Here is a 72,089-nt window from a genome sequence, read left to right as displayed (position 1 = left end):
ATCAGAGTTATCTTTTAATAAAAGAATTGCGGAATTTGTCCCAAAACAATAATATGATAAAGATTTATCAAAAGCATTTCCATAGAAATGTATTTCATTAAAAGACTCGGGATGTCATGTTCGTACAGATCAAAAGTATAAACAGTACAATATAAGCCTTACTACATTATTTCATATCTACAGGCCTATATCCGTAATCCCTCGTCCAAAACATCACACCTATGCTCATGCGCCACTTCCTGTAATACATAAAACTGAGTGGGTCAGGCTTGGGAGCCTGGTGAGCACATAGGGTTTTCAACCCACAATAAATAAGTTCATTAATTTCATCAATCAACAATAACCCGATTACCCGTTCCTGTTATCCTCACTTTACGTCCCTAAACACCTATCATAAGGGACCTAGCCTAAGGATCATCATCGGGATGGACACTACTGCTAAGGGGATTCCTCAGCAATAAATGTCCTAATAGGCAACCATGTGGGGGATGGAGTACACCGGTGAACACATCGTTCACAACACCTACAGGTTGCGAGCCTGCTAGTGTTCCACTGGACTGTCTAGAAGAGTCCGTGGTCATCATCTATACTCCGCTAGATGACTAGATCAACTACAACAACATCGAGGCCTCTCATCATTTTATCACACATCATCTATTACATCTACCCATGTTTTACCCCAACATTTTCGTAGATATAAAATACATATACAGTTTAATTCATTGAAAACATGTATAACAACGTTCATCTAACATAGATAGCAAGTATTCAGATAATATGCACACATAGCACGTAATTTATATAAAATACTTCATATCTATGTGTAAGCTGAAAGTAACTATGCACTCACCTGATTAGGTGGTGACTCAGCACTCGGACAGCGCTTCGCTACTCTCAAAATGATATTCCTTCGATAAAACAACGAATTTTATCGAAAACCGAGACTCAATTGGAGCAGCGTTTCGAAACCAAAAAACTCCTTTTTCTCGGGACTCCGGGAGCCTCGGGGCTTCCTTAGGGTGCTAGGGGTTCAACTAGGGCTTAGGGGTGGTTTGGGGTTGTAGAGAGAGAAAGTAGTGAGAGAAAGAAGGTTGGAATGTGTGAAAAATGGAGGCACCCTCGGCCTCCTTTTATAGCCGCGAGGGCCTCGGTACGCTGGGCGTACCTCGGACCCTACGCAGGGCGTACCGCGGATAAGAGCGCCAGCGAAGATCCAGCTTTCTGGCACTCGGAGTAGATCAGGCGAGGGTACGCGGGGCGTATCTGCTTCGGACGCGGGGCGTAGCTGCGAGTCGTCGTGGCGCCTTCTGGACCGAGAACGAGAGGATGTGGGGCGCATGCTTCGTACGCGCGGCGTAAGGGCGAGGTGTCGTGTCCATCATCCGGAGCGAAGCCGTGGTTAGCAAGCGACGGTTCAGAAGCGGCCACGTCACCCTGATTCGCATCAGTTTCGCATTTTCGAGTTCAAACTTCAAAAATTCGTAACTTTCGCATACGAGCTCCATTTTTGACGTTCTTTATATCCACGCGAAGGTGGGAACGTATTCTACAACTTTCGTTTAGACTTTGTCGGCTAATTTTGGCTCGATTTTAAATTTTATATTATTAATGGGCCGGGACACGATTGATCCGTTAAATCCTCATAACTTCTTCATCCGACATCCGTTTTTGCCCATCTTTTTCTCGTTACGCTACTCTCAACAAGATCTTCGATTCTCATTCAGGTCGTGTCGGCTAAAAACCGCTCGATCAAACATTCAAATTTCGGGCAGTACATTGCTAGTCCGAAACTTCGAGAAAGCGTAACTTTTTCATACGAAGTCGGATTTGGGCGTTCTTTTTATCGATGTTCTTACTTTAACATATCCTACAACTTTTGTTTAGATTTCTAAGGCTAAAAAATCTTCTATCGTAAATTTACCATTTTATGTCTTCCGGTGCCGTGCCGGTTTTGCCGTAAAACTTCGGCGGGCCATAACTTCTTCGTTATAGCTCGGATTTCGGCATTCTTTATATGTACGGAAACCTCGAGACATATTATACAACTTTATGTAGAGATATCGGGATCATCTCACACTTTAATTTTGACGCTCATTTTTATTCTTTATTAATTATACATTTATAATTTAATAATAAACACATAAACACATAGTTCACATAATACTCAAATATTTCATATTTATTACTTCAAAAAGAGTTACAATAGTTGACCTAGACTATTACATTGACAAAATGCTTAGCCCTGAAAACCCGGGCGTTACAATTCTCTCCCCCTTAGGATGATTCCGTCCCGGAATCATGCATCAGCAAACAGATGTGGATAACGACTCATCATGTCATCCTCTGTTTCCCAAGTGAGATTCGGCCCATTCGAATGTTTCCATCGGACTAGCACTAAGTCGACCATCTTGCGTCGTAATTTCTTAGTCTTACGGTCAACAATTGCCTCGGGCTCCTCGATCAGCCTTTTATTTTCATCCATCCTTAACTCTGAGATTGGAATTATGTCGGGAACATCTCCCACGAATTTCCTCAAATAACACACATGGAAGGTGTTATGAATACCATTGAGTTCTTTGGGCAATTCCAGCTTGTAAGCTTGGTTCCCAATCCTCTGAAGAACTTTGAACGGTCCAATAAACCTTGGATTCAACTTTCCTCGTTTCCCAAATCGTATAAGTCCCTTCCACGGTGAGACTTTAAGTAAAACAGAATCCCCAACTTCGAAGGTTATCGGTCGTCTTTTCTTGTCAGCATAGCTCTTCTGACGATCCTGAGCTGCTAACATTCTTTCCCTAATCACCTTCAATTTCTCAGCAGTCTCATGGACTATCTCGGGGCCCATAAACTGCTTCTCTCCGGCTTCAAGCCAACAAGACGGCGTACGACACTTTTGTCCATACAAGGCTTGGTAAGGTGCCATCTTGATGCTCGAGTGAAAACTATTGTTGTAGGAAAATTCTACTAGAGGTAAGTGTTCGTCCCAATTCCCTTGGAATTCGAGGGTACATGCTCTCAGCATATCTTCCAACGTCTGAATCGTTCTTTCGCTCTGACCATCGGTTTGCGGATGGTAAGCAGTACTCAAACACAACTTTGTACCCAACTCCTCTTGTAGACTCCTCCAAAACCTCGACGTGAAACAACTATCACGATCTGACACAATCGTAAGAGGGACACCGTGAAGTCTTACAATTTCCTTCACGTAAGCATTTGCGAGCTTATCCATAGACCACTTCTCGTTGGCGGCTATGAAGTGTGCACTCTTGGTGAAACGATCCACGACTACCCAAATCATGTCGTGTCCGTTCTTCGTTTTGGGCAGTTTAGTCACAAAATCCATGGTGATGTCTTCCCATTTACCCATGGGTACAGGTAAAGGTTCTAAACTCCCATACGGTTTCTGATGTTGTGCCTTAACCCTTGCACATGTTACGCACTCAGCCACATACTTCGCAACATCGAGCTTCATTGTCGGCCACCAGTAGTAGGGTTTTAGGTCCCTATACATTTTAGTGCTACCGGGATGAATCGAGTACATGGTCTTGTGTGCTTCTTCCATTAGAAGATCTCTTATTCCTCCCGTCTTAGGTACCCAAATTCGATCTTGGAATACCTTCAGTCCTCGACTGTTCGTACCGAACACTAACGTTTTTCCCAAACGTTCTTCCTTTCGGTCATTCTTTTCTAAGGCTTCTTCTTGAGCTTTCCTGATACTTTCCACAATCGTCGAGACGACTTCAATTCTTAACGCTCTTGGCCTTTTCCTTTCAAGATTGACTTTCCGACTGAGAGCATCAGCAACAATATTTGCTTTACCTGGGTGGTAAAGTATCTCACAGTCGTAGTCCTTGAGAAGTTCTAGCCATCGTCGTTGCCTCATGTTCAACTCCTTCTGATTAAAGAGATACTGGAGACTCTTATGATCAGTGAAGAGCTTGCACTTCGTGCCATAGAGGTAATGCCTCCATATCTTTAAGGCAAATACTACCGCTGCCAACTCCAGATCATGAGTGGGGTAGTTCTTTTCGTGCTCTTTCAATTGTCGAGATGCGTATGCTATCACCTTTTCTCTTTGGGTCAGAACACAACCCAACCCGACTCCAGATGCATCACTATAAACTGCGAAATCTTCGACTCCATCGGGTAGAGAAAGTATCGGTGCTTCACATAACTTCTTCTTTAGCTTCTCGAACGCCTCATCGTGTTTCTCACTCCATGTATACGTAGCTCCTTTATGGGTCAAAGCTGTTAATGGAGCAGCTATCGAAGAAAAGCCTTGGATAAATCGTCGGTAATATCCGGCTAATCCTAGAAAGCTTCGAATCTCCGTGGGATTCTTCGGATGTTCCCACTTCATTACAGCTTCGATCTTGGCGGGGTCAACCATTATTCCTTCTTGGTTAACAACATGACCCAAGAATTGGACTTCCCGTATCCAAAAGTCGCATTTGGAGAACTTTGCAAAAAGCTTCTCCTTCTTTAACACCTCCAACACTTCTCGTAAATGCTTGCCGTGCTCCTCCTGGCTTTTTGAGTAGATGAGAATGTCGTCGATGAACACTATCACGGATTTATCGAGGAATGGTTTACAAACCCTGTTCATCAAATCCATGAATGCTGCGGGAGCATTGGTTAGTCCGAATGACATAACCAAGAAATCGTAGTGTCCATATCTTGTTCTGAATGCAGTCTTCTCAATATCCTGCTCTCTCACTTTCAGCTGATGATATCCTGACCTAAGATCAATCTTTGAGAAGTAGCTCGAACCTTGCAGCTGATAGAATAGGTCATCAATCCTCGGCAATGGATACTTGTTCTTCACCGTTGCCTTATTCAGCTCTCGGTAGTCTATGCACATCCTCGTGCTTCCGTCCTTCTTCTTCACGAATAACACCGGAGCTCCCCAGGGTGATGAACTAGGTCGAATGAAACCGCTGTCCAACAGCTCCTGGAGTTGCGTCATGAGCTCCTTCATCTTTGTCGGTGCTAATCGGTAAGGTGGCTTTGCTATCGGTGTTGTTCCTGGTAATAAGTCTATACGAAACTCTACTTGCCTATCAGGTGGTAATCCGGGAAGATCTTCGGGAAAGACTTCCGGATAATCGCACACAACCGGTATATTCTGCACCTCTTTCTTTTCCTTCTTAGCATCGATTACGAATGCCAAGTATGATGCACATCCTTTGGACAAACATTTCCTGGCTTTCATCAGGGAGATGATTCCAGAATTCACTCTGCATTTGTCCCCGTACACCATAAATGATTCCTTTCCGGGTGGGTTTATCCTAACTATCTTCTTTCGGCATAATATCTCGGCATCGTTGGCGCTAAGCCAATCCATACCCAAAACGATGTCGAAACCGTTTAACTCTGTGGGTAGTAGTTCTTCATGGAATTTGTTTCCGTTTAGGTCAATGACGATGTTCCTAATACGATTACTAACAGGTACGAATTTTCCACTGGCAACTTCTACAATCAGGGCATTATCTAATTTTTCTACAGGCAATGCTAATCTTCCACCAAATTTATGCGACACAAAGGAGTAATTGGCTCCGGAATCAAATAGTATATTTGCAGGTAAACCATTTACAAGAAAGGTACCTGAAGCGACGTCTGCTGCCTCCTTTGCAGCCTCGAGCGTCATCTGGAAGGCTCTCGCCTTCGGCTTTGGTGGTATGTTGGGTCTTCCTGCCTCCTTCTTCTTCGGGCAGTCCTTCAAAATGTGCCCTTCTTCATTACACCCATAATAGGCCTTCTGGTTGAGGGTGCATTCGTTGGCATAGTGCCCAGGCTTTCCGCATTTGTAACAAGTAACTCCTCCATCACACTTCCCAAAGTGCTTCTTCTTGCACTTGTCACACCACTTTGCTTCTGATCCTCCTCCTCTCGAACCAGACTTCGAGAATCTACCTTTCTTACCGGACCTCGAGGATCCGTCAAATTTCCGTTTCTCTCCCACTTCCGCTCTCTCCAGACCCTTCTCTCGTATCTGGGTCTCCACATTCTTAGCAGCCCAGATGGCAGCTTTTAGAGTGGTAGTTTGCTTGACCATTGGACCGAAGTCCGCTGGTAATCCGAGGGCAAATTTGTTAACCTTGGAGAGTTCAGTTGGGACGAGGTGAGGAACAAGCTTCATTTTCTCAGTAAAGCTTGCAGCGTATTCAGTAACGCTCATCCTCCCCTTCTTCAGACTCTGGAATTCGTTGGTGATCTCCAGAAGATCCTGCTCAGAGCAGTATTGCATCTTTAACTGTACCAGAAAATCCTCCCACGACATCTTGCTTGCTTCACCTTTGGGCATTGAATCAGCTAATAGCTTCCACCAGCTTAGTACTCCAGATTTCAATAGAGGAACTGCAAGAGCAGTCTTCTGCCTATTGCTACACTCGCAACTCTCAAACATTGTCTCCATCTCTGAGATCCAGTTCATGACTTCCACCGGCGTCGGGCTTCCGGATAAACTCGGTGGCTTGGATGCCATGAAATCCTTGTATTTGCATCCACGTCCATCATTTCCTCCATCCAGGTGGTTTTGCCTAACTATCGGTGGGTTGGCTTGACCAATAGTCCCACTGTAGTTTCCTTCTTCAGTCTGCCCTTCGTTCAATTCGGGCTGTTCGAGCTGAATGGTCGCTTCCTCTCGATTTTGCTGGAGCAAACGTCTGGTTTCCTCCATTTGATGATCCAACATTGCCTGGATCATCGCTTGCACTCCGGCCATCGTTATTGGTCCGGCAGCGGCTTCCACAACTGGTATTTGCTCGATCACGGGGGGTTGGTGTCTGTTCCCATTCGCGTTTACGTTTCCGCTACGGGTCCTTACCATCTTGATCTATTCACCGAATAAGGCGAATTTAGATCTTTATTTAGGAGAGACGTTTTAAATCGTCCTTATCACTCCGAAACGTTTACATGCTAGTTCTAATAGCGTAGTCGTACGTTTAGAATCCTAAACACATAAGGTTTCCAGATCCGGTCGGCAACAGACCATAGATCCGAACAAATTTAAAGCATATCATGCATAAAGCATTTAGCACATATAAGCATTTTAGGCACAATTCCTAAAATAAGCTAGTGCTCACACCTCACAATCATCGCTTAGCATTCTAAGTTTAAGTCTAGAAATCCTACAAATTCCTAGTTCGCTTAAACTAATGCTCTGATCCCAACTGTGACATCCCCAAAATCACGGCCAGAAAAGACCGGTTTTGTTTATACTTTATTTCAAAATCAGAGTTATCTTTTAATAAAAGAATTGCGGAATTTGTCCCAAAACAATAATATGATAAAGATTTATCAAAACCATTTCCATAGAAATATATTTCATTAAAAGACTCGGGATGTCATGTTCGTACAGATCAAAAGTATAAACAGTACAATATAAGCCTTACTACATTATTTCATATCTACAGGCCTATATCCGTAATCCCTCGTCCAAAACATCACACCTATGCTAATGCGCCACTTCCTGTAATACATAAAACTGAGTGGGTCAGGCTTGGGAGCCTGGTGAGCACATAGGGTTTTCAACCCACAATAAATAAGTTCATTAATTTCATCAATCAACAATAACCCGATTACCCGTTCCTGTTATCCTCACTTTACGTCCCTAAACACCTATCATAAGGGACCTAGCCTAAGGATCATCATCGGGATGGACACTACTGCTAAGGGGATTCCTCAGCAATAAATGTCCTAATAGGCAACCATGTGGGGGATGGAGTACACCGGTGAACACATCGTTCACAACACCTACAGGTTGCGAGCCTGCTAGTGTTCCACTGGACTGTCTAGAAGAGTCCGTGGTCATCATCTATACTCCGCTAGATGACTAGATCAACTACAACAACATCGAGGCCTCTCATCATTTTATCACACATCATCTATTACATCTACCCATGTTTTACCCCAACATTTTCGTAGATATAAAATACATATACAGTTTAATTCATTGAAAACATGTATAACAACGTTCATCTAACATAGATAGCAAGTATTCAGATAATATGCACACATAGCACGTAATTTATATAAAATACTTCATATCTATGTGTAAGCTGAAAGTAACTATGCACTCACCTGATTAGGTGGTGACTCAGCACTCGGACAGCGCTTCGCTACTCTCAAAATGATATTCCTTCGATAAAACAGCGAATTTTATCGAAAACCGGGACTCAATTGGAGCAGCGTTTCGAAACCGAAAAACTCCTTTTTCTCGGGACTCTGGGAGCCTCGGGGCTTCCTTAGGGTGCTAGGGGTTCAACTAGGGCTTAGGGGTGGTTTGGGGTTGTAGAGAGAGAAAGTAGTGAGAGAAAGAAGGTTGGAATGTGTGAAAAATGGAGGCACCCTCGGCCTCCTTTTATAGCCGCGAGGGCCTCGGTACGCTGGGCGTACCTCGGACCCTACGCAGGGCGTACCGCGGATAAGAGCGCCAGCGAAGATCCAGCTGTCTGGCACTCGGAGTAGATCAGGCGAGGGTACGCGGGGCGTATCTGCTTCGGACGCGGGGCGTAGCTGCGAGTCGTCGTGGCGCCTTCTGGACCGAGAACGAGAGGACGCGGGGCGCATGCTTCGTACGCGCGGCGTAAGGGCGAGGTGTCGTGTCCATCATCCGGAGCGAAGCCGTGGTTAGCAAGCGACGGTTCAGAAGCGGCCACGTCACCCTGATTCGCATCAGTTTCGCATTTTCGAGTTCAAACTTCAAAAATTCGTAACTTTCGCATACGAGCTCCGTTTTTGACGTTCTTTATATCCACGCGAAGGTGGGAACGTATTCTACAACTTTCGTTTAGACTTCGTCGGCTAATTTTGGCTCGATTTTAAATTTTATATTATTAATGGGCCGGGACACGATTGATCCGTTAAATCCTCATAACTTCTTCATCCGACATCCGTTTTTGCCCATCTTTTTCTCGTTACGCTACTCTCAACGAGATCTTCGATTCTCATTCAGGTCGTGTCGGCTAAAAACCGCTCGATCAAACATTCAAATTTCGGGCAGTACATTGCTAGTCCGAAACTTCGAGAAAGCGTAACTTTTTCATACGAATTCGGATTTGGGCGTTCTTTTTATCGATGTTCTTACTTTAACATATCCTACAACTTTTGTTTAGATTTCTAAGGCTAAAAAATCTTCTATCGTAAATTTACCATTTTATGTCTTCCGGTGCCGTGCCGGTTTTGCCGTAAAACTTCGGCGGGCCATAACTTCTTCGTTATAGCTCGGATTTCGGCATTCTTTATATGTACGGAAACCTCGAGACATATTCTACAACTTTATGTAGAGATATCGGGATCATCTCACACTTTAATTTTGACGCTCATTTTTATTCTTTATTAATTATACATTTATAATTTAATAATAAACACATAAACACATAGTTCACATAATACTCAAATATTTCATATTTATTACTTCAAAAAGAGTTACAATAGTTGACCTAGACTATTACATTGACAAAATGCTTAGCCCTGAAAACCCGGGCGTTACAATAAGTCACCGTGTCCTGGACCCAGTCCTGCTAGAATATAACTGATCACCTCTTCATCATTCATCGGTTGTCCTATATTTGCCATTGTATCAGCGAAGCCTGTCATCTTTTGATAGTAATCAGCGGCGCTTAAATCTCCTTTTCTTGTTGTTGACAATTGTGTACGAATCTGAATTGAGTTCCCACGATGTTGAGCACAGAACATGGTATGAAGCGCCGTCCATAGTTGCTGGGCGGTATTAGTGCAACGAATCAATTGAGGAAGCACTTCTTCGGTCATGGATGAAAGCAGACCTCCAATTACTGCTTGATCTTGAATAACCCATGTGTCGTATTCAGGATTTGGGGATTTCTTTTGGGATACAGTAGTTTCTTTGTCAGCGTCGCTGGTACCTGTGATAATTGTGATTGGGGGTGCCGGTGTGGTGCCGTCTAAATGACTGAAGAGCTGAACTCCCCTTAAGATCGGATCCACTTGAGCCTTCCATAGAAGGAAGTTTGTACGGGTTAATTTGCAGGATATGGCGGTAGCAATGGTTGAGGATTTTACCGGCGCAGACATTGTGGAAAGAAGAAAGGAGAAATACTCCAAAGAGCCGGATAAGGAATTAGGGCTTGACGTTGGATCAGGCTCTAATACCAAGTCAAAAAGAGTAATTTGGCTTGAATACCCTGTTTGGGTTATGATCTCATTTATATAACACAATTACAACTATAAGATCCTAATCTCAAGGATCTGATAATATAACAAGAATACATATCTTATATTTGAAAATATCTAACTAACAACCCTTATCTTTTCTTATCTTGACATGTTTATATTGCTATCGTGATTTTAACCGGTGGTTAAAATCACGATAGCAATAGTAAACTATACTATAAATAATCTAGTTGTTTATATCCATAAATTGGTGAAAGTACGTTATGCTTTAGTGTATTATACTATTATTATACACTGATATTGGTAAATTAGGTTAATAAATAAATAAAAAAAAAAAACTATCGTATCAATATCAGTATACTTGTTGATTGATAAAATAGTTTAATGATGTATTTATTTTTTGGTTGTTGAAATTCTTGAACTGTATAGACGGCTATACGAAGAGTACTTGGTTGTGCCTGTGGTGAAAGGGAAAAAAAGTGAGATGGAGAAGTTTGCCGGTGGACTTTATACCACCACTGTTGAGGTACTTACTTACCACGATACTTTTTGAAAATGTTAAATGACGTTTTTGCCCCTGTCAAGTCATTATATATAACTAATTACATTATTTATAATTTTATATAATGCGAATAGGCGTTTATTCCATATAGTGGGCGGGTGTACAAGGTGCGACTTCCCACTGCTTAGGCCAGAATTTTGCAAAAATGTTTGAAATAAAATTTGAAGATGAAAAGGGTGAAAAAGCCATGGTTTGGCAGAATTCTTGGGCATATAGTACTCGAACAGTAAAAAAAAAAAAATTAACTTTTAATCTCTTTTCTTGTTATATCATTGGAAGTTGCTTTGTATTTAGATGACATTGCTAAAAATGTAAGATTTTTTTTTACAGATAGGGGTGATGGTGATGGTGATGGTTCATGGTGATGATAAAGGACTGGTGTTGTCTCCTAAAGTTGCGGGAGTACAAGTGATTGTGATTCATTTGCCTTAGGCCATGGGGTGTGGATGGGTTTTTAACGCGTAATGATGACGTGTAGGGGGGGGGTATTCACGCGTGAACACCGCCCCCCTACCGGTGAATGTGACGCGGATTGGAACTTCTCACGGGTCCTCACGCACAATTTGATTGGTTGATTCTTTTTTTTGACCGTTACCTCCATTCCTCCTTTCCCTTTTTGACCGTTAAGATTAATAAATAAATAAATAAATAAATAATCAAAACTAAAACCTCAACTATATATACAAACATAATACATACCATATATTTTATAACAACTACACAAAAAACACACAACAATAAGAATATGAATAATTTTTTAGATGTCATTTCTTCGTCTTTATCATCTGATGAAGATTTCGATGATGACGAGTTGGTTATGCACACGTTGTTGTCTGCGGCACATGACATTGTACGTCAGAGAGGCGAAACTTCAAATGTCGAGAAGAAAGTCCATCAACCGGGATCGAGAGGCGGCGAACAAACTTTTGGTACGTGATTACTTTAACATTGATAGTTTATATGACCTATCGAAGTTTGAGGATCGCTTTCGTATTAGTAGAAATTTATTTCTACGTATAGCTAGAGATTTGGAAAACAATTATGAGTTCTTCCAACTGAGATGGGATGCTAGGGGTAAACGTGGGTTTACTACGTTTCAAAAATGCACAACAACTCTTAGACAATTAGCGTATGGCATAGCCGCAGACACTTCAGATGAATATTTGAAGATGTCTGCGAGGACCAGTCGAGAATGCACATATTTATTTTGTGAGTATGTAATAGAGCTTTATGGCGACATATACTTGCGAAATCCGACCAGAAATGATGTCGAACAGTTGTATGCCGCGCATCAGGCTAAACATGGATTTCCAGGAATGCTAGGTAGCATTGATTGTACACATTGGGTGTGGGAAAATTGTCCCAATGCATGGCGAGGGTAATTCACACGAGGTGATCATGGTGTGCCTACTGTTATACTAGAAGCAGTTGTTTCACAGGACCTCTGGTTTTGGCATGCATTTTTTGGTATGGCGGGGTCAAACAACGACCTGAATGTGCTTGGAGCATCTCCATTATTTAACGATATTTTGCAGGGTAAAACACCAAACATGTCATACGTTATTAATGGACGTGAATACAATCATGGATATTACCTTGCTGATGGGATATATCCAGAGTAGGCAACATTTGTCAAGTCATACACATATCCAGCTGATGAAAAAGGAAATTGTTCAAATTAGCACAGCAATATGCAAGTAAGGATGTGGAGCGGGCGTTTGGGGTCCTCAAACAGAAGTGGCACATAATCAAATATCCAGCACGAGCATGGGAAAGGGAAAAATTGATGAAGGTGATGAAAGCTTGTGTTATTTTACATAACATGATCTTAGAAGAAGAGGGTAGAGCTATTTGTACGTATACTCCGAATGATATGCTCAATCCACCTGCAGTAATACAAGTCTGCAGCCCAGCATACTTTACAAAGCTTTTGAAAATACAGAATAGTGAAACACATCACAATTTACGTCAAGATTTGACTGAACACATATGGCAACGACAATTTGAAGACGAAAACGAAGTGGATGAGGACGGAGACGATGAGGACAATGATGCAAACGGATAGTTTTTTTTTTCAATGTTTTTTATTAATTTTTATGTTATTAGTAAAATGTATGTTGAATTTTAAAACTATCACTTTTATGTTTATCAATGTTTATTTTATTAGTAAGCATATATGTTGAATTTAAAAATATTATTTTTATTTTTATTAATGTGTTTTTTTATTAATGTTTTATTGTGTTTTTAATTTAATATATTGTAAAAAAATAATTAAAAAAAAATAATGTGGAGTGATAACCATTTCCAATGATTAGTAAATATGTAGTGAATATATAAATGGGGTGATGTGGCGCATAGGTGACATCACTTTTCTAGTGAATACCTAGTGACCATATCCCATGGCCTTACAGTGATGCGGATGTCGATGCATTAGTGAATGCAAGTTTGGAGACTGTGAAAGCTTTATGTGATGTAGGAATTTGTGCTGAAGCTAACTTAAGGGAGAATTATAAACCAGGTTGGAAGTATGCACATTGGGAAATGAAAGGTGTTCCTTTGAGGATTGAAATTGGACCCAGGGACATTGCTAAAAACCAGGTATTAACAGGACCAAAGTGTTTAATTTTTTATTTTCATTAGGCTATCAGGAGTGGTAGGGGAAAAGACGCGTGGGAGCTGACGTGTCAGCCCCCTTCACGCGTGAACACCGCCCCACCTTTTGGTGGGTGTCTTGTTCCGTGGAGCTGAAGACGGGTGAAGACGATGGATTTGATTGGCTGTTTATTTTTGACTGTTGCTTTATTGACCATTTGTAAAAAAAAATTAATTAATTAATTAATTACTAACAATTCTCTATATATATCAACATATATTTTACCTTTCAAACACACACCAAACTTTCAACACAAACATATATACTCTCATTCAAAAAATACACTTTCCTCCATGGATCCAAACCAAAAGAACCCATCCACCCCAAACACCCCAAATACTCCAAATGATCCGTTAGCAAACATTGGCTATATGCAATTGTTATCATCCCCCGTTCAACAACAACCTTTATTTACCAATCTTTCATACCACCCACACTACTACCAAAACCAACCACAACCACAATTTGTTCAAACCCAATTTCAACCCTTTCAACAACCTTCTCTGCGATTTCAGCCCCAAACTTTCCAACAGCCACAACCAAGTTCACAACCATCTCAAGTTCCATTATCGCAATCTCAACCCGTAAACCTCGAGGATGAAGACGACGACGAACGGGTTCAAGAAACACAACCAAGTCGTAGAAGGCAAAAAAAATCCAAAGATTCAACAAAGAAGAAAAACACCCAATGGACCGAGGAGGAGGAGGCGACTTTAGCTAAATCTTGGATTGCCATATCACAAGACGGGGATGTCGCCAACGTGCAATCGGGACAAAGCTTTTGGAATCGTATTTTAGACCACATCCATGCGTTATTGGGAAGGCAAACGAGTCGGACATATGATTCAGTCAACGCTAAATGGCGCGGTCTTAGAGCAATGTTTACCAAATTTAACAGCATATTTGACAATTTAAAAAATATGCATCGAAGTGGTAGCAACGATTTCAACATTTTGTCAACGGCGTTGCACCAATACAAAATTACCAACAATGGTAAACCTTTTGGTAACCAAAAAACGTGGGAAGTTTGTCGCAATGACCCAAAATGGGTCCTTTATCCGGAAACGGCGCATTCGGGATCTACCACCGGTTCCAACAAAAGGACGAGAACATCCGAGTCAGAGATCGGTGCTAACCTCGACCTCAATGATGAGTTTGACGCCACCGAGGGGGAGGGTCCATCGGACGTCCATCTTCGTCGACCACCGGGTAGGGACAAACCGAGAAAGGGGGCTTCGTCTAGCGGGAAATCAACCAACGAGGACGTATTAGCGGAGAAAATCGAAAAAACTCTACATTTTTTAGAAAAAAAAATTTGATTCCACGGAGGAGCAACGTCGGCGACAATTGGCACTCACCAATCTTCAAATCATAAACACAGTGTCGCAACCCAATCTCGACCCGGAAAATTTAAGGGTCTTTATGCAAATTCAACAAGAAGTTCTCGACCAATATCGCAACTAGATTTTATGTTTTTTAATAATTTAGGTTTAATTTTCTAAGTATGGATTATGTTTTTTTAGTATTTTAGTTTTAATTTTCTATGTTTTAAATTATATAATGTGGTTTTAATTAATATAAAATATGTTATTTATAAAATATGTTATTTATTTAATATTTTATTTATTTAACAAAATGGTAAAAAAATAAAAAAATAATATAAAAGTGAATGTTGTTAGTGGTGATCATTTCTATAGTGGAGTGGGTTTGTGGTGAAGGTGACGTGGCGCAGAGGTGGCGCCACTTTTCCGGTAAGTTTGTAGTGACCACTCCATATAACCTTATATCTAGAAAATATATTATCCGAGTTTTAATTAGCTTTTTATAACTTTTGTAAATAAAAAGTTACACTAATTACAATAAAATAATGTGTTTGTTTTCACTTTTCATGTGTGTGTGGCTCGTCGTGACAATGGAGAAAAAATTGATATTCCAATGGCTGATTTGGTTGATAAAGTAAAGGGTTTGTTGGATGATGTTCAACAAAATATGTTTAAAGTCGCTAAGCAAAAACGAGATGCTTGTGTTCAAGTTATAAAAACTTGGGATGAGTTTATAGTTGCATTAGCCCAAAAGAAATTGATTTTGGCTCCATGGTATGATGAAGAGGTAATTAATTTATATTCATTATCATTATAAATTTACAAACAAAATGCCTATACAACTTAAAAGACATGCTTCGTGAATAGATAAAAAAAATGGAATTATAATATTATCATAGAACATGTAGAGGTGTCACAGAAAAACTACAAATTTGAAACAATATTTGTGATGTGTAGAAAAAGATAAAAAAGACAACATTTCAATCATATCTTGGAGGTTCATGTCTATTTATGAAACAATATTTGTGATGTGTAGAAAAAGACAAAAAAAACAACATTTCAGTCATATATTGGTGGTTCATGTCTATTTATTACTATTACGATGCTAATTACTATTAGATTACATTTTAAATCTAATAATGTTTCAGGAAGTCGAGAAAGATGTGAAAACAAAGACAAAAGGGGAGACAGGAGCAGCTAAGACACTTTGTTCTCCATTTGAGCAGCCCGAGCTGCCCGAAGGTATTATTTGATTGCAATTTCTTGAAGAAAATTTCTTGGACTATTTTCAATAATGATGATAAGAGTATCTATGTCTTTTGCACATAGAAGAGACGAGCCGGTCATTGTTTTACTTTTTTTGATGTGACTTTTTATCCTACTTACATCAATCAATTTTAGTCTTAGTCTGATACACATCAAACACACGACAACATGTTCTCTTCTATTCTATCTTGGAATATCTATGTGACTTAATTTTTGTGACAGGTACATTGTGCTTTACGTCAGGAAAACCTGCCAAGAAATGGACGTACTGGGGACGAAGCTATTAACAATATTAAGAATTTGGTTTTCTTGTTAATATAGCAGAAACTATTGAGGAATTATGACATTTTTTGTGTTTAAGATTTTGCAAAATTCACACACCAATATATATTATAGAGGCAAAAAATTTCCTATAGGAGACAATCTGTGTTCTAGATTGCCTTTGGCATCGTATGCTCAAACTGTGTTGTGCATTGTGTAAAGAGGATGTGGTTCATGTCGGTCCTAACTAGCCTAGTTTGTTTCTGGTGCAAATCACTTGCAACCTTTGATCACTTGTTCCTCACAGCCATTATAAGTGACATAGTGGTGTTGAGTTCGATCCAATCTAAAGGTTTACTGTAACACCAGCCAAAATATGTCAAAAACAATCACATGTGATTATGCCAATTATGTAATCTGATTTCGTTAAACTAGTAATGTGATAAACTTATTATGTAATTAATGTTAAAGTATGAACTATCATACATAATTTATGATACAACTCAAAGTATACGTCCATACGATTCAAAAGTTATAAGAACGTCTAAATCTGACTTCGCGTGAAGAAGTTATGATAAACCCTAACACTATAAAATCTCTATAACATAAGGAATTTAAAATAGGCTTAGAATTAGCTATTTGAGTCTAAAAGAGAGTTGTAGTGCTCGTAAATACCTACGCGTGGATATAAAAACATCAAAAACGGAGTTCGTATGCAAAAGTTACGACCTTCCGAAGTTACAGTTGTCTGAGTGCACGACACGTGTCAGAAACCCTAATCTGACTAGATTCACGACGTGAGCCTAAAAACTCACGACGTGAGGAGTCAAACCGCCTCATTTTGCTTCTATAAGTCTACGGAACAATAACCCAAAAGCTCACGACGTGAGCAAGGTTTTCTCACGCCGTGAGGACGCTGCAGGACACAAATCGGGGCTAGAAAACACGCGCTAAAGCTACAGGATAACTCTTGCCATAACTCACGACGTGAAACTATCATTTCTCACGTCGTGAGGGCCAAAAATCTTCCTATAAATATCAAGTTCGGCCATTTGTTTTCTCACACCTGATCTCCTTCCTCCTCTCGCCTTTGCTGAAGCCGTTTCGCATCCCGAGCCCCGACGACCTCGTACCGCTAACCGTTTCTGCTTAAATTACATAAAATCACGTTGTTAAGGTGAGTTTCACGGCCCCACTTTCTAATATGTCGGGGGAAAATGCATGCTAGATATTATATATATGTTATTATTATGTTTATATGATAGTGTATAGTTATAATAGTCGGGGTATAGTTGTTCTAAATATAATATTTTGAATATATACAACTATTATCAACTTATCAGTATGTTAATTTACTAATGTAGATCTTGAGTTATACTTAAGATTCTAGATATATGTTGTGTGCTATATAGTTCCGAAGTTATATTCGGAAGATTTATATGTTAAGTTATAAAGTATGTTGCTATTAATAGTTTTATGTCAAGATAAAACTAGGAACGCTATATGTTGTTATTATTGGTTTTAAGTCAAGATAAAACCTGATTTTACTTCAAGATATAGTTGTTATACTGCCTAAATATTATGAAATTAGGAGTAATGTTTAAAAGCATAGTCTAGTAACTTAGGGTTTTAGACATAAAGATGCTTTTGTTGTTAGAGTTATAGGAAGTCGTCAAAGTCTACATGAGCTACCTCATTCATCAACTAAGATTGGGGATCTTAGTGGAAGTCCTCTGACCTGTAACCGTTAATCCTGTGTGAGCGAGGAAGTCGTGTATGAATAAGATACGGGTGACGACCCCACTCGTGGTTGTTAATCACAACCCAAGACAAGCGAGTAACGATTCGTTCCTTTTATTTTTTTTATTCCGGCGTCGATGAAGCGTGCGGTGTTGTTCTCATGGTAAATCATGAGTGTATTGTTCTCATGGTAAATCATGAGTGTATTGGTTCTCATGGTAAATCATGAGTGTATTGTTTTGTCATAGGTTTTGTTGTCAAGCAGCGGTTACAGACTCATGGTAGCAGGTTGTTAGAAGCATTATACTTTGTCGTTATACAAGTATTAATGTTAAGTATAAGTTTCCCCCTACTTATACCCTAGGTACTACTTATATTAAGTAGACCACTATACCTATCCTATTTACTCATATAGAATTGAAATAAATTTATACGTAGTGGTTTTACTCATATAGAATTGAAATATGATTTATATGTAGCAACTCTCGTTTGTATGGAATTACAAACACTTATATTCATAGTATATGAGACTTATAGGTAAACTACTTATTTGGTAAGTAAACTTTTATACCTAGGATATATATACTAAACGTTAGAAAGTCAAAATGATACTTTCAAAACTATACTTTTGAATGTTTAAAAATGTATTATTTTTATATGGAGTCAAAACCTGTTGACTCACCAATTTTATGTTGACGTATTTTAAATTGCATGTGTTATTAGGAAATTGATAACTATGATACGAGAAATGACGTTACACTGCCCGGTGTTTCCGCCGACAGCCAGGTGTGACATTTACTACTTTCCATAGTGTTCGACCAAATAAGTTCAGATGATTTTTGCATGCAGGAACATCATTTTGTTATGTTGTATGGATATATTCCAAGAATCTCCCATTTATGCTACAATAATAGCCTTGTGATTAGTGGTGGAGGCTTTTAGAGGCTAGGAGGGGCCATGGCCTCCCCGATTTTGAGGTTGATAATACCTATATGTATACAGTTCGGTTACCAAAAATCATTAATATTACTAATGAGCTTACTATAATTATGTGATATAAGTTATAATTTTATTTTAAGAGACTAGATAAACAATCAACTAAAATGTCCGCAAATCACTGAAAAAATCAAAACCAATCTTCATTCGTTAGGAAACCAAATCAACGAAGAAGTTACGCTCAAACTATATAAAAACAAATGATCTTAATCTAATTTACAGCTTTTTTAACCCATGTTTTGAGTTTATAAAAACAGTAAACCAAAAAAAACTTATTCCGACCACCAGAAAAAGATATCTCAAAGCTGCCCAAATGAAAACGTCGTCGTCGAAAGAAGAAATCTCAAATCTGACCGGAAACCGCAGCAAGTTGTTCGCCTCCTAACGGGTCACCAGACTGCTTGCCTCTAACCTCTGTCGTGCTTTCTGTTCGCCGCTACCCCTTTCCTCTTATGTTTCCTTACCACGGGGTTAACAATTGAGTTGTACGCATTCCCTATATGTTTCTCTCTCTCTCTCTCTCTCTCTCTCTCTCTCTACTTCCCTCATACTCATAAATATGATTGTTTATACCTTGATTACTGTGAGCATATCTATACAAAAGATAGGATATAGACTTTTGAGTCTAGAAGCTGCCAATGTACAAATAACTACTATTACTTTGTTAAATAAATAGAAACTTTTATTTCGTGTTATTGCTATTTAGTATAGTTAGAATTTATAAAAAAATCGTTAGTAACTTAGTATAATTATAAATTCATAATAAAAACATATTTATTAATTTTATATATGCCATGTAAACACTAAAGTAATTATTAAGGTTGGTTGGTGTCATACCACACTCACCACACTTTTCTAGTGTCACATTATTTTTTTGCTCTACCCACAAAATTGATGAGTGTCATACCACACCTTACCATATCTATCAGAATACACACATTTATGCATGAAATACAACATTTGAAGGAGTGATTGTTTCTTCCCATGTGGTAAAATTGTAACACACTCTATGCACACCACACTTTTGTTTGAGGGTTGGTGCAGTTACCACATGTCGCACTATATCGCGGTATGTGGTAAGAGGCGCAACGCATGGTCTAAGATCTGTATATATAACACTATAACACTATGACATACATGTAAGTAAAAATCCTAATGTATCAGAAACTATAAAACAAACAATCAAAATAAAGATATCATTAGCATGGTTAGAAATTTTTATTAAAAACTATATCTGTTAAACTTATTTTTTGTTTTGAAAATTTTCTTTCGCCCCCCCCCCCCCCCTAATTATAGTCTTCATGCACTGCCCCTGCTTGTGATGAAACTATGGATGCGTCCTTGCTCCCCAACCCAAATGAATACTAGTCTTACAATGGCATTACAACAATAAACAACTTTGACGTAAAAATATACTTAATCATCATATTTCCCTTTGTATGTGATGTCCTATATTGAGCATAAGACATGAATCATATCATCTTTCTCTATCATAAGTTATGTTTCTCGATCCGTATTAAACCACAATGACAAACGTCATCATACTTAAGCAAAGCTATGTGTTTGTTCAATTTCAAAAAAAATAGAGGGCCTAGAGATATCTTAGCGATGGGACAAATCCCATCTAAACTTACTTACATCTTGTCACATGGATCCTATCGCCCATAACGATAACTTGTATAACCACGTTGTTAAAGGTGGTTTTAGAATATTTTAAAGCACAACATTTATAGGTTGAGGTCATAAGCGTTTCTGGTTTAAGGACACCATAGAGAAATTGGCTGATGACACTTATGATGCCAATCCTTAGAGTAATTTCATGGGTGGATCAATCAAACATTTACACCTAACAAATAGTATGAATTTAGTATAACCATTTCCTATATTCACCACAAGAACATAAACTAATCCTTGTAAATACCTTTAATTTATCCGTGATTCCCATGAAAAGCAATGGCTATGGAAGATTCCAACTATCACAGCGGTTCCTGGATACCCAAACATGCCAAAAGAGTGTAACAAAAATAGAACTTTCACTTGACAATTGAATCAAAATATATTTTTATAATGTTCGATGTTGTAATCACCTCTTAATCAGTTTGTAATAGTTCCACTATGCTAGAAATCTCATTCATATACTATGCATGTGAACCTCCTAAAAAACCCAAGAGAATAGCTTAGCCAATGGGTCAAAAATGTTATCCTCGGTAGGGACTTCGCATATATTAACATCACACTTATAAATAATCTCATTAATGAAATGGTATTTTCGAGCATTTTTTTTTTTAGTCTTGGTATGACAACAACTAATTTACATGAGAAATCATAGTAGTACCATCATAATACATTTCAATAGGATTCGAGACATTGGTAATCTCTTTCAACTTTGCAATTAACTTCTTGATTCAAGCAGCTTCCTTGGTTGTAACATATGACGATATGTACTTAACTTTTGCAATTGTATTGAGAACGCTGCTTTTCTTTAAAGTCTTCCGTCTAATATAAAACTCCATTAATACAAAATGCAAAACCTAATTAGGACTTGAAGATGTTCCAATCAGAAAGCTCGCATCTATGTAAAATCTTTCTGTCTTACTTATAACTAAAACCTATTGAGAGGCAATTGCTTTCTCATAATGAACCTAATGGATAGAATCCATTAAGAGTGAGATAAAATATATCGTGAAAAACCACACTTTTGAGCTACTAGATCTTCCTCCGGGTAATAACCCACCAAGCTATTGATGGATCTTCAGTAAGATGACACCATAGATAAATATAAACCAAGATTAGTGATAAAAGGTTATAGATAATGGGAAGGTTTGTATTGTTTTGATACTTATTCTATAGTAACAATATTAACCTCTATTAGGATGTTACTTGTCATTGCGGCCTTAATAAATTTGGAAGTGCACCAACTGGATGTTAAAACAGATTTTCTAAACAATGACTTAGAAAAAGAGATTTACATAGAGCAACATGGGGGTTTTATTGCCATGGGAAAAGAAGAAAGTTTGCAAACTTGTTAATTCATTGCATAGATTAAATAAACAACTAAAACAATGGAATCAAAAGTTTGACAATGTCATGCTAGATTATGGTTTCAAAATCAATGAATGTGAGAAATTTGTTGATGTCAAAGACATGTCTAGTATGTTATACTATGTTTATATGTATATGAGATGCTTATCATTAGAAGCAATGAAAAGATGGTAAAACCAACTAGAAATATGTTGAAAAGTAGGTTTTATATGAAATATATTGGGTCAAGTATAACTGTATAAGTGATTCTTGGAGTCAAGATCACACAAACCCAAAATAGAGTTATGTTAAGTCAAACCCATTATGTGAACAATATTATTGAGAAATTTAACATAAGTGAATCTAGTATTACTAGAATTCCAATTGTCACTTGTCAACATCCATGAAATAAAATAACAAAGGTGATGGTGTTACTCAGATAGAGTACTTGATAATTCAATATTAGAATGTAAATACAATTAAATTAACCAAAATAGCTCTTTGATTATTATAAGAAAAATACTCAAAACTCACAGTGTTTACAATGTCTCTCTATTGATTATAACTCCATTCTTGACAATGTATATATAATCGTAATTACCGACTAGTAACTTAGAATTAGGAAACAAACTATTGAACAACATTCCATAAACTAGTTAGCTTCTTCTCCAAGTATTTGGTATCCATGACTTAGGATTCCAACAATCACCCCCAAATCTCTAAGTCGTTCTAGAGATGTGTTCGATCTAGGGCCATTGTATATAAATACCCAGGGCGAGATAAGAACTTTATGCCCTTATATATGTATTGCATCACCTATATAAAAAAAAATATACGACAAATATGCACCACCTTTTATAATCAATCAAGTAATACAAACAAAAACTACAAAATCTGAAAATCGCCTAAAACAATGCCTTCCTACATTTTTCAAGCAAAAACATCCTTTATTTTACAATAATAAATATCTTATGAAAAATCACTTTGGATACTTAAAATCACTCAATGCTTCTTGCATACTCCATTATTTAAATAGATGTCCAAGAACTTTCACCTTTGTTAGCCTCATTAGGCAAAATTTATGCAAAAATTTGTAACTCAATAAATAAACATATTCCATCAATATGAGATTCTTCACCATTTGTCAAGTTAGACTCAAAATTTAAACAACATTTTTCTAACAAAATATTTATTCAACGTTACTTTTAGATTAGCCTCTTCTTGTTCTTTTTGTTTTCTATCCTAACCAATGTTTATGTTTTTGTTTCCACTTTCAAGATCCTAATTGTCAAGTGATCTGGAAAATGAATAATAAAATTAGAAATAGGAAATCATTTTTTAAAGTAAATTACACGAATGGTCCCTATGATTTGGGGTAATTTTCACACTTGGTCCCTAACTTATTTTTTTAACTCGGAAGGTCCCTACTATTTGTTTTTGTTACGCACTTTGTCCTTACTGTTTGTTTTTGTCATGCGCTTGGTCCCTGTCTTACCTAAAAAGACTATTATTTAAATAGGAAAAGACGGTGGGGTTGGTAAGGTAAGGTGAGGAGAGTGGGGTTGGGGGTGTGTTTATTTAAATAAATTAAAAAAATCCAAGGCAAAATAGTCTTTTTAGATAAGATAGGGACCAAGCGCATAACAAAAACAAACAGTAGGGACCTTCTGAGTTAAAAAAATAAGTTAGGGACCAAATGCGCAAATTAACCTAAACCATAAGGTCCTTTCATGTAATTTACTCCATCTTTCAAAACTACTATGTAACACCCCGATTCTCATGTATTGATTTATATAAGAATTTTCTTGATTTCAAGGTCTCCTCAACAAGTTGGTTGCCCTACTCATCGAGTAGCAGTGGGTTGGTCCACGTGTTTTAGTGACCTACTTGCTGAGTCCAAGAAAAGACTCGACAAGTAAGAGCTAGCAGATGAAACCTCGAATTTCGGGGTATTGCACCCTATTTAAAGGATCATTGGCCTCCCCCAGCCTCCCCTTTACAACTTATTGGCACCCTTAAACCCTAAATCGTGTGTGTGTTACTTTGGTGTGTTAAAGCTTGGAAGAGGGATATTGGTGAGGAAACACTTGGGGAAACAAGTAAATTGAAGCTAGGAAATTGTGGGAAGCAAAGATCTACTTTAGTTGGCACTCTCTTGAAGGTATTAGGCTGTCTCCTTGGCTCATTTCATCTTTAATCTCTTTTGGGTGGATTTTAGGAAAGGTTTCTTGTGTTCGAGTCAAGATTTGAAGTTGCAACTTCAGATCTGGACTCCCTTTGGCCTCTAGATCCATAAAGTTATCAGTTTTGGCAAGAATGAGCCTCCCCTCAAGTGCAATACTTCTTTGCAAGATTAGTTTTTCATTTTGAGGCTTTAGAGCTTTGCATGCACATAAAGTTTGCAACTTTACGTGATAAGCATGACTTGGGAAGCTAGATCTACAATATGGAGCCTTTGCATGGCTTAAAAAACATTTGTATGGATGAAGGAATGAAGGGACTCGGTGAGTGGCATAGTCGACTCGACGAGTCCAATGAAGATTGTCGTGAACTCAACGAGTCGGATGGGGTCCTCCCAACTGTTGGACATATATGAACTTGGCGAGTTGCAAGGGGAAGTCGACGAGTCGGCCATGGAGTTTATGGCCGTAAACCTTTAGAACTCGACGAGTCACTCTAGTGACTCAACGAGTTGGTGAGTTATGCATGGAACTTGGCGAGTAGTTGAGGGTACTCAATGAGTTGAGGTCAACATGGAAATTTACAAGTATGGTTTACAATGAATATAGGTGGTGGAGTTCGTGGCAGTGATCCGAGAGTTTAAGCTTATCTTACGAGTCGACAGTTGCGAGGTGAGTTATCCTCACTATATCAATAGGATCTAAGGCACCAAGGCCGACCCTTTATGATTTTATCTAGATTATGGCATGATTATGTTATTGGTTTACATCCTGGTAGTTAGGATGATGTTATGCTTATATTAGTGACCTGGTTAGGTTAGTGTCCTGATTATAGAATGATGTTATGTTAGTGACCAGTTAGGTCTGTATTTCAGTCTTTAGGATGTTGCTATGATTTGTGATCTGTTAGATCAGTTGACTATTATATGATATAAGCTAGCGTATGATATTTATGTGCACATGTTTGTTTGATTAGGGGTTGGGTTGAGGCGGTCCTGCTTTGTGTTGTAGGCCAACATACCCGGTGAGCGGTCCGGATAGGATGTAGGCCCTACAAGGCGGTCCAGTTATGCTGAAGGCTCGGGAGCGGTCCAGATAGGCTGTAGGCCCTGTTAGGCGGTCCAGTCAGGCTGAAGGCTCATTATGCATGATGTTCTGTATTTGTTATATGTTATGGTTATATTGGTATGACATTGGTCTTTTGGGGTATCTCACTAGGCTTCGGGCTTACAGTTTCTGTTTGTTGTTTCAGGTACTTCTGGTGATCGAGGGAAAGTGGAGGCTTGATTGTACCACTCCTCCTGCTGCTATGTTTTATGATTGGAAACTGGGATACTCTGATGATTATTATTTTAAAAACAAATTATGTAATGATTAAATGGTTTTTAAGTGTGTTGAAAAAGTTTTAATTTGGCATGAATTTATGGGTGTTACAAGTTGGTATCAAAGCCTTGGTTTGAGTGAATTGGAGGAACATTTGTGTGAATCCAGTCTCAAATCGAGGAAAGGTTTTCAAAATGATTTTTTTTAAAATGGTTTTCAAAATAAGTAAAGGAGGATGCAGGGTGTACGATCAAATGGAGCCAGTAAGTAAACCCCAAAATATCATACAATTATTTGATTATGCGATATGTTAGAACAACATGCTAGTACTAGGCTAGGGATTCTTAGGAATTGTATGATAAGAATTGCCTGATTATATGATGCCTGATATCCTAGGGTTTTCCTTATATGAGATTGACATCATTACTGCAGTTGCTTGTCTATGTATTATGATTGTGTATAATTAAGATCTTATAGCTTGAAAATGTTTGATTTGGCCTTATGTTCTGTTCTTATTGATTAGGGGTTAGGGTAGGATCTGATATTCAAAAGTCTATATGGTCCAGCGTTATGTATGGTTAGCATACACTAGTGTTGCGGGGGTTAGTGGAAGTCTCATGGATGAGCGAGGTCAAGCGACCACTATATGCATGTATAGTGTTAGGGTGCTGTGATGATACTTGAGACAAATATGGGTAGGTGTGGAAGGTAGTATGGTCCCATATTACTGAAAGCACAGGACCCATACGCGTAGCAAGGAAGTCACAACCCCTAGGGCTTAGTTGAAATTTGGTTCCAAATTATTTATGTGGATTGTCTAATATCTTCCTGTTATATTTTCAGTATGATGGTTACGAGGCGTTTTGTGTCTGGATTTGGATAGGGATCAGGATAGGGTGATCAGGAGGCCCCAGAAACACCTGAGGTAATCGGTCAGGAGGGGCCAATATTGACAGAGGATCGAGTCAGGGAGATCATCCATGAGGAGGTGGTCGAGATTATCCGGGGTCAGATTCCAGAGTTGTTTGGGTCTATCAAGACCACTATGATAGCATACTTCGACGAGAGATACACAACCCTTGCGGAGACGGCTGTCTCTACAGCCACATCAGTTGTATCAACGGCAGAGGGAGGAGTAGGAGTCACTCGAGGCTTCCAGTACAGCGACTTCGATAACATGAAGCCCCCTAATTTTGATGGGACTCAAGACCCCATCAAGGCTATGAGGTGGATTTCGGACGTAGAGGGGTGTTTCTTTACTTGCTCGTGTCCTACTGACCAGAAGGTCAGGTGTGCTCTGAACCTGATTAGGTCCAGGGCCAATGTAACGCCCGTATATCCAGGATAGTCAATTTAGAGATAATTGGGGTCGAAAATGACTTTTCGAAAAAAGATTATTTAGAATAAATAATCTTAACCAAGTTTTAGAATATGTCTCAAGGATTCCGTACATATAAAGAACGCCGAAATCCGAGTTATAATGAAGAAGTTATGACCCATCGAAGTTTAACGGCAAAACCGGCATGACACCGGAAAGACGTAAAAAGTAAATTTACGATAGAGGACTTTTTAGCCTTAGTAATCTAAAAAAATTGTAGTATACGTTAAACCGAGAACATACAAAAAAAAGGCCCAAATCTGACTTCGTACGAGGAAGTTATGAATTTTCTAAGATTTGGCATAGTAGTGCACCGCCCGAAACTCAAATTTTAGTTCGAGCGATTTTTGGCTTACGCAACCTAAATGATAGTTGAAGATCTCATTAATAGGAACTCAACGGTAAAAAGACAGACAAAAACGGAGTCTGTATGAAGGAGTTACGAATTTTCCGCAGTCTTTTAACAGTCTAATCTCCTCCTACTGTTAAATTTAAGATCGGTCAAGAATTAGTCGATGGAGTCAAAATGAAAGTTGTAGATCTTGTTTTTACCTATGCTTGGATATAAAGAACGTCAAAAACTAAGCTCGTATGCAAAAGTTATGTATTTTAGAAGATAATTAGTTTTTGGGGTAATCTGCGAGTGACACGTGGCGCAATCTGGGCCACACCTTCTTCCCCACGGCTTGGAACAAGATGGCGACATGTGGCAACGAATGCACTGCGTTCGTGTAGGGAACACACTGCATTCGCGAATGCGCTACGTTCGCACCGAACTCAACTTATAAATAGAGGCGTAAATCACTCACAAAACTCACACCTTCCCTCTTATTTCTCTCTCAATACTCCAAACCTCTCCTCCCCAATCCCTAGAAACTTCCAAGTGCTAGTGGTGAGCCTCGGAGCGCCAGAAGGCTCCGAGATGAAGAGATTTTCGGCTCGGGAACGTTGCTCCAGCAAAGCCCGGTTTTGCGAAAAACCCGCTGTAAGTGAGTTACGCCTACCCTATCGTTAGTATATCTTATGTTTTAATATAGTAATGTTATTAGGACATTATAATAAGTATTTGGGCTCTTATTATGAGTTATATAAGTATTGTTTAACGCTTATATAATAGTAATAATATCAAGACTATTCATTAGTCTCGGTGAACGTTAGACTAAACTCTAGTAGTAATGATACTAGGTTTTGTCAAAGGAAAATTATGTTAAGAGTAACGAAGTGTTGTCCGAGTGTCGTGTCACCACCTTCTCAGGTGAGTGCATTGTCTCTTTCATCTTACACATAGATATGAAGTATTTTATATAAACTACGTGCTATGTGTGCATATTATATGTATACTTGCTATTTATGCTGGATGAACGATTTTATACAAGTTTTATATGATTTAACCTGTATATGTATTTATATCTACATAATATGTCAGGTAAAACGTTGGTAGATGAAATATGAGTTGGATGATGAGTTGAGAGGTGATATAGACCATGAGGTAAGGGTGATAGGTGGACAATGTGAGAAGCCTTGTTCCCAAATGTTGGCCCCGTCATCTAGCAGAGTATGGATGACAACAATGGACTATTTTAGACATTCTAGTGGAACACTAGTAGGCTCGCAACCTGTAGGTGTTGTGAGCGATGTGTTCAGCGGTGTACTCTAAAAACTCATTGACATGTATTGCGAGTGGACTCTCAAAAACGATACTGTCAATAAACGACATAACCCTAGCAGTTGTGCTCGAAGGACAATACTAGCAGTTGCGCCTCATAGAGAATGTCACAATTATGGCAGTTGCGCCTAAGTGATAGAACTAGCAGTTGTGCTTGACAGCTGTGTCATTGACAACGATAGACTTCGTACCTATTCCTTAGGATAATCCTTAGGAATGAATGAATGAGAAATAGCTGATTCTTAGGGTAGATCCTTAAGAGTAAATAAGATAATGGGGATGGGTAAATGGGTTAACTGTTTGATGATTAAACATAATAATATTATTGAGGCTTGAAAACCCTATGTACTCACCAGGTTTCCCAACCTGACCCACTCAGTTAATTTATATCACAGGTGTTGATATGAAGTCATTACACTGAGAGACTAAGGAGATATAAATCCCTAGTGATAATGTATGTAAGTTCTAGTTATGCTTATGTTTTTGTATTGACGATGACATCCCAAATGTTTTAAAATGAATAAAAAATACTTTTCTTCGGAAATGCCTTGATAACGTATTTATCATGTTTTACTCGGAAATTTCGCAACATTTATATTAAAAGAGGTACTCTGATTTTTATAAAGCATAAACAAAAATCGGTCTTTTCTGGCCATGAAAATGGGGATGTCACAGCCAAGGACTGGTGGAGATTGACGACCGGGTCGTACACTGATGATCACAGAGCTGCAGTTACTTGGGAGCAGTTCGGGGATATGTTTCGCGCCGATACATTCCACAAGTTGAGCGGGAACGATTATCATAGGATTTTTTAAGTTTGAATAAGGATGGGGAGTCGATGTTAGAGATCACCCGCATGTTCATCGAGAGGACGATGTTCTACCCAGAGTTTGCTTCTGAGCAGGCTCAGATGACTCGTTATCTGAGCATGCTCAAGATGGACATCCGTCAGTTTGTTGCCATGCAGCGATGTGATACTCTTCTAGATCTACAGGAGGCCTCTAGGCGGTGTGAGTTGGAGATTGAGCTGCAATTGAAGGAGCAGCGTCAGGCCCCGACACAGTCTCAACCGGCGTCGAAGTGGTCTAAGACCGCTAATTCTAGGACCGGGGGTCAGCAGAGCCACACTTGTGAAAAGTGCGGCAAGAGTCATTCTGGAGTTTTTCGAGCGGGTAATGGGTGCCACAAGTGTGGCAAGGAGGGGCACTATGTTAGGGACTATCGCCAGTGAGCCCCTGCATCGGATATGATCATCAGGATGGTCACGTGAAGACCAACTGTCCACAACTCATAGCCAGACTGGCGCAGGTTCCAGCACCGGCTACATTTAGGATTGGGGATGGGAGTCCAGTTAAGGCGGAGCCTCCAAAGGCTCAGGGGCGTGCCTTCCAGCTTATAGTCGGGGAGGCCAGGGCAGCACCGGATGTGGTTGTTGGTATGTTTCTATTCTTTATCTCATTTATTATATTTTTGTTATGTTCATCTGTTGTACCTGTTTTTAGGTACGTTTTTAGTGAACTCATTGCCTGCATTGGTTTTCTTTGACTCGGGGGCGAGTCGGTGTTTCGTATCTCAGACATTTAGTAGGGAGTTCAGTGTGCCAGTGGGCGAGCTAGAGTGTCCATTGTGAGTCTATATCGCCAATGAACACGGAGTTTATGCTTCTTCAGTCTACCGAGGATGCGAGTTGGAGATCTTCGGAGTGTCCTTTCTTATAGATTTGATCCCGATTCCCATGGGGGAAGTATCTGTGATTGTGGGGATGGGCTGGCTTAGTCGATTTCGTGCCATGATAGGTTATGAGGGCCAGCGAGTGGTAGTTCGAACCCTAAGTAGGGGAGAACTGATTGTATATGGTGAGGGCACCAGAGTGGGACCAGGGTTTTGTTCAGCTGCCAGGGCTCGATATTATATCAGCACGGGTGTGTAGGTTTTCTGGCACATGTGGTGGACATGCGAGCCAGGGATCAGATTTTAGTTTCAAAGGTTCCAGTAGTCAGGGAGTATGCAGATGTGTTTCCGGAGGAGTTGCCAGCGATACCTCCGAAGAGGCAGGTCGAGTTTCGAATCGACCTGGTGCCTGGTGCAGCCCCTATTGCCAAGGCGCTGTACCGGTTGGCACCACCAAAGATGCAGGAGCTGTCTTCACAGATGCAGGAACTGTTGGGCAAGCAGTTCATTCGACCTACCAGTTCTCCCTGGGGAGCACCGATCTTCTTTGTCAGGAAGAAGGACGGATCGTACCGGATGTGCATTGATTATAGGGAGTTGAACAAGCTGATGGTGAAGAACCGTTATCCACTCCCGAGGATAAATGACCTCTTTGATCAGTTATAGGGTGCATCTTGGCTCTCCAAGATAGATTTGAGTCAGGGTATCATCAGATCCGAGTCAGAGAGGAGGACGTTGAGAAGACCGTGTGTCGAACTCGTTATGGTCATTACGAGTTCGTGATGATGCCATTTGGGCTCACTAATGCGCCAATAGTATTTATGGACCTGATGAATCGGGTTTGCAGACCGATGCTTGATCGCTCGGTCATAGTGTTTATTGATGATATCTTGGTATATTTCAAGACCTGAGAGCAGCACGAGGAGCACCTGAGGGAGTTGTTGGGAGTTCTGAGACGAGAATGATTGTATGCTAAGTTCTCAAAGTGTGAGTTTTGGTTACGAGAGGTCCAATTCCTAGGACATCTCGTTAATCAGAAGGGGATTTTGGTCGACCCGGCCAAGATCGAGGAAGTCATGTAGTGGGAAGTGTCGAGATCTCCCTCGGATATCAAGAGTTTTCTGGATTAGCATGGTACTACTAGAGATTTATTCAGGATTTCTCCAAGATTGCAGTACTCTCACTTGTCTGATGAGGAAGGGGGTGGATTTCCGGTGGGGCCCTGGGTAGCAGAGGGCGTTTGAGACCCTCTGTCAACATTTGTGCGAGGCTCCAGTTTTAACTCTCCCGGACGGAGTTGAGGATTTTCTAGTGTTCTATGATGCATGCATCATAGGTTTGGGGGCGGTCCTCATGTAGAGAGGATGGGTGATAGCCTACGCATCGTGGCAGTTGAAGCCGCATGAGACGAGATACCATAAACATGGTTTAGAGCTAGGAGCGGTGGTGTTCGCTCTTAAGATATGGAGACATTACCTTTATGGGGTCCGTTGTACCATATACACGGTTCACAAGAGCTTGAGGCACATCATGGATCAATTGAACCTGAATATGAGGTAGCGCAGGTGGTTGGATGTAGTCAAGGACTATGATTATGAGATCCTTTACCACCCTAGAAAAGCAAATGTAGTGGCAGAGGCCTTGAGCTGCAAGTCAGCTGGGTCATCCACCCCAATGATATGTATGAGGATAGCGGTGGATTCTCTACTTGTGAGCTTGATCAGAGATGCTCAGGTTGAGGGCATGCAACCTAAGAATTGGAAGCTGGAGAGGATCAGGTGAGAACACCCAGTTTGTGCAGGATAGTAGAGGATTATTGACTCGATGCAGTTGGGTATGGGTTCTGATGTTTGGTGGGGTCAAACATACAGTTATGGAGGAGGCTCATAAGTCTCATTTCTCTATTCACCCGTGGGCTACCAAGATGTATAGAGAACTGAGTTTGAATTACTGGTGGCCATGTATGAATCGAGAAATCGCTTGGTATGTTGAGAGGTGCTTGACCTATAGGATGTTTAAGGCTGAGCATCAGAGGTCACATGGTATGCTGAAGCCCCTGATTCCCATGTGGAAATGAGAACAGATCACAATGGATTTCATCACCAAACTGTCGAGGACGGCAAAAGGGTGTGATGTTATATGGGTCATCGTGGATAGATTGACCAAGAGTGACCATTTATTGGCTATACGGGAGAGTTCCTCGGCCGAGAAATTGGCCGACGTGTATGTTCGCGAGATCATCGGTCGCCATGGGGTTTCGGTCTCCATTTTTTCCAACCGGGATGTTAGATTTACTTCTCGTTTCTGGCAGAAGTTCCACGAGGAACTAGGCACATGTTTGCACTCTAGCACTGATTTTCATCCGCAGTCTGACGGTCAGAGTGAGCGGACCATTAAGACCATCGAGGATATGTTGAGGGCGTGTGTTGTTGACTTCGGTGGGAGTTGGGATTCCCACCTACCACTTGCAGATTTTGCCTACAACAACAACTATCATTCCAACATTGGCGCCCCACCTTTCGAGCTGTTGTATGGGCGGAGATGTCGCACCCCGGTTTGTTGGGGTGAGGTCGGACACAGGGTGATGGGATAGACGGAGCTAGGTCTGCAAACTACCGAGAAGATTCAACAGATTAGGCAACGATTGCAGACCGCTCAGAGTCGGCAGAAGAGTTATGCCGACATACACCAATCTGAGTTAGAGTTTCGGGTGGGTGATATGGAACTCCTGAAGGTATCACCCTGGAAGGGTGTGATCCTCTTCAGGAGGAGGGGGAAATTGGGTCCCCATTACATTAGGCCGTTCAAGATCACTGCCAAGGTTGGAAAGGTGGCATATAGGCTGGAGCTACCGGAGGAGCTTAGCCTGATTCACAACACTTTCCACGTTTTGCAGTTGCGAAAGTGCATTATGGATCAGGAGGTAGTGGTGTCGTTGGATGATATTCTGGTCGATGAGCGCCTGAATTAGGTGGAGAGGTATGTGGCCACTCTGGAAAGGAAGAAGAAAATTCTGTGGAACAAGGAGATACCTTTGGTGAAGGTGCAGTGGGAGCATCAAAGGGGATCCGAGTGGACGTGGGAGCCAGAGGCAGAGATGTGGGAGCACTACCCAATGTTGTTCACCTCAGCGGACTATTGACCTTGACAGTTGACTTTGACTTTGACCAAGGGTTGACCAGTTGACTTCTGGGGACACTTTGGGAGATTAGAAATTTACAAGTATGGTTTACAATGAATGTAGGTGGTGGAGTTCGTGGCAGTGATATGAGAGTTTAAGCTTATCTTACGAGTCGACAGTTGCGAGGTGAGTTATCCTCACTATATCAATAGGGTCTAAGGCACCAAGGCCGAACCTTTATGATTTTATCTAGATTATGGTATGATTATGTTATTGGTTTACATCCTGGTAGTTAGGATGATATTATGCTTATGTTAGTAACCTGGTTAGGTCAGTGTCCTGATTATAGAATGATGCTATGTTAGTGACCGGTTAGGTCTGTATTTCAATCTTTGGGATATTGCTATGATTTGTAATATGTTAGATCGGTTGATTGTTATATGATATGAGATAGCGTATGATATTTATGTGCACATGTTTGTTTGATTAGGGGTTGGGTTGAGGCGGTCCTGCTTTGTATTGTAGGCCAACATACCTGGTGAGCGGTCTGGATAGGATGTAGGCCCTGCGAGGCGGTCCAGTCATGCCGAAGGCTCGGGAGTGGTCCTGATAGGCTGTAGGCCCTACGAGGCAGTCTAGTCAGGCTGAAGGCTCATTATGCATGTTGTTCTATATTTGTGATATGGTATGGTTATATTGGTATGGGATTGGTATTTTGGGGTAGCTCACTAAGCTTCGAACTTACATTTATAGTTTGTTGTTTTAGGTACTTCTGGTGATCAAGGGAAGGCGAAGGCCTGATCGTACCGCTCCTCCTGCTTCTATATTTTATGATTGGAAACTGGGATACTCTGATGATTATTATTTTGAAAACAAATTATGTAATGATTAAATGGTTTTTAAGTGTGTTGAAAAAGTTTTAATTTGACTTGATTTTATGGGTGTTACATACTATCTAATAGCAAGAATGAAATATTTGCACTTATGTTGCCTTTAGAAGTCCAAATAGTCAAAATAATGGAGATCAATACAAACATAACAAAAAAGTTTAAAAAGGAACCACAAAAAGTCATATTTTTAAAAAGAATCAAAGCTAAATAAAAATTCAAACCTAAAAAATAAATTTCGAACAGAAATATGTTGCAACACCAATAAGAAACGCTCCAATTTCTGAAACAATAACAAAAATAGTGAATTACCATAAATCGGAAATTACACTAAACATGAACATAAATTAGAAATTGGAACTTAGAATGAGAGCAAAGAAAAGAAATCAAAATAATAGAAATAAAACAAAAATCTCGGATTCAGACAGTATATCTCTTAACCTAGAAGGCTACAGCTGAACCATAGGACCAAATTAAAGAATCACAAATCGAAACTTGAAAAACTAGAAATTAGAGGATTTAGAAACCAAAAATTAGAGAAATCAGGTACGTAATTGACTGATAACTAAGAAATCGAAAGCACTCAAAGCAGAATATGGATTTATAGAGAATCAAAAAAATCATAAAAATTAGTTATCGGTTACTATTTATTTATCAAATTTTATGAGCAACATATTATAAGCATCGAGGCATCAATTTCTCCAATCAACAGCATCACTGCAACATGTTTCAATGTGCCAATGGATGTTTCGTTTTTCTATGCGCAATTGATGAATGGATTAATACCCATCGCAAGTTGATTGGTTTGATGCCATTTTCTCACTTTCTCATGTCCGAAACAAATCATAATATTACATTGGGCTAACGATTTTGGGCTACAATTATATATATACTATAGAATGCTGAACTGATTTTATGAACTTGGTTCGAGCTAGTGGTTTAGTAAGAATGTCCGTGTAGCATCCGAATCCTGAGGTACTAAAAATATTAATTTTTTGCATTTAGAAGAAGCTCACGATGTGAGCCATAGTGGTCATGACATGAGTAGGACCATTGACCGTTTGACCCGTATTCTTGAACCTCACGACGTGAGACAGAAGATCTCACGACATGAGTCGGACCCGATGGTTTCAAAACCTAAAAATCGAGTATGAAATGGAATGAGGAGGCTAGGGTTGCCCATCATCAGCGTCTTTCACTCCCAAGTCACTAAAAAACCTAGATTCGGCCCTCTTGAGCCTTGAGCCATTGTTGGTGGTATTGGTGTGTTATTGGTGTTTTGATTTCCTTGAATAAGAAGAAGAAGCTCTTGTGGTGGTTTGTTTTGGTGAGAAAAGTTCCTCCTTGTGGCACTTCTAAGCTCACAAGCCTCTGTAAGTCTTAAAGATCCCACCTTTCTTTTCTAATCTTACTAGATCTAGGTTATGGTTACCTTCTTTGCCTGGAATTTGAATTATCATGCATGAGGTCCATAAAGTGAGCAACTTTATGGACCATTAAGTCACTTGCTATTTTAGAACCCTTGTTTATGGATTTTGGTGCAATTTTTGGACTCCAAGTTTGAATCTTGATGTTTATACCCATCTTTTGACCTAACTAGTGTTTAAGTCATGCATGGGACATGCATGACTAAAAAGATATGATTTTTATGGTCCTTTAGGCTAGATATGGTATTATGGAAAGTCCCAACACACATCTTAAAGGATTAAGAGCTTAATGCTCACAGAATAGTTCTCACGACGTGAGAAGTATAGTCTCACGACGTGACCACGACGACTGCCCTGATTTGAAACCCTGAGGCGAATGAACCGAGTTGACTTGTTGTGTTGACCCAAGTCGAGTTGACACTCACGAAGTGAGCCAAGGAAGGTCACGACGTGAGGGAAAGTTGGCTATTGACCCAAGGTGTTGACTTTTGACATAAGTTGACTTTTTGTCAATTATTGAGAATGAGGGTAAGTCTAAGGGTTTCATTGCATGATTTCCTAGGTGTGGAGTAGACCAATGCAACTGATAGTGTGAGCAACAATATTTGAATTCCAATTGTGAGGTGAGTTTTCCTCCTGTATGAATGGGTCGAAGACACCAATGTTTCCGGATTCCGATCCGATGTCGGGCGATACCCGAGGAATGTTCATATGCTTGATGTCTTCATGATTGTTGCATGTGTCTGTTTTGTATATTTCCGGATCTCGGTCTAATGTCGGGCAATGCCCGAGGAATGTTAGTATGTTTTCTAGATTTATGTCCAATGCCGGTTGGGGCCTGAGGAATGTTTATATGTTTATGTTATGTGTAATTGTTGATATGTTTACATGTATACCGAGCTTTGCTCGATGCAGGGTGGGGCCCGATGTCGGATTTCGGTCCGATGTTGGGCGGGGCCCGATCAAGCAGACAAGGCCCATGTTATGTCATCATGTGGTTATATGATTATATGTATGGTATGTGGTACTTTGGGGAGACTTACTAAGCTTCGTGCTTACAGTTTTCAGTTTTGGTTTCAGGTACTTCCGGTAGCAAGGGGAAGAGCTCGGGATGAATGTATTGCACACACCATGATGTTAGCTTAGGATGTTACTATGATATACATTTTACATATGTTTTGATGTTGATATACTAATTTTGATGTTTTGAGATATTATGGTTCCTGTTTAATAAATGATTTTAGTAACTATGGTTTATTCAATGATTTAAAAACGAAATTTTTGGTCATGATTTTTGGGGTGTTACAGTCCGCCTTTTGTTCTTCACCGGGAATGTACTCCACATCCACTTGTTCATTTTTAACACAATTACGAATGAAGTGAAACCTCATGTGAATGTGTTTACTCCTTCCATGAAAAACGGGACTCTTCGGTAGTTCAATAGCCGATTTATTTATCAACTCTTAGAACTACCTCCTATTGCGCTTTTTTCATGATTTCTCCTAACAAATCTTGAAGCCATATAGGTTTACATGCAGCCACGGTGGCCGCCATGAACTCTGCCTCGCACGATGATAAGGCAACGATATCTTGCTTTTGCGAACACCATGTTATCGAGGATGACCCATAGTAGAATATATGACCGGTTGTGCTTTTTCTGTCATTTGAGTCAATATTGTGACTACTATCACTATAACCTATGAGTCGTTTTTGTTGCATATTCCCTTGGAAAAGTATAACACATTTTCCTTTTATTTTTACACATGAATTATCTCTAAATTTAACCCTCCCGATTATGCCTTCATCAACTTCGAAGAGAAACAATTAGTTTCCCATCATATGATTACTTTGTCCGTTATCTAAACACTACACATCACTATCTTGTGATTCATATCGAAATGGTATCACTTTTTCTTCATTTAAGAACATGGTCTCGTGTACAAATACGGTCACATCATTATCGTCACTTTCGATAAAATTACTTTCTTGTAATTTTTGGATTCAATCCGGACATTGATATGCGAAGTGGCCTGCTTTATCACACCGATAAAAAATAAGTTTGGATCGGTCCTTCTTGGTTTTATTCTTTTTTGAGTCAGGATTATTGGACTGTTTAAACCCTTTTTCCATCCCCTTTCCTTTCGACCCACCATGAGAACCAAACAAACCACCACTACATCGCCAGACGATTTCACGAACATAACCCTCGTCCGATTTCCATCGTTGACGTCCTCTTCCTTGATTCGCTCCTCATATGCCTTGAGCCTTCCAACCACATCCTCGAAGCCCATATTTTTTAGGTCTAATACATATTTCAACGGAGCCACTATGTGAATAAACTTCGCTCTCGTTAATGATTTGAAAAACTTCTTCACAAGCTTAGTCTCATCAATAACTTCTAGGGTTGCCGATTTTGAGGCTAATCTGGATAACTTTCCTGCCAAATTGTTAATTGGTCGAATTCTGCCATCAGGGTTTGTAACCTAGCCTCCTTCACGCGGTCAACAGCCACGTGCCTAGCTTTGATTGCATCCTACAATGCCTTTGAGTAATTCACATCTCCGATTTGCATGATAGAAGTCTCTAGGGTCACTTGATACAACAACTTTATTGCCAGGTAGTCCTTTTCTTCATCTCCTTTGTTCTTGGATCGATTACAGTCCATGATTTATAAATTCGTAAGACAAGCTTCATTCTCGGTGCCCATACGGTGTAGTTTGTCAAATTGAGCATGGGATAGGCAACGACGGTCAATCCTACCTCCTTTGCTTTTACTAGAGCACCTCCTCCTTCTAACCCTGTATTTGGCATGTTGACCGAATCGTCAACAGACAAGTATTTGATCTCAAAGATTTCAACACTCGAGCTCTGATACCAATTCAAGATTAGAATATGTAAACAAAATTAAATTAACAAAAAAGTTGTTTGATTATTATGATAAAATTAAAACTTACGATGTTTGCAATGTCTCTCTATTGATCATAACTCGATTCTTGACAATGTATATATAGTCCTAATTATTGACTTGTAACTTAGAATTAGGAAACTAGCTATTGACCGACTTGCCATAAACTAGGTTGCTTGTTCTCCAAGTGTTTGGTATCGACGACTTAGGATGCCAACAATAGTCATTGGTAGTATAATGTTCTTAATATGGTGTACTAGATACGACGTGGCTTATGTTGTAAGTAGACTAAGAATATGTACTAGTAATCCAAATGCAAAGCATTAGAAACATATGACTAGGATTCCTAGATATTTAAGTTTGCTTATGGTCAGTATCTAAATGTTATTGAAGGATAAAATGATGCAAATTGGATATCTGACACAAAAGATTCTAGATCAACCAGTGAATATGTATTTATTGTTTGTGGTGTTGCTATATCGTGGAAGTCCTCCAATCAGAAAGGTACAACAAGATATACAATGGAATGTGAGTTTATCACCCAGATAAATATGGCGAATAGGCAGCATGGATACACTAATTTGTGGAAGACATTCCAAAATAGCCTAAGTTAATGTTTTTCATATGTAGCACTATCAACAATTGGCTTAGCACACATTGTGATGTATAATGGTAAGTCTACACATATTCTTTGTAGACATAATACCATTAGGAGATTACTCTCAACTAAAATATCATTGTTTACTATGTGATGTCTAAGGATAACAATGCAAAAGAGAGTTAGTTAGTAAGTCAACTACAAGATTGAGAATAAAACCCTTAAATAAACGAGTTCATATGAAGGAAACCTAACCAATAAGACTTGAGATCCCAAGATCTAGGTTCAATAGACAAACCTAATTGAGTTCGACAGTTCTCGTGATTGTATCCTATGAAACAAACGCTTGTGTGAGTCGTATTTGTTTCAAGGAAACCGTTTTAAAACATGCCTCAACTTTTCATTATATTTCCTATTTGATTTTCTTTATACCCGAGTACAGTTTCCTATATTTTCTAACACCTCACAATCTAAAATTATAACCATGACGTTCAAATAGAATGAACCACATGTGTATCCGATCCTTTCAATATCATGAAAGGTTGAATATGTTATAATTGTATGCATGGAATGATGCAAAACACCAAAGAACTCATAATAAAAAAAATGCATAAATGCAATGTATTAATAAATTGAAGTCAAATGACAACTTTTTAAAAGTTATCTCAAAATAATCATGTATTTTGCAAATGCTAATAGTCAAATGCATTTACTTTTACTATTTTTTTCTTTATAATTTCCATGAGTTTTTATTTTTACCATTTTTTTTCTTTATAATTTTGACGAGATTTATTTTTTATTTATTATTATTATTATTTTTTTTTGTAATTTAACTGTACGTGTCTCTTAACTTTTTGTAAAATTATCATAAATACCCGTAAGGTTGTACGTGGAGTCGAAGTGAAGGTTTGGCACCGGTGACGTAGAGCTCGACTTGTTGAGGGTATACTAGGGCTGTTCATTATTTGGATAAACCGAATTGTCCAATTTAATAATTTGAATTTGACTATTTGGTTCAAATATTCAGATTTTTGGATTGTTTTCAACAAAACCGAATTATTATTTTGGATTGGTTTTGGTTTATAAAATAGGAACCGAATAACAATTTCTTATTTATGCATGTCTATAATTATTTATTAATTTAGTAATTTATTTTTGGAATAGATTCAAAATGTTTCACCTAATAAAAAACTTTAATATGCATTTTATCTAAAAAGTTTTTATTTATAAAATATTAAACTATAATATATCTATTTAGTAGTTGTTTATAAATTTTAAACCGTAACCAAATAATTTGTTTTTGTTTATTCTATAAAACTGACTGATATTTTAATTATATGTGGTTTTAAAATGTTCCGTTTTGAAACCGAATTATAAAAATCGATCCAATCGAATTGTAATTTGGTTGGATCGGATCGGATTTGAATTTAATTTGGACTATTTTAGATCAATGTTTTGAAAAACTGAAATCGATTTGAATTTAGGGATCGTTTGATAGTTGTTGACCGAGTTACTGCTGATTGAGTTAGTGCTGATTGGATTAGAACTTCTGATCGAGTCCACATCTGACTGAAACCATGTTGTTTGATTATATCTTTGACCAGTTGTGATGAATGATGCAAAATGACCATATTATCGCTTGATAGAAATTTCTTTATAGTACCAAAAATAATGAAGAATTTTATTCATGATTCCAGTAAAAGCAATGAACTTTGATGATACATATACATACGCAAAGTGAACATAATAAAAAAACACATGAATTATTTGTTTTAATCAAATTATGAAGCAAATTGGAACACCAACTTTGACTTTCAATTCAATATTTCACCTTTATTTGAATCATTCTCGACTCTTCTTCCTGATAAAAATAAAAGTTTAAAATCAACAATAAAAATCTTTTTAACAAGAATAACAACATATATTAATATAAAAAACTGCAAGACCATTTCTATGTTCATAAGGTTCTCCTGGTTCAACCTTTTTGGGTCCATTCAAGTTTCAATTGGCACCACTTGAGAGATAGAGATTAACATATATAGAATATATATCATGAAATCTGTGAATGGTTAATCTGTTGAGCAAGTTCGAACAACATAACATAATGCAACATGATACAAGATTTATTTAATCATAATACCAAATCTTTATATTTCCTTACATGTGAATTAAAGAGTCACATGGAATCTATCTCGGTGGGAATTCAAAGAGTCAAACAATTTTTTTTTATCTTTTCCATAAATGTGGCACTGGAAATGGTGGAAACGGAGCAACAATACACAAGTGTATCAACTGATAGCAAAAACCAAACAACAAAAAGGAGCAAAAATCGATCAGCAAAGAAATTACCCTAAATTCATATATATATTCATCAGAATTTCACACATAAAAATTATGAAAACCATTTATTGATGGAGATGTTTACCTATCACACTATGTATATAGATTTCAAAAATGATTTAGTGAAACCGATTTCATGAACCGATTAAAGAGGAAGATTAAAAACGTAAGAGGTTACCAGTGATTGAAGAAGTCCCCGATAGGAAGAATCATGATGAAGAAGGCGTCGACGATGGCAAAAGGGAGCTGCAAACCCGGTGAAGACAGAAGCAAGAGATAGAGAAACGATGGGATTGTCGTTCACGTCCTCACGATGTAGCGTAAAAAGAATCAGGGGTAAAGTGAGGAAATGTTCCGGTCAGCTTCCTTTTTACCGTGGACCGAATCAGCCAATTACCTAGGACCGAATCAGACTAATGGACTGGGTTTGACAGGATTAGCCCCTTTATCAAACAGGTTGACTGGAGCGAGTCAGCCAAAAGTGCTGACCGGACTAGTCAGCTGCGTATCAAACACTTGATTGGATCGGATCAAACCGAACGACCCATCCGAACACATCCTAAGAATACTACCCCCTCTTCACGAAAAGAGGCAAAAGTTGCTCAGCACAATTTTCACGAGTCTCTCCTCTTGGCACATTCTATTCTTGATTGATGTGGACAATATTTGGGAGGAGATAGGGTTCTACATAGTCGCCACCATTTCTTATAACCTAATAAAGATTTTTTTTACTCGTTACCCATCATGAAGTGCACATCACTAGGAAGAATAAATAAATGAAACCAGACAAATTTGTAAATAAACTAGAAAATTTGAAAAACGAATTTTTTTTTATTTTTTTTAAAAAACCGAGTATTTTACAAAATATATATATAAAAAAAAGTCGCAAATATCTTTAGATCATTTCGCAATAGTCTCTCGTTTTCGTTATTCTAGTGAAAGACACCTTTTTCTTTACTAAAACCAAAATAGTAAGTTTAAGACAAAGAAGGTTGTACACGGCAAATACAACTATTATTACACTACAATGGCGGAGACATATATAAAGTCGCCATCGCCACCACTGTTTACATGTCGGTGGGACTCCCTTCTCAAAATATTCCACCGAACCACCATTTTCTTTGACACTTCACAACTGCCCTCAACTCACTCATGTTCAGTCGTTTCAAGTAGCATCCTGCAAACGAGGAAGATTAGAGTTCACTTTTCAGGGCAAATATCTTTAATTAGGGTTTAAAAAGATTGTAATTTGGAAATCAATCAGACTGTGGGGTGTGTTTCTTGATCAATTGGGTGTGTTCACGACATGGGTTTGTGCTTTAAATTAGCTTAATTGATTTTACACGAAAGATTTCAGCCATGGCTTCTTGGAAGAACAGAGGTGGACCAGAGTCGAATTCAAGAAATTTGGTGTCGAGAAAATTGAGTATTTTTCTTTGCATCAGTTGCTTCTGTGCTGGAATGCTGTTCACCGACAGGTTTTGCACCAAAAAGATTTCTTATTTGAAAGTTGTATAATCATCTATTTTGCATAACATGTGTAGAAATTTGATGGGTATGTTCTCGATTTTGACCCTAAATTCCACAAATTTGAGTGTGGTTCACGAATCCTGAAATAAAAATTCATCTTTTTCTAATCTTTACCCAAAGTTTTGGGGTTTTGTGCAATCTTTTTGGCTTGCTTTTGATGATTACTTTTGAGAATTTCATGATATTGAATTACATCAAGAACTAATTTAAAATCTTGTGGTTATAGAATGTGGAAAGAGCCAGAAGCTAAAGGCATATCAAGATCAACCAGAAACGAAGCTGAAAATCTCAAATTTTTGGCAGAGGATTGCAATACAAAATCAGTGAGTAACTAATTACAATTTACATGAGCGTATCACTTGTTTTACTTCTAATTTTATACATTTCTCATACGAAATTTTTGGGATTTTTGGTTTTTGGTAGAATGATGTAAGAAGGGGTTCTAAATACAATATTGGGGAAGTTTCAAAAACGCACAACGCTGTCCAGTAAGCTTTTGATATTTACCTTTTCTTGTATAATTTATGTCTCTCAAAAAATAGTTATGGATTTCATATGATGGAAGATTCGAAGGTATAATTTAACAATATTCTAAATATTATTTAGTTATAATTCTATTATTATACTATATAACATTACCAATATTTTAAATAGGTCAAATCGAGCTATGGTCTTTGTTCTTTGTTTTAGTGAATTGCACATTTGGTCCCTGTAGTTTCAAATGACAAAAATGATCCCTGTGTAAAAAGAAAATACATAAATAGTTCATTGTTTCAAATAGACATAATGACAGAAGTTGTCCCTATGTGAGTAAAAATTACAGAAATGATCTTTGTGCAACAAAGTTACTGAAATGATCCCCATCTAAGATAAATTTACAGAAATGGTCCCTCTGTAAGAAATAAATGAATTTACTGAAATGGTCCCTATATAAGAGAAAGTTACAGAAATGGTCCCTTTGTAAGACAAAATTACAGAAATGGTCCCTGTGTGTAAGACAAACATAAAGAAATGGTCCCTGAGTAACAAAATTACAGATGGAATAAAAAACAGCTGCCTAATGAATGGAAGTAATAAAAAGGAAGGAGTCAATTGCCCATTCCATCATACAAAACAAACAACTTTTTCTAATTCCATTTCCATTCCATTTCTTCCTTGATTCCATCTTTACCAAACACCAACCTAAAAACTTATTGGATGCAGAACATTAGACAAAACAATTTCAAAGTTGAAGATGGAATTAGTAGCAGCAAGAGCAATGCAAGATTCCATAGTTACAGGATCTCCAATATCTGATGATTTGTCACTCCTTAATCCCATTAAAAAACGAAAATATTTTATGGTTATTGGGATTAATACAGCTTTTAGCAGCCGAAAAAGACGAGACTCTGTTCGTGCTACTTGGATGCCTCAAGGTTTTTATTTTTTTATTTTTTTTTTCACTTCATGCATATAAAAATATTATTTCAACTTTTTTATTGATTAAGTTCTTTTTGCATTATAAATTTAGGTGATAAACTCAAAAAGCTCGAGGAAGAAAAGGGTATTATTATGCGATTTGTGATAGGTCACAGGTAAACACAGTGTATCTAATAATCATATCAATCTTATTTACATGTAATTCATGTTTGATGAATTATTTTATTTTCAGTGCTACATCGGGTGGTATTCTTGATAGAGCTATTGAAGCAGAAGAAAAGAAGCATGGAGATTTTCTGAGGTTGGAGCATATTGAAGGGTACCTTGAATTATCTGCAAAAACAAAAAAGTACATAACTACAGCTGTTGCTCTGTGGGATGCGGATTTTTATGTCAAAGTTGATGATGATGTACATGTAAATATAGGTAATTTAGCTTTGTAAACGACAAATCATTAAAAGAAAACATAAGACTCACCTTCTTTGTTACAAAACATGTTTACTGTGTTTGACTTGCATTGGACTAATTGCTTTGGGACCATTGAGACCGGTCACATCACAGTCCAATGTATGTCAAACACGGTACAACTTGTTTTGTAACAAATAGGGTGAGTCTTATGTTTTTTTTAATGATTTGTCATTTACAAAGCTAAATTATTGTGTGAAGGTACACTTGGAGCAACGTTAAGTAGATATCAGTCAAAGCCTCGCGTGTATGTTGGCTGCATGAAATCGGGCCCCGTTCTTGCTCATAAGTAAGCCGAATCTCTTCTTTGAAACTAACTATTTATTGTTTTTTTTTTAGTTATATTACAAAGAATGATATGATTGTAATTATGGTTGTTTTGTGAATAGAGGAGTGAGATATCATGAACCCGAACACTGGAAATTTGGTGAAGAAGGAAACAAGTATTTTCGTCATGCTACAGGTCAACTATATGCAATCTCAAGAGATTTAGCTACTTATATTTCTATAAACCAGTAAGCCCATGTTTCTTTCTTTTTTATAAAGTGTTGTGTTTATAAATGATCATGATGTTAAAAAATTATTCTACAAAAAAACATGAAGAACTTGAGAAATTATTATGTAATCAATATTCTGGATCTCATTATTGGATCTTTTGGAATGTTGTAGACATGTTCTACACAAATATGCGAATGAGGATGTCTCAATTGGATCATGGTTTATTGGACTGGATGTGGAGCACATTGATGATAGGAGGTTGTGTTGTGGAACACCACCAGGTAATAATAATAATAATCATAAACGTTTTCTTGATAAAATGTTGTTTGGGTAAATGAGTTTTAAGAAATGTTTTAGGAAATAACGTCACATTTTGGGAAATGAAATGAAGGTATAAATCATAAATGCGTGCAAATTGGTAAAAGATTAGATGTTAATGGAAATGCATCATTTCCTTGACTTTTTTAATTGAAAAAAAAAAAAAAAAACACGTAGAAACGATGGTAAATAACAAATGTAAGGGAAATATAAACGTGGTTTATTTAAAAACTGTTATAGATCACAGTATATATTTTATTAAATATGTTCGAGCTGAAAAGGTTCTGCATTAGTTTTAATCTTAAAAAGTTATCAGACTTTACTTTTCAAATCTAATTATCGACAACATCTTTTTTGTCTGTTGAAAGTTATGTGGTTCAAAGTTGAATAATTACTAATGACTTGTCAACGTTTTTTTTGAATTGACGTTTTCTTTTTTTTTTTTAAATATTTTATACATTATATATGATTATAAAAAATATCTTGTGAAAACTATAATTTAATATTAGTAAAATGATTTTCGAGGTTGTAAGGATTTGAAACGTTAGATACATGTGTAGATAGATGACTTTAGATCCTTATTTGATAATTTGTATTTTAAACTGAGTTTGGGAAGCTTACTTATTTGACTTATTGATTCGTTAAAAATAAAATATAACCTTAATTGACCCATTAAGCCATTTTGTCCATATTAAGTGAAAAAAGAAACATGCATAGAAGTAAAGTGCTTAAGTAACTCATTAAGCCCATAGAAGTAAAAAAGAAAAAATTAAATTAATGTCCTATTAACAACACTTAAATGTTGTTGTAGATTGTGAATGGAAGGCTCAAGCAGGGAACGTATGTGTGGCATCATTTGATTGGAGTTGCAGCGGGATTTGCAGATCTGCTGATAGGATTAAAGATGTTCACAAGCGATGTGGGGAAGACGTGTCTGCTCTATGGAATACTTCCTTTTGAGACTTGTGACGTGATGTTTATACAGCTGTAAAGTTCTGAGATAAAGGTTGTAGACAGGGGTTCTGCTCTATTTTAGGTCAAGAGGAAAGGTACCCCCTGTTGGAGCAACTTAAAAATAGAATTAAAAGATGTTATTTTGTTATGAAAATTAGGAAAAAAATGTTCTTGAGTTTTGATACAAACACAAGTAGTAAGATGCGTGCAGCTCACTTCGATTTTTTAAATATATAACTTTGTTCTTTGCGGGTGTCCATGATCATAGGCTGTTTAATATGTCTCTTGCTGGATCTGGTAAGAGGTTGGGTTGGACTTGGTTTGATTCAGACCATTTGATATCACAATTAGAACCAATTGATCCGATCATAGACATTTTACCCCTGCCGCCTCAATCCCAAATTTTTGTCATGGTAAGGTTTCAATATTTATCTCTAATTCCCTAATTGGTGTATGGATAATCAATAAGGGAAATCTTTAGAAAAATCTTGAAGTTTTGATATTTGGTGGATGAGTTTATGATCTATAAATTAGTCCTAAATTAAAATTTATTAACGAAAAAAGGATAAGGATTGGCTATTGTAATCATTTTAACCTTTTTTTTACCTGTAATAACTTGTTGAGATGGCACCAAGTGGACTGCTTGGTGAGGTGGTGAGTCAAGTGGACTGTTGGTCTTACGTCATGTTGATGTGGCATGTTCTTTACAATTTAAAAAAAATTAGATTTTGGGAGAAAAAAATTAGATTTTAGGAGAAAATAAGGACATGGGACTCAAATCCTTAACCTTTAGTTCCTAAACCATAGACCTTACCATGTGAGTAAGTGAACTTATTATTATAATTTATTTAAGTTTAATGGTAACTAAGTGAACTTATTGTTATAATTTATTTAAGTTTGTTTATAAAGTGTTATAATTCGTCTTCCTCTCAAAATCAACCCATTAGGCCTGATCGATATACCTTCCAACCTCAATTTCCTTTCCTCCAACCATGCTAAAAAAAACTCGAATTCTTGCTCCCAGTTGGCCAAGTCGTCGTTGTAACTCTCTACACCTTAAAATCAAGAAGTTAAGTCTTGTCCCTCATTTACGATCGCAACCCATTCATCCCTTTCTCTCTTGATCGAGCAACACCTGCTTGATGTCGGCCACCGCTACAACAACATTCACCGGTTTCTTTTACATTGTCGGCCTCCTTAGTGACCGCCACCTTCATCATCGGCGACCTGCGACCTGTTGTCTTCGGGAGGAGAAATCGAGTTCCATCTATTGATTCCGTTAACTGCTTCGATTTCTCTTATGCCAACTTCCTCACAATGTCCAACAACTCCCATTTTCTTTAGGTATTATCGACTAATTTTGTGATGTGTTACTTAATTTAGGGCTATTGATTTTTGTACACCCACTTCAAGAAAAGTTCTTCACTTTGCTCATGCTCTATCAAGGAAACCGGTTAAAATCCATGTCCTTGCTTTTCCGATGGTGAAGATATAGTGTTGAAATATATATTCTCTTATTCAAACTTAACATTAATTAAGAAAAGGTAAGGTTTGTATTTTTTTTTTTACTATTCTATAGGGTGTATTGTGAAATGTAATGTGCAGGTGTGATCTTCGGGTTTACACGCGGACCCTATTCGGGTGTGGGTGCTCCATGGAGCTGCTTGCTCCGAGAGTATTTAACGTGTTAATCACGTTCAATTGCTAAGCTCTCTAGATATTTTTAGTGTTTTCTCTTTCTCTCTAGATTAGGGTTTCTGTAAGGGTTCGTTACAGAGCTTTAGATCTATAATAACTTGTTATCAAGTTTCTTGTTTGAGTGTAAGAGAGTTAATGTAGTGAGTTTTCTTTTGTATTTGTTTGATGTAAACCAACTATTTCATAGTGAATGAAATGTTGATGTTGGGAAATTGTTGAGTTTATCTTTTCGTACATGGTATTAGAGCTTAAGGCTCCTTCATCATGTTCGTCGGTGTCTTTCGAAGGATTACGACTCAGAACAACATTTTAAAAGGTTGTTTCTAACTCCTTTTCTTTTCTCAGGCTATTTCTGGTCGATCGATTTAGGGTTTTATCTCTTTTCTTTACGATCTCTATGATCCTGGTACTGTGAGAGTTTTTTGTGGTTCATTGCATGTGTTCGTGGCTGATACTTGTTCTGGTCGCTTGATAGTTGAACATCGATCACTTTTCTACTCTTCTTCAATCGATTAATCTGTTTAGTTTGAAATAACTCACTAGGGGTCGGATTTCATCACCGATAAACCCTACGTTGAGAATGGACAAACAGAGTCGATTCATCTTCGTCTCGTCCTTCAAAGCACTGTGAGGGTTTTCTTGTTCCCTATTTTCTCTTTTATATCTTGTGATCGGGAGATCCTGGTTGTTTTACATACACCAGTTGTTTTTTTTTTTTTTTCCTTTGACTTTGTATTGATTGTCTTGGGCCCCGACAAACGTGGTGACCATCTGGACTCTAAGTCAATACATGAGTCTGATTTTGTACTTCTTGTTTTCCTGATTAATTGGTTGTTTCTATTGAGTCAGTCTTGGTTGCTTGAAAGATCATATTGTCTATTTGTTCTTTGTGTTGTTCTTATGGCTGGTCCTACTGAGTCTCCTGGTAGTAGTGGAAAGGATGATCAAGTTAATTTTAATGATCCTCTTTTTTTTCATCCTTCTGATAATTCTGTTGCTACTATTGTTACAATAAAATTAACTGGTAATGAGAATTTTAGATTATGGAAAACTTCTATGTCTAGAGCACTTAAGGCTAGAAATAAACTTGGTTTTTGTAGATGGTACTTTTCAGAAAACTAAGGTAGATGAGTCTAAAAGTTCTAAATGGGATAGAGCTAATGCTGTAGTTTGTTCTTGGCTTCTGTCATCTATATCTGATTCCATCTATCAGAGTCAAGCTTATTCTGATGTAGCTGAGGATATTTGGAACAGTCTTTTTGAAACCTATAATAAGTCAGATGGATCTGTTGTTTTTAATATTCATCAACAGATCAATACTTTAAAACAAAATGGAATTTCACTTTCAGACTACTTTAATAAACTTGACTCTCTTTGGAAGGAATTTGATGGTCTTACTAGTCTTACTGAGTGTACATGTGAAACATCTGTTAAATGTAAGGATCATTCTAATCTTATGAAACTTATGCAGTTTCTTAGGTGTTGTTTGGCTCGCAGAATGATGCTGAAGGAATTGGAATTGGAATTGGAAAAGGAATCTATCAGGAATTTGAATCCAATTCCATATGTTGTTTGGTTGGCAGGAAATGGAATTGGAATTAATTTCAGATTCTGTTTGGTTCGCAAGAAATGGAATTGGAATTCATGTAAAATGACATAATTACCCTTTTGCATGTTTTGCTTAATTTTCCCTTGTTTTCTAAATTATATAGTAAGATACATTATGAAAATTATAAAAACGGTAAAATTTTAGCGGTGGTGGCAGTAGTGGTGAGGGCAGTGACGGTGGTAGCGACGACAGTGGTGGGTGGCGACAACGGTGGTGGTGATGGTGGTGGTGGCATTGATTGCGGTGAAGAAAATGGTGTTGATGGTGGCAGTGGCAGCTGGTGGCGACAGCGACGGTGGTGATGGTGTTGGTGGTGGTAGTGGCGGCTAGTGGCGGTGGGTGGTGGCGGCGGAGGTAGTAGCGGTCGGTGGTGGCAGCGATGGTGGTAACGACGATGATGGTAGTGGTGGTGGCAGCGGAGGTAGTGATGGTGGTTGGTGGTGGCAGCGGCAGTGATGGTGGGTGGTGGTGGGAGCGATGGTGGTACTAGTGGTCGATAGCGGTGGTGACGGCGGTAGTGGTGGTGGTGGGTGGTGGTGGTGGCGTCGGAGGTAGTGGCGGTGGGTGGTGGTCATGACGGTGGGTGGTGGCAGTGGTGGTGGTCATGGCGGTGATGGTGGGTGGAAGTGGTGTCGGAGATAGTAGTGGTGGTGGCTGTGGTGGTGGTGGTGGCGGCGGTGGTAGTGGTGGTGGCGTCGGAGGTAGTGGCGGTGGGTGGTGGCAACGGCGGTGATGGTGAGCGGTGGTGGCGGCGATGGTGGTAGTCATGGCGGTGGTAGTGGTGGTGGTGGTGGCGGTGGTGGTGGTGGTGGTGGCGGTGGTGGTCAATGATAGTGATGGTGGTGGAGGCGGTAGTAGTGGTTGGTTTTTTGATCAGTAGAAAGGGTATTTTTGTAATCTGTCACTTTCCTTGATGAGAAGGAATGTTTTCCATCCAACTTTGGAAGGAATTCACTTTCCACCATATGGTGGAAAGTTTATTTCATTTAGGAATCCTTTTCCTTCCTCTAAGTCCAACCAAACGCATGAATTTGAGGGAATTTGAATCCTTTTCCCTCGAATTCCATTCATTTCCTGCCAACCAAACGCCCCCTTAGTGGTCTAAACGATTTCTATAGTCAAGTCAAGAGTCATATTCTTCTCATGGAACCTTTACCTAATGTCAAAACTACTTTTTTCATATTATCTAGAGAAGAGTCACTTCAAAGAAATAGTTCTTTGTCTTCTCTTCAGACCTCTAAGTCTCAGCCTACTGCTTTCAATAGTAGGTTTAATAATAAATTTAACTCAAACAACTCTAATAAGAGTAAAAATCAAGTTGTTCAATGTAAAAATTGTGGTATTAAAGGTCATTCAATTGAGAAATGCTATAAGATAATTGGGTATCCAAAAGATTTTAAACAAAAAATTGAGTCAAACAGTCAAAGGGTTTTTATGCTAATTCTGTGACCACCACTTCTGTGGGTTCTAATACTCCTGTCTTAGCTAATCCTGTTGGAGATTCTGAGTTTCATCAGCTTACTAAGGAACAATACATCAAGTTTTTGCAATTAATAAATGATAAACAAATCTGTGAGGAAGCACCTACAAGTGCTAACATGGCAGGTACTTGCTTGTTTCAAGCTTTTAATTCTTCTTTTGATTATCAAAAATGGATTGTTGATTCTAGAGCCAATCAACATATGATTGCTTCTGAATCATTTCTTCATGACACTGGGGATGTGTCTAAATTGAATATTCTTGTAAGTCACCCTAATGACACTTCTGCTAAGATTGAAAAGATTGGTAATATGAACATATCTTATTCTTTAACTTTGTTTGATGTTTTTGCTGTACCAGATTTTAATGTGAACTTGTTGTCTATCCATAAAGTTTGTAAAGATAGTAGTTGTGAGGTCATTTTTAATGAGCATAGTTGTAAAATTCAGGGTTTACAATCAAAGGAGATGGTGGGGAATGGTAAAGAATCTATAGGTCTCTATTATATGAATAGTGTGCCTTCAGGTAATTCTTTTAATGCTAATCATTCCTCATCTGTTTGTTGTGTGTCTAAGTTTACATGGCATAATAGGCTTGGACACCCCTCTGACCAAGCTTTAGTATCTCTAAAACATAAACTTAATTTTGAAAATGGTGTCCTTCCTCCTTGTGATGTGTGTCATAGGGCTAAATGTAACGCCCGTAGATCCGGGCTAGTCAAGAGATAATAGGGGTCGAAAATGACTTTTCGACAAAATATTATTTAGAATAAATAATTTGAACCAAGTTTTAGTATATGTCACAAGGTGTCCGTACATATAAAGAACGCCGAAATCCGAGTTATAACGAAGAAGTTATGACTCGCCGAAGTTTCGCGACGGAACCGGCACGGCACCGGGGAAGCGTAAAAAGTGAATTTACGATAGAGCAAGATTTAGCCTTAGTGATCTAAACGAAAGTCGTAGAATATATTAAACCGAGAAAATCCATAAAAAAAGAACGCCCAAATATGACTTCGTTTGAAGAAGTTATGATTTTTCTAAGATCCGGCTTAGCAGTGTACAGCCTGAAACTCGAATTTTAGTTTGAGCGGTTTTTGGCTTATGCGACCTAAATGAGAGTTGAAGATCTCATTAATAGAAACTCAACGGTAAAAAGACAGACGAAAACGGAGTCTGTATGAAGGAGTTACGAATTCTTCGCGTTCATTTAACAGTCTAAACGCCTCGTACTGTTAAATTTAAGATCGGTCGAGAATTAGCTGACGGGGTCAAAATGAAAGTTGTAGATATTATTTTTACCTACGTGTGGATATAAATAACATCAAAAACGGAGGTCGTATGTGAAAGTTACGGATTTTAGAAGTCGGAAGTGTGTTGTGTGAAAATGGGTGATGTGGCACAATCTTGGCCATTGCTTTCTCCCCAAGTCTTGCCACTAGATGGTGACATGTGGCACCAAGTTCAGCCATTTTCACCCTATAAATACCACCTCTCCCACTCTCATTTTCTTCACACATTTCCCATTCTTTCTTCTCTTTACTCTCTCTCTAGAACCTCTCTCTAGCCTCGAAATCCCCCGAAAAGCCTAGGGAACCTCCCTAGCACGAGGCGGAAGCCCCGGAGTGCTCGACGGCTCCGAGAAGAAGATCTTTTCGGCTCGGAAATGCTGCTCCAAGCAAATCTTTGTTTTTTATAAAACCCGCTGTAAGTGAGCTACGCCTACGCTATTTTTAATATAGTTTTTATTTAATTATATTAACATTATTAAGAACATATAATAAATACTTGGGCTATTATTATGGGTTATATAAGTATTTTTTAACGCTTATATAATAGTAATAATAGCTAGACTATTAATTAGTATCGGCGAACAATAGACTAAAATCTATTGGTGATAATACTAGGTTTCGTCGAAGGAAATTATTTTAAAGTAAACGAAGCGTTGTCCGAGTACCGAGTCACCACCTTCTCAGGTGAGTGCATGGTCCCTTTCATCTTACACATAGATATGAAGTATTTATTATATAATTTACGTGTTGTGAGTGCATAGTTCTCTTTAATCTTACACATAGATATGAAGTATTTTAATATAAATTACGTGCTGTGTGTGCATATTGTCTGAATACTTGCTGTCTATACTGGGTGAAAGATTTTTATACATGTTTTAAATGATTTAAACTGTATATGTATTTTATATCTACAAAATGTGTTGGGTAAAACATGGGTAGATGAAATAGTTGTTTTGTGATAACACGATGGGAGACATCAGTGTTGTCAGTGATCCAGTCATCTAGTGGAATATAGATGACGACTATGGATGATACTAGACGGTCCAGTGGAACGATAGCAGGTTCGTAACATGTAGGTATTTTTGAACTAGGTGCTCATTAGGTATTTTTGAACTGAGTGTGTTCACTACGTATCTTTGAACTGAGTGTGTTCACTAGGTATTTTGAACTAAGTGTGTTCACTAGTTACTTTTGAACTAAGTGTTTACCAGATGTTTCGGACTACGTGTTCACCAGATATATTCTATAAGCCTTGGTAATGATGGACTTCGTGTCGATTCCTTAGGATGATCCTTAGGAATAAATAAACGAGGAATAACTGATTCTTAGGGTAGATCCTTAAGACTAAAGAAGATAATGGGGATGGGTAATTGGGTTGATTCTTTAATTGTTTAAACATAATAATTATATTATTGTGGGTTGAAAACCCTATGTACTCACCAGGTTTCCCAACCTGACCCACTCAGTTTATTTATATCGCAGGTGTTGATACGAAGTCACTTTACACTGAGAGATTTAAAGAGATGTAGATCACTAGTGTAAATAAATGTAAGTTCTATTTATGCTTATGTTCCTGTATTGACGATGACGTCCCAAACGTTTTAAAATGAATAAAGTACGTTTCTTCGGAAATGTTTTAATAACGTATTTATCATGTTTTTCTGGGAACAAATTCCGCAACATTTTTATTAAAAGAAGAACTCTGATTTTTATAAAGCATAAACAAAATCGGTCTTTTCTGGCCGTGAAAATGGGAATGTCACACTAAACAAACTCGAGAGTCTTTCCCTGTTAGTCAACATGTCACATCTAGTCTTGGTGAATTAATTCATCTAGATGTGTGGGGTCCTTATAGAGTGATCACATCAGAAGGGTTTGGATATTTCTTGACCATTATGGATGATTACACTAGAGCTACGTGGGTTTATTTGTTAAAGACTAAGGAAGAATTTTTTGGATGTGTTTCTGTGTTTCTTAATATTTTGCTCAATCAATTTGAAGTTAAAGTCAAAACTGTTAGGTCAGATAATGGAACTGAGTTTTTGAATCATAAGATGAAACAATTGTTTGAGTCTAAAGGAATTTTACATCAAACATCATGTGTTCATACTACACAACAAAATGGTATTGTAGAAAGGAAACACAGACACATTTTAAATGTTGCAAGGTCTTCAATTTTTCAATCTGGTTTACCTTTGAAATACTGGGGAGAAGCTGTGTTAACATCTGTTTTTTTAATCAATAGAACACCTACATCAGTTTTAAATGGTGCTTCTCCTTATGAATTGGTCTATAAATCTTCTCCTGTATTTGATAAACTTAGAGTTTTTGGATGTTTATGTTTTGCAACAAAACTGAATAATTCAGATAAATTTTCTGAAAGAGCTGATAAATGTGTTTTTCTTGGTTATTCTTCTGATAAAAAGGGATATAGAGTACTTAGTCTTGATACAAATCTTATTTTTGTTTCCAGGGATGTAAAGTTTTATGAATCAGTGTTTCCTTTCAAACTAAAGTTTTCATCTATGAATGATAAATTGAATGTTCTTGTGTGCTCTAGTGGTCCTTTTTCCTATGATAAGTCTTTGTATTCTAGTTCTTTACTTGATAATCCTAGTAATGATAACTTTAGAAATGTCCATCGGTTGGATGGTGCTAGTGGAGACCAATACTTGGATGAGACTAATTCCTTTGATGTCAGCAACCAGTTTGGTGAGACACATGTGCCTTCATCTGGTGAGATGATTCCTAGTTCTTCTACATTGGCTGAGGAAAGTGGTCCAAACAACTCAAATCCTTCTGATGATCAGTCTTCTAGGACTACTAGGTCTGGACGTGCTATACATTTACCAACTAGGTTTAGTGATTATGTTGTTGAAGGGAAGCATAAATATGGGATTGAAAGATCAATTAACTATTTTTATCTTAATAATGAAACTTATTGTTTTGTTTCAAATCTTAATAAAACATTAGAGCCAAAGACTTATAGTGAAGCTGCTTTAGACCCAAATTGGGTAAAGGCAATGAATGAGGAAATGGAGGCCCTATATAGAAATAATACCTGGGAAATAACTGGTCTTCCTAAAGGAAGAAAAGCTATTGGTTGTCGTTGGATTTATAAAATTAAATATAAGTCTAATGGTAAAATAGAAAGGTATAAAGCTAGACTTGTAGCAAGAGGTTACGATCAAAGGGAAGGTATTGATTATGAGGAGACTTTCTCTCCAGTAGCTAAAATGGTCTCTATAAGAATAGTTTTATCTCTAGTTCATCATTCATGGTCATTATATCAGCTTGACATATATAATGCTTTTTTATATGGTGATTTGTCTGAAAATGTTTATATGCAACTTCCTGAAGGATATCATTCTAAGAATGATTTTAGAGTTTGTAGACTTATAAAGTCTCTTTATGGTCTTAAACAAGCTCCCAAAAAGTGGAATGAAAAATTGTGTCAATCTCTTTCAACTTTTGGTTTTAAATAAAGTATAAATGATTATTCCTTGTTTGTTAGAAATTATGAAAACACAGTTGTAATTTTGCTGGTTTATGTGGATGATATTGTTATTACTGGAAATTGTGTTTTAGAGTTGGAAAAAGGTCAAAGTTTTTTTGAAGTCACAATTTTTTATAAAAGATTTAGGAGTGTTAAAATATTTTTTGGGAATTGAAGTTATTAAAACTGAAAAAGGATTGTGTCTAAATCAAAGAAATTATTGTTTGGAATTGCTAAATGATTTTGGGATGCTTGCTTGTAAACCAGTTAAAACTCCTCTTGAAGCAAATTTAGTTATTAAAAGAGAGTCTGATTTGGATAGTTCTGATTATATTGTTAATATAATTGAGTTTCAGAAGTTAATTGGCAAATTAATCTATCTAACTATGACTAGACCAGACATCTCTTATGTTGTTCAAATTTTGAGTCAGTACATGCATAAACCTTATAAATCTCATCTCAATATTGCTTTTAGACTCTTAAGGTATCTAAAAGATTATCCAGGAAAGGGCATTCATATAACAAAAACTGATTGTCTAGATCTTAAAGCTTTTGTAGATGCAGATTGGGCAAAATGCTTGTTTAGTCGTATATCAGTTACTGGTTTTCTAATATATTTTGAAGGATCTCTTGTATCCTAGAAAAGCAAGAAACAAAGTAGTGTTTCTCGTTCTTCAACTGAATCTGAATATAGGGCTCTAGGATCTGTGGCTTGTGAAGTTTTGTGGATTTTGAAATTACTATTTGATTTTGGAATATCAGCTTTAACTCTTGTAAATGTTTTTTGTGATAATGAATCTTCTATTAGGCTGGCTTTGAATCCTATGTTTCATGAAAAAACTAAACATTTTGAAGTTGATCTTCGTTTTATTCGTGAAAAAATTGAAAAAGGTATTTTCAAAATAAATAAGATTGAGTCATCAAATCAAACTGCAGACATTTTGACTAAAGCTTTGGGTGTTAATCAACATGAGTTTTTCTCTAATAGACTTGGTCTTATTAATGTTTATAAAAAATAAGTGATTAATTTAATATAATTAATGTTTAGTTTGGGGGGGGGGGGGGGGGGGGGGGTTTGAAATATATATTCTCTTATTCAAACTTAACATTAATTAAGAAAAGGTAAGGTTTGTATTTTTTACTATTCTATAGGGTGTATTGTGGACTAGATCATAAATAATGGAATTTAATAGCCGGTTTCCTATCATTTTTCGGTTAATGGAATTTAATTTAGGACTAGATCATAAATAAACCAAAAACTTTGGAACTTTTTCGAAAATTTCCCTAATCAATAATATCAAAAGTGATCACCAGAGATTTAAATTATTCCAAATAAAGAGGATTCGGTTCGAATCTCATATACTTGCTATTTAAGGTAATAACTTCTTCAAAAAAAAATCCCAAACTTGTGTCACAGTAAGGTTTCCACATTCGGCTCTATATTCCTTCATCAATATATGAATAATCAATAATACCAATCTCACAGTAGAAAAATGTTACTATGATAATGTATATAGGAATGTATTTGGGTCCTATAGACATGGTTGGCCAAATGATTGAAACTAAATCATAAAATGGAACAGAATGAATTTTCAACAAAAAGAAAAACAAACTTTAAAGTTTGACATATGTTTACAACAAATAAGATATTATTAATTTTGATATATTAATTTTTCCATAGCAATCATAATTTTATAGGTAAGAATATCTGTCGATGGTTAAACGAACAATGACTTATAATTTTTGTCCTGTCATTTATCCACTAACTTTTATTCAATAAAAAGCTTTTAATAAATACATTGTCTATTGATTAATCTTTTAAAAACCTTTTTTTTTTCTTAATTTAGCTAATTCCCCCTCATGAATTATAATTTATCATTGTTGAATCTTTTTTCCAAAACTATAAAATATTATAAAACTATAAAAACTATAAAAAAATTATTCAACCATAATTTTTATAATATTTGATATTTTTTGATTTTGAGAATTCTGATAACTATTTTTAAATTATATAATTTATTATAAAGTATATTCATTTTAATTTTTTATTACATCAATTGATTGACTAATAAAAATATAATATCAAAATATAATCAGAGTATAAACTATAATATTAATTAATATAGGGATCAAATGTGATAACAACATGAAAGAAAATTAAAATTAGCAAATAATAAATGTTCGAAATGACCTTTATCAAAGTTTGATTCTTAAGTAAAAAGCTTTTTAAATGTTTCTTTTCAAATAGGAAAAATCTTTTGAAAAAACTACATTGTAGATGCTTTCACAACAGTTATCATACAATTTTACCTAAAATGGATGATCTTTTTAGCACAAATAACAAAATATAATGCTTACTATGTATTAGCCCTATTTATTAAATTTACAAGTTTTCTTTTAATTATTGGTAAAGACATGTATTTAAGATACTAGATTATAACCTGTGTTAAACACGGGGAAGGTATTAAAAAAATTACCAAAATATTTACTGCAAATAAAATAATAAAAAAAGTAATAAATCATATAGTAATATAAAATATTTAAATAGTTCATTACAAAAACAACTATGTTCGAATGCAAAATAAAAAATATATATAACAACTAATATCTACTTGGCATAGTAACTGTATCAAAATCAGAACGGATTGAAAAAACTTGTTGTGAAGGATGTGTCAGAACCACATGCTTAATCGTATTTCCTTTAAAGAAATATAGGGTACTGTTTCTATAATCTCACCATTCATGTGCACCTTCATTGTAAGTACTAACATTACTTTAACCTATCGATTGTGAATGAAAACCAAAATAGACCACAAACGATCTCCACTTATAGAGAAATATCCCAATTTTCCGTGAACCTTGATCAGTCTCGATGCATAAAGTTTGAAGTCATTAATAGTAGAAGATGCAAATATGAGTGTATGTTCTTCTGAATAAAGATCAAATCGCAATATGATATCATTAGATAACAAGAAGTAAACTACACCCCCACTTGTAACTGCCTCATCAGAAACATGATAAACAGATGATGGTAACTAGATATTTTGAAAATCCCTCCATTGCCTTGTAGTAGATGAAAACAATTCTATGTTGTAGTAATCGTAATCCACTTTTTTCTTAAGCATGTCACTACAAATAAAATAAGATATAAGTAAATAATAAAGTAAATTAATAACATAAAATATACTATATAAACTCTTACGATGACATTGTGTACGACAATGGAATGAACTTGAAATGGAACGGGTTCGAATTGATAACTACCAAAGCAAACTTTACCGTAGTGTATTCAGAGCTCGGAAACAGTATCAATGTGACATTCGTAGTCATTGGTTTGATAACAAATAAAATCCTTGAAATGTATTCATTTGGATTATATGATTCAACAAGGAGTCCGCACAAGGATGATGCTAACATCGTACAAGTATGTGGTAGCTAATCAATGTCAAGATTGTTGCTAGTAGAAGACGGAACAAACTGACGCTCTATATTTCCCCATAGGTATTTTTTGTTGAACAATAACCCCACAAACCACATTATTTCTACGGTTGTAGTTCATGGTTGTTGTATGTTAGATTTCCATAAATTTTATTTGTACAACGTATAGTAACAAATGTTTGTAATGATGTTTGTGAAAGAATTTCAATAATTAGTTCAGAAGTCAATTATGATAACTGCAAAAGAAATAAATAATAAGATAATAATATTAGAAAAACTTCAAATTTAATTTTTCATGACATACGAATTAAAATGATAATAAGTACAAAATTTCTAGTATTGACGATAAAGAATTTTACCCGATCCATTTTCAATATTTTTTCCAATTCATCTATGATTGTATTGTTAGACGTGATCCTTGAGATAGCATGACTTTCCATTTTGTTCTTCAAATTGACATGTGAAATTTGAATTTTGAACGCCATCTTTTTTTCCAATGATATATTAAGAGCAGATGGATAAATTTCGTTATTACTTAATATATATATATATATATATATATATATATATATATATATATATATATATATATATATATATATATATATATATATATATATATATATATATATATGGTAAGAAATTTTTTTTTGGTAGGAAGGTAAGAAATTTTGTTTTCGACTTATTTTTTTGGCGAAAAAACAAATGAATCAATAATAACATGATTCATCAGAAAAAATCCCGAAAAAATATTTTGATGATTTATTTTTATGAGGATTTTATTGATATTCACTAAAATTATCATAAAAGTGAATTTTTTTTCTTGGTTTACCTAAAAATGAATCATGAAGGTGCTTTTTTCATAATTTTTTCTTGTGAATCATCTTACTTTTGAATCATCTAATGATTCATTTCATTTTTTGCTAAGAAAATATACATATAAAAAAATTTCTTACCTTCCAACCAAAAATTTCTTTTTTATTTGATCTTGACTCTGTCTCTCTCTCTCTCTCTCTCTCTCTCTCTATATATATATATATATATATATATATATATATATATATATATATATATATATATATATATATATATATATATATATATATATATATATATAGAGAGAGAGAGAGAGAGAGAGAGAGAAAGAGAGAGAGTTAGGTTCATGTGAGACGGTCTGATTTTGTGAGACAGTGAGACACATTTTTTATTTTTTTTATTATTTTTTTAGTTAACTCAAGTTCCGAAAATAATAATTAAAAAAAGAATTTTTTATTTTTCCATTTATTTTGCATTTTAAAATTATTTTTAGAATATGTACAGTGTAATATTGTATTTAGAATATTTCACGTATTTTTCAAAAAAAAAAAAAAGGATTTTTATTTTATTTTTTTTTATTTTTTAATTTTTTTTAGTTAATTCAAGTTCTGAAAATAATATTTAAAAAAAGAATTTTTAGATTTTTCCATTTATTTTGCATTTTAAAATTATTTTTTAGAATATGTCAGTGTAATATTCTATTTAGAATATTTCACGTATTTTTAAAAAAAAAAACGGGATTTTTTATTTATTTTTATTTATTTTTTATATTTTTGTTTATTTTTTTTATTTTTGTTTATTTTTTTTAGTTAATTCAAGTTCCGAAAATAATAGTTAAAAAAAGAATTTTTGGATTTTTCCATTTATTTTGCATTTTAAAATTATTTTTAGATTTGGTCTCACGGTCTCACAAAATTAGAATGGTCTCAAATGAACCTGAACCTATATATATATATATATATATATATATATATATATATATATATATATATATATATATATATATATATATATATTAAAAAGACTTAACATTATACATGAAATATAAATTTATTTCATAAACTCACTCGTTAATCAAGGTAAACAAATCAATTTAAAATTTGAAAACAAACAACATATATAAACCTTCACATACCAAATGCAACACGAGTGTCAAAGCTTCTGGCTAACAAATCTGAGAAAGAGATAAAATGATAAGGATCTACCGTATCAACAAAATCAGTGGATACACGAACTTTTGTGGTTTTGTAGAAATTTATTTTATGATAAAATGATAAGGATCTACCGTATCAACAAATCTGAGAAAGAGATAAAATGATAAGGATCTACCAGAAATATTCAAAAAATCTCAACCTATTATCTCATTATATACAAAAAAAATTATCTCATTATATACAAAAAAAACCCTATTATTATTATTGTTATTGTTATTGTTATTATTATTATTATTATTATTATTATTATTATTATTATTATTATTATTTTTGTTCATTATAAACATACCTCTATACTTAAATCATTCTTTCTCTTTTTCCCTTTTACCCCTGAGTAAGTAACACAGAAATAGATAGTTAAAATTTCTCAATATATGTAAAAATAAATTATTTATTTGAGTTCAAATAATATAAATATAGTAATATAGTAATATATCACTACTCTTCACATCTTCTTTTTCCTCTTTTACATCTAAAAGATGCAAAAAACACATAATTTTTTTTCATTGTTATTCATAGCAGATAAAAATAGATTGTTAAGAAGAGGGTAAAATAGTCAAATTAGTTACCATTTGATATTTTGGGTTTAGTTTGAGTTGATCTTCCTTTTGAGTTTTTGTCAACAACTTGTTTTTGGTCAAGTGCTAGTTGCTTTACAATGTTTTCTTTTGTATACTTCATTAATCTGTCAAATCCAACCCATTCATCCCAACTGTAATCAAGATATTATAGCTTTATGAAGGTTAAAAAGACAAACTTTATAGTTTGTACACACTATTCAAAATAAAATACATAGTAGATATGAGATTAATTACGACTCCAAATAGTCAATCATTCAACAATAAATAATACTTTTAATACAAAACTAATTTATAAGGAGGGTGGGGTATGATTTTGTTTTTTATCAAATGTGACTTGACTTGGTTCAGGATGGAAGGGATCAATTCCTAGATTTGAATTTATTGTAGAAGCTCTTGGATCTTTTTGAAACAGCAAAAAACACTGCACTCACCATTACCAAACAAAAAAAAATAAAAATAAAATATGGAACAACACAAAAAGAAGTTGATTTTTGATGGTGACAAACCCAGAATCCCAGGGATAACAAATTTGTCTTCTTTGAGAACCGAATGAAGGGTTCTTCTTTCGTTAACTTTCACCCATTTTGAAGCACATTCCCCCTGTAAGAAATTGCTAATAATTTCCTTGTTGCACACCAAACCAAACCAAAGGTTGAAAAAATGTTAAACAACAAAATCATAGTACGCAAGACAACTAATACTATCTGAGAACATGTAAGCATTCTCTAACCTCATAGTACAACTCAATGGTATCACGAGTGTAAGCATTCTCTTTATCCCATGGCAATGGTGCACCACTACTACTATCTGAGAACATGTTTTCAAGCGTTAAGGATTCCAGTTAACAGGATTATTAAATTTATTATTTGGTGAAACTGTAGCTGCTAAGAAAGGAAAAGGATATGAGGTCAAGGTAAGGTGAAAACATATCAGTCTCACAGAAATCCTCAATGAAGTCGCTAGACATAATCTCTGCATAAAGAAGAAGGAGGGGCTTGTGGAGTATACCATCTTTATCTAATATCGACTTTTTCATTCTTGTTAATTCTTGGAACATTGCCTTTCCAATCTTCAATCCTCTTTCTTCAATTGCTGACACTAAATCCTACGCATACATAATAAACTCATGTTAGAGAGCCTTCACAATATCAATTTTTTAATTATATGAACATCAATCAAGACCTTAGCTGCTGTCAAAGGTTTGGAAACTTGGGCCTCGTGTTGTTGGCGTTGTGATATTTGTGAATCGATGGGGTGACCCTTTCTGATGTCGATTGAAGGAAGCAATTAGGTTTAGAGAAAAAGGGAGGGAGAAAAGTAAGAAGATGATGGCGATTCTGGCATGATTGAAGTAAAATTAGGTTACAATTGTAAAAGAGAGAAAGAGGGTAGATAACGAAGGAAAGAAAAGATAACTGTGTAAAGGTTTATGATGTCAGCAAACAATCCAAGGATTAGAAATTAATGAAAACCAAAAACAAAAACAAATCAAGTGGAAGTAACCTCTCTATCCTTGGGTGGAGAGTTAAGAACCTCATCTTGTAATGGGATTTGGGTTTTGTTGTTTCAATTTGTATATTTAAAAATATATTCATTCTTACTTTATATATTTCTAACAGCTTACTTACTTAGTAAAAAAATAATAAAAATATAAAATCAAATCTGATTAAGCGAAAATGAAAAAAAAAAAAAACGATGATTATAAAACCTCACCTTCTTCCACTGATAACTCTGTAGACTGGTGAACTAATTGATGATCTTGAAACAACAGAACGTTGGTAACTAAAGTGTGGCGTCACCAATTCTCCTGAGTGAGTAGTACCCAACAAGTTCAACGTTGGTAACTAAAGTGTGGCGTCACCAATTCTCCTGAGTGAGTAGTACCCAACAAGTTCATGTAAGATACATTTTGTATGCAAATGAGATACATTCAAAGAAAACATAGAATGTAAAGAATCATACCTAGATTATAAGAATAAATATGAAGAGATGACACCAAAAAATCTAATCCAACACTTTCCTTTAAATCAACAGAAAATATCTGAAACCAAATCCCACATGGGAATCTGCTTGGCCTGAGCAACCAAAGGAAGATTTTGGTGTAAGGAGTAGCAACCAAAGGAAGATTTTGGTGTAAGGAGTAGCATGGATTACAGATATAGCAACCTAAATAATCATCAATATAAACCCAATTGTCTTATACATAATAGTAAACGACAATTAAAAAGCTGAAGTAGTTGGTAGCAGAAGCAGAAATGGAGTGAACAATAGAGAACCAACAATATGTTGTTCCACTATGTAATCATAGCTATCTAACCTCTCACGAAGCAGATTCCCTTTTTGCCCCATGTCATACAATTCAAAACAAATCCACGACCATTTAAACTAACTAATCAAGGTTAATAATGTCAAACTATCAACTACCTACCTGAAAATACGCCACAATGTTGTCGTTGCCTCTATTTGCATCGAATAAATGAGTGATATTAACCAATGTAGAGTTGAAATATGTGTTATTGAGATAGTAATCATGTCAAGCGTTAATGCAGCAGGGGTTGTTATGCCAAAAATAACCCCGCTTATAGCTAACCCTTTAATGAAAAAAATAAAAAGAAAATGCATCGAGCCTAATACTATAGACCAAAATTGAATTGCATTTAAAGAAAGACTGCCAAGAACTCCTGCAGGCTCAGTGTTCAACTGTGACAACCCGAAACTTCTACCTGGTACATCTAGTCAGTTAATCTAAGTTAAACTCGTTTCTGTTAACTCCTAGCACTGATTAAGAGTTCTTTTCAGCGTTCTAAGCTTGAGTACAACCAAGGTTGAGATTAGGAATGAGTCAGCTAGTCGTATAGGGACAAAATTCAGCCATACACCTCTTTTCGAGGAGTGTCCAGCCGTACACATGGGTGTACGGCCATACACACCCCTCAAGGCCAAACACCCACCCATATATAAAGGGTAGACCCCTTTCCTTTCATTCCTTTAACATCCTGGCAGCACACAACACCATTCTCTCAAGCTTCTTCAACCGTGAACCTTCCAAAGCTTCAAGAATGTGAGTAATTCATCCTCTAAATTGATATCCATGAAAGACCACTCTATCTAAGCCTTAAAAGTGCAATATTTGTCATGTTCTTCGTGTTTGGAAGTGAGTGCGGCCGCACACCCCCTTTAAGGTGGTCGCACACTCTTAAAACACCCTCCGAAGTGAGAGTTTGACTTCCATACTCGAGATAGACATGACCCTAGCCTTATTGTACCTTAGAATTGACATTTTGGACATCTTCATGTGGGGTGTACGACCGCACAAACCTGTGTACACATGCACACACCCTTGTGCGGCAGCACAATCCCGTGTGCGACCACACACACACCCTAGGACCACAAACCCATTTCTAAGACCCTAAACTTGTACTACAACTAAGTATGGACCTAGAACACTTCATGGATGCAAGTATGGACCTTGAGAACACCTCAAAGGCACCTTCCATCATGAGTGTACGGATGCACACCCCTTGGTCCGCACACCCATGGCCGCACACACCTTTAAGGTGGCCATACACCTCCCCTTTATGCAATCCTTTAAGGTTCTAGCACTTAGTGTAGGTGGTCCCCAGTTCTTAGAGTGGTTCTCCAGCACATTTAGTTGAGAAATACCTTCATTTGACTCCTTTATGTTTCATTACATGTTAATTAGGATCAAATCGTGTTCAAGGCTTCACTTGAACATCCGACATTCCGTATCGATCTTTCATTCAAATCGCCCGAGGTGAGTTCATACCCCTATATTTTCCGTGTTTTTAATGTTTTCAGGGCGGGGGGGATACAAGCCAAACTCACAGTATTTTATTAAGTTTTAAACTTATTAATACAGTCCAACGATTTCCATGTTTAATAACATATTCAAATATTTTATCCTTTTTGTAATATGTTGAGCATAAGGGAAAATTTTATTTTGGAAATCTAACTTCATAGCTTTCAGAAAGGTTTTTACAAAGCATTTTCCATATCAATTCTAATAAACTATAATGGGTATAGTTTGGTATAACCCTCTAGGCAATTTTTACCAAATCATATTTCATGGATGAATATGTATAAACTATGGCAGATTTAGTTTTTGTTATATATTTTCTCAGGAGTATGAAGTACTATTATTCAAGGATAATTATTGTTTTATATTGTTTCTAGCTAGTAAAATAGATTATACAGAATTGTGAGGTTCTACTTCAATATTGTACGCTTAGGTGTACATGGCTAAATCCTATCTCAGTATAACCCGAGTCTCCTGGAGGGAGAGCGTGAAATTTGTGAATAGATCTATTCGGGACTGACAATCCCACACCTGAACTGCTAGCTACAGTTAGGCATGCATGCCTAAGGTGAACAAATGTCATTTAGCTTAAACGCCTAAAGAAGGTCTCTAGGTCATATCAAGTATGGTTATGCGACTCGCAAATAAGTATAAACTAACTTTGGTTTACGGAATCAACTCTTCATTTGTTTTATTTAAGTAATAAAACTACTTTGATATATACTGATAGTAATAAGGGATTTCTAAACTTGCATCTCTACCTCTAGGACGGATAAGTGTTTTTAGGGAAAATATGGGATTTTCCCAGGATAACACCGACATCTCTAAACTGATGGTTTATTTTCTACTAATAGATATTCATATTCATTCCATGATTCCTTGGATTGTACATATCTTGTATGAATCTGGAAGTCATGGAAGGAATGGGTTTTCAAACATGCTTTTCATAAGAAAATATAGGATTTTCTTGAGGAACACTCTTTAAAAGGATTCAAAAAAACATTTTTTCACCAAAACTAAATGCTTATGAGCTCACTAGCTTTATGCTTATATTCTTTCAAAACTGTTTGTATTCTCAGGGATTTAGTAGACAGGTACTTCCAGGATTTTGGAGAAGTCGGCGTGTTAGAGTCACGTCTTTCCATTTACTTTTGATAAGAACAAAACTTTGTATTAAGACAATGTAAACCTTTTTCATATATGTATTTAATTTTTGTTTGTGTTTACTATGCTTGCTATGATACAACTGTTGTGATACTACGCATGATGTCCTCCACCCTGGAACGATTCCGCCGTTCCGGTTTCGGGGTGTGACCTCAACTTAGAACCACTATGGTTTCCTATTAATCGTGCACAGCTTATGAGCCACCAGTTCTTTGTAACATCACCAATGAAGTTCAAAATCGTCAAACAAGCGGAATTTGCATGAGTCAGCAATGTAAGGCCAAAAAGGTTCCCTAAGAGGATGTCGATAACTACACTCAACCACATGGAATGTCTACGTTGTGAAGCTTTCTCTGCATACTCCACACATGATCCAGACCTTACAAATTAATAATATACAAATAATAGGTAGAAAGTTTAAAAAAAGAAAAAAAAAGTATAAAAACTATTTCCAAGTCAAGATTACCTGGAACCACTCGCTAAGCGCCCTAATCAATGAGGATAGGTTTCGATGTGTGGTATTTGCTATATGAAAAGCAACGACTGGAGTGGGAGAGTTAGAGTCAAAAAGAGGATTCCTCACTTCTTTCTCTCATTCAAAACCATGCATGAGACTTTCATCTCACATGGCTCGTAAGTGATAAAAGAAAGAAGAACCTTCACGCAAGAAATTAAAGAAGCTTCCTTCGCAGGAAAGATATTCTAGTAAATAGACAACTCACCATTCATTCATGAACTGTCTTGCCCATGCCATCAAGAGCTAGAGCTATATCTCTCGAAGGTGTCTTAGCTCCACCGATAGGAACTGCCCACCTATCCAGGTAACCTCACCCGCGAACCATGAACTGAAGCAAATCTTAATCAAACCTATATTTGCTCAATGGATACAATCTGCTCATGGTAAAACTTCATATGGGTTCGATATATGTAGCACCTGGTTTCCGGTATGTGAATTTTATTTGAGCATTGCCCTATTTTAGCCTTGGACTCGGCGAGTCATAAGGCCCGACTCGCCGAGTAGGGACGAGACTCAGGACGCGTTTTAAGTGGTCGACTCGGCGAGTCCATATCCTGGACTCGGCGAGTCACCGCTGCTGGATGAAACCCTAAGTTTCAAGGGTTTGCACCCTATTTAAACCCTCATTCTGCCCCAACTCATCCCCATTCACCCCCAGAACTTCCCCATCATCGTTTTCCCTTAGTTCCTTGAGAGTTTGAGGTATTCTTGGTGTGTTCTTGAAGGTTTTGAGGAGAAAGAGGAGTAGATCAAGAAGAGGAGAAGGAGATCAGCCATCTTTGTGTCATTTCAACATTTCCCTTGAGGTATATCTCGTTTTTCCCCTGTTTCTATGCTTAGGATTTCATTTGGGACACTCTTGAGCAATTCTTCAAGCTTGTTTGTGCTTAATGATTCGTAATAAGTGGATTAACCTTTAGATCTAGGCAAGATTGAGCTCCAGGAGCTCAGATCTGTGAGTTTTATGGCCCCATGTGGCTTGTTCATCCTAGATCTACCCTTTTGAGGCATTTTGCACCCTAAAATCCACATTAGTGAATATCCACACGTAAAGTTGGAAACTTTACGTGTGATTTGTGTCCTAGAAGTCCAGATCTATGAATGGCATGGACTGAAATCGAGTAAATCTGTGTATTTGGTGGGTGCATGGCGACGACTCGGCGAGTCGTATGGGTGACTCGGCGAGTCTGGTCGCGAGTCACCGATTTGGTCCCTTCATGATGTGTCGAGTTGAGCCGTGAGTCACAGGGGGTGACTCGGTGAGTTGGGAGCTGAACTCACCCATGTTAGGACTCGGCGAGTCAATGCCCTGACTCGGCGAGTCCAAGGCAATCTTCATAGATCAAGAACAGACTCGGCGAGTTGTTCATACAACTCGGCGAGTCTTAGCATAAAGTGTTCTTCGGATGAAGATGAACTCGGCGAGTTGTTCATGCAACTCGGCGAGTAGGATGAAGGAGTTGAATGACAGTTAGAAGGTGAACTCGTCGAGTCATAGCCCGACTCGACGAGTAGAACCAGGGACCCAGGACAATGGTTTGCTAGGGACTCGGCGAGTGGTGATCCACTCGGCGAGTCGGGTCAACTGAAAGTTGACTCTAGCTTTGGCTTAGAGCTAGACCGGGGGTAAAATGGTCATTTTACCTAAAGGACAGTTAGCAGTGTTTGATTGAGTATGTTGTGGGAATTACAGCCGGAGGACTCCCGGAGCAGCAGCAGTCAGTTAGTTCCCGATCAGTTCAGCAGCTACTTTGAGGTGAGTTACCTTCCAGTAGCGGTGGGTCTAAGGCCACAAGGCCGGCCCACCAGTAGGAGACGTATGATAGATGATTGTCTTTGTGATATCATCTAGGTTGCTATTACCTGTTATGTTATATGCTATCATGATACGTTATATGCAATAGTAGTAGAGTTCGGTTGTTAGGACCGCTGGGTAGTCAGACACCCCAGAATTATCTGACTGTATGTGATGGTATGCTTGTATGTTGGTCTGTTATGTTATGCGATAAAGGTAGCGGGAGGGGACCAGTCCCCGAGGATCGGTTGTTAGGACCGATGGGTAGTCAGCACCCCAGAATGGCTTGACATGGGTAGTCAGCACCCCAGAATGGCTTGACACGGGTAAGACGGCACCCCAGAATGGCCGCATGGGTAGGTCGGCACCCCAGAATGGCCGTACCGGGTAGTCAGGCACCCCAGAATAGCCTGGCAGTATTTATGTTATGTGTTTGCATGGTATGTGGTACGTTGGGGGAACTCACTAAGCTTTGTGCTTACGTTTACAGTTTTGTTTTCAGGTACCTCTGCACCGAAGGGGAAGGAGCCGGCGCGGTAGCGGCACGTCATACACACACTCCTCGGTTTCCGCATTTACGAGATTTACTGGGATTGTACTCTGATATTTCGATGGGATGTATGGTTTGATCTTTTGAACATGGTTGTGATGTGTTATGGTGTGATTAAACAATGTTTTTATCTATTAATGTTTTCTAAAGTAATATTCTAAAAATGAAATTTTCGGACGTAAAAATTGGGTCGTTACAAGTTGGTATCAGAGCCCTGGTTTGAGGGATTCGGACACGCCTTCGGGAGTGTTTGGACTCAAATCGAGGGATTGAATGATTTTCCAAAAGAAATTGTTCTTTAAAACCCGGAAAAGAGTCATAAGAAAGAGCAAAGTGTGTGACGTGCGCGACCGGCCGAGCTCAAGTAAGTATTCCCCATAGTACCCATACAAGTTTATGTTATGTTTATCAGCTTACGTAGAACTGCATGCTAGTATAGGCTAAGGATCTAGGAGTGATGCCTTATGTGCCTGCTTATGTGTTACAGCTTTATGAATATTGCATGCTAGAATTGAGTAGACAGCAGTAGGATAGCCTGTTTAGGTTATGCCTGATAGTATGAGCTTAGCATCCTATGTTAAGTGTCGTTTCTTGTTATAAGAATAGTTTTGGCTCGAGTCTGTCTTTCCCTTATCCGAATGCTGCTTGCTTTGTGCTTGGTGGGATTCTGAGTAATGGGAGTTAGCCACTAGGTAAACACGTCACACCACATGTAATCAGGGTTGAATAATCCCAAAGTGTTGGAACTGTCCCTATTGCGCAGCTCTTGTTTGAGTCCAACCGTTGTAGGGACGGATCTTTTACTTGAAGGATTATCTAATCCTCATCACATGTGATGGTGTTTAGGTGGTGGCTAACTGGCATTATGAGGAGACCTACAGCAGCTGAGGACCAGTCGTGTTGAACTTGAGTTTTCCCTAGGGCAAGCCTAGGATGAGAACAACAGAGAGTAGCAGTAGTAAAGGGGAGCTGGTGGAGTCGAGGAATTCCTCGGAGAAGGTACGGATAGATGTGGAAGGTAGTATGGGCCCGTACTACTGAAAGCAGAGGATCCGTACCCGAGCCAAGGAAAGCCAAGACGAGACCAAGGAACCTGTAAGTAGTTGAGATCCCTCAGAAAGTAGCAGTATCACTAATGATTATTATGATGTCTTGCAGAATGGTGGTACTTCGACCGAGACCGACTGATGGCGGTTCAGGAGAGGGGTCAGGTTCGGGATCAGGCACCGAGCCGATTGATGAGAGGCTACGTGAGTTCATCACGTCGGAGATCACTAAGGGCATCCTTGAGTCGACCCCCATCATCTTTGGGTCGATCAAGGAAGGGATCGTGGAGTTGATGGAGGATCGCCTACGGGCATTCAGGAGCGACTTGGCCTCTAGCCAGTCGGGATCTCGCACACTGTCCTTCAAGGACTTCAGGGGCAGTGGTGCACCGGATTTCCATGGGGTGAAGGACCCCATTGTCGCCAGACGATGGATTGCGGATATTGAGTCCGCCCAGTTGACCAGCTTCTGCCCTGAGGGGTCGAAGGTGAGGTACGCAGCGGGGTGTTTACGGGACCGAGCCCGGGATTGGTGGGAGTCAGTGGGTGACTCGTTGGGAGCCTCGGCTATCGAGGCAATGACCTGGTGGGACTTTGTGGCTAGGTTCAGGGTGGAGTTTGCACCAGCGGTCGAGCTTCAGCAGCTGGCCAGGGAGTTTCTAGACATGAGGCAGACGACAGAGACCGTGGCGGAGATCACCGCCAAGTTTCGGGAGAGGGCTTTATTGGTGCCCCAGTATGCAGGTGACGAGGATATGAGGAGGACTCGTTACCACGATATGCTACGAGCTGACATTCGGGAGCATGTTAGCTTTTCGGCTTGCCCTACCCTGGACTCCATGATTGCCAGGGCTAGGGAGAGAGAGATAGATTTGGAGCACATCCGGAAACGGAAACTTGAGGACGGTCAGGCAGCAGGGGC

The 72,089-nt window shown here is 37.4% G+C and overlaps 2 protein-coding genes and 2 pseudogenes across 4 annotated transcripts; 2 read left to right on the top strand and 2 right to left on the bottom strand.

Annotated features, from left to right (window-relative positions):
* LOC145016817 (proline--tRNA ligase, cytoplasmic-like) overlaps positions 1-16,245 on the top strand; it is a 22,141-nt pseudogene extending 5,896 nt beyond the window's left edge.
* A 26,243-nt stretch (positions 16,246-42,488) lies between these two features.
* LOC145015150 (putative beta-1,3-galactosyltransferase 2) lies at positions 42,489-46,901 on the top strand. The gene is made up of 10 exons (XM_078973595.1): positions 42,489-42,950; positions 43,229-43,325; positions 43,426-43,490; positions 44,206-44,417; positions 44,513-44,576; positions 44,654-44,847; positions 45,088-45,175; positions 45,276-45,401; positions 45,556-45,665; positions 46,514-46,901. The coding sequence occupies exons 1-10, from the start codon at positions 42,832-42,834 to the stop codon at positions 46,660-46,662; spliced, it is 1,224 nt and encodes a 407-aa protein (XP_078829721.1). The 5' UTR covers positions 42,489-42,831; the 3' UTR covers positions 46,663-46,901.
* Positions 46,902-62,474: 15,573 nt separating this feature from the next.
* On the bottom strand, positions 62,475-63,745 carry LOC145013897 (uncharacterized). 3 transcript variants are annotated; one of them, XM_078972245.1, is made up of 5 exons: positions 63,461-63,745; positions 63,184-63,383; positions 63,009-63,096; positions 62,785-62,878; positions 62,475-62,699 (listed from the first exon to the last, which is right to left on the bottom strand). In XM_078972245.1, the coding sequence occupies exons 2-5, from the start codon at positions 63,333-63,335 to the stop codon at positions 62,638-62,640; spliced, it is 396 nt and encodes a 131-aa protein (XP_078828371.1). In that variant the 5' UTR covers positions 63,336-63,383; positions 63,461-63,745; the 3' UTR covers positions 62,475-62,637. The 3 variants fall into 3 exon arrangements, 2 of the variants coding, with proteins under 2 accessions (XP_078828371.1, XP_078828370.1); XM_078972244.1 differs by having other exon boundaries at positions 62,785-62,902; positions 63,461-63,741; XR_013665309.1 differs by having other exon boundaries at positions 62,785-63,085; positions 63,287-63,383; positions 63,461-63,742.
* Positions 63,746-64,208: 463 nt separating this feature from the next.
* On the bottom strand, positions 64,209-68,013 carry LOC145016816 (uncharacterized; annotated as a pseudogene).
* Between the last annotated feature and the right edge of the window lie 4,076 nt (positions 68,014-72,089).

This window comes from Lactuca saligna, chromosome 9 (genome assembly GCF_052625555.1).
Source record: "Lactuca saligna cultivar CGN05327 chromosome 9, ASM5262555v1, whole genome shotgun sequence".
NCBI classification, from domain to species: Eukaryota; Viridiplantae; Streptophyta; class Magnoliopsida; order Asterales; family Asteraceae; genus Lactuca; species Lactuca saligna.
Note: the sequence above shows the minus strand (reverse complement) of the source record. Positions and strands in the feature narration are given on the sequence as shown.

Bases quoted from the DNA above. Each gene is read 5' to 3' on its own strand.
- LOC145015150 (XM_078973595.1), top strand. From the start codon at position 42,832: ATGGCTTCTTGGAAGAACAGAGGTGGACCAGAGTCGAATTCAAGAAAT. The intron at 42,951-43,228 runs GTTTTGCACCAA...TTGTGGTTATAG, and splicing joins GGAATGCTGTTCACCGACAG to AATGTGGAAAGAGCCAGAAG. The intron at 44,848-45,087 runs GTAATTTAGCTT...TATTGTGTGAAG, and splicing joins TGATGTACATGTAAATATAG to GTACACTTGGAGCAACGTTA.
- LOC145013897 (XM_078972244.1), bottom strand. From the start codon at position 63,335: ATGTTCCAAGAATTAACAAGAATGAAAAAGTCGATATTAGATAAAGAT. The intron at 63,097-63,183 runs CATATCCTTTTC...AACGCTTGAAAA, and splicing joins TTTTCACCTTACCTTGACCT to CATGTTCTCAGATAGTAGTA. The intron at 62,903-63,008 runs GTTAGAGAATGC...GTGTGCAACAAG, and splicing joins CCATTGAGTTGTACTATGAG to GAAATTATTAGCAATTTCTT.